Source organism: Lissotriton vulgaris, chromosome 7 (assembly GCF_964263255.1).
Source record: "Lissotriton vulgaris chromosome 7, aLisVul1.2, whole genome shotgun sequence".
In the NCBI taxonomy this organism is placed as follows: Eukaryota; Metazoa; Chordata; class Amphibia; order Caudata; family Salamandridae; genus Lissotriton; species Lissotriton vulgaris.
Genome location: NC_141695.1, coordinates 1542876609 through 1542948697, shown reverse-complemented (window position 1 = coordinate 1542948697; position 72089 = coordinate 1542876609).

Here is a 72089-nt window from a genome sequence, read left to right as displayed (position 1 = left end):
GAAGGCCATCCGGGCCCGCTGCCTTACGGGGCGCTACCCAGCCTATAACCCCCTCAATCTCGAGGGGAGTGAAGAGATCATAGGCATGAGGTTCAATTTCACGTATAAGGTCGAATCCCTCGTTCAGTTCCCCATTGAGAGGGAGGTAAAGGGCCCCAAAGTGTTTTACCCAATTTTGGGGCGGGATGTTACAGGGTCTCACAAGTGCATCGGGTTTATTACGTGTGCTTATGAGATTCCAGAAGGCCCTTGAATCCCTGCTTTTACTAGCCTGGAGCAGGTCGTCCCAAAATTTTTCTTCCCACTCCCTTCTAGCAAGTTTAAGGGATTTGTTATAGGCCTTCCTTGCTTCCTGTATCACACTTTGGGACTTAAGTTTTACCGCCTCAACTAGCCTTGTCTTGTGGGCCCTACAAGTTTGGGTATACCAACCCTCTCCTGTTTTTTTAAGAACTTTATTTCCCGTCTTGTGTGGGTGCGTAGTGAACACGTTGGTTAAGGCTTCTAGCAGGGAGACGAAAAGCCCACTAGCTCTACCCACCCCTTCCGGGGAGTTTCCTAGGGTTGTTATTGCTTGGATTAAGAGGGATTGAATTTCCCCTACCTTTGCCTCGGATAAGACCAGTCTCGCCCATTTTATTCGCCTACCACAGGGGGAGACTTCAGACTCATCCGGGGGTACGGCTACCTGGGTAACATTGTCCTTTTTTAAACTGCACCACCACTGAGCCATGGCTAGGGAGAGTGGATTGTGGTCACTTTCGTATGATGGAACCACCTGCATATCCCTTACATAGGGCCATAAGAGTACATCTATTAGTAGATAATCTAGCCTCGAGGTGTGACCTGGCCTATTGTATGTGTGGGCACCCCCCCTATCCGAGGGTGTCCTCCCATTAACTGCCCTTAAGTTGAATTCGAGGCTCAGTGAATATAACTGGAGCGCCACTTCTGTCCACCTTCTGATTGGTGGGATTTCTAGTACCGGTATCCCCATCCTGGAGTCCTCCTCATCCTGATCGAGGGAAACGTCCGAGCCCAAGGGCTCTAACGTACAGTTCATGTCACCTGCAACCAATGTACGTGATTTATGGGGGGTATTATTTAGCAAGGTCTCAAGGAGAGATATTACCGGGGACTTTCTCCCACCCTTGGTTCCCCGGGCATAGACATTATAAACATTTAAGACAGTTCTACCCCTTTGGTCTCTTAGGGTTATGTTTTGGATGTCAGGGGAACCTGTAGGGAACTCCACTACCCTACAGTCTAGAGAAGCCGCAACCCAGATAAGAAGTCCGCTCGAAGGTCGCCCTCTCCCTGTTTCCGAGACTTGTGCGGGGGCGGAGTAGGAAGAAAAACCCACCCTGTGGACTGGGACCCGGCTCCAAGTTTCTTGGAAAAGGCACACGGAGTGCTCATCCATCCAGGCTGTAACTTCCGGGAGGGCAAGTTTTCTTGCAATCCCTGCGACATTCCAGCTGAAAACCTTAAAGACTAGGTCCGTCACAGCTGGGTTGCCGTTGGGAGCTATACTGCCCCTATCTGTGGACCTCCTCGGAGACATCTGGAGGGGTGGGGGACCTTTTGGGGAGGCGGAGGAAACTTCTATTTCACTTATAGGGTTTGTTTGAGTGAGTGGTACTCCTGCAGGCTCTACTCTGCTACCAGTTTCCAGTCAATGAGACCCCGATGTCCACAATTGGTTCTCCCTGGTACCCCCCGAGATCCCAGCCCAATTTTGAGTAATAAAAGGGGAACAAGAACTTGCTTCAATTGGGCTAACAATTTGCCTGGGGTAAAAATAAGAAAGATCTACCACCTTAACCCCCGGGGCCCCCATATTCTTAATAGGGGTACAAATCGATGGGACTACTCTTGGGTCTTGAAAGTTTATAATTATACAATCCCCCTCCTGTGTTTTTCTCCCCTGTCCTACCCAACCCACTCTTCGGACACTTAAAATAATACCATCCACACCCAACGGGATTGGCTTGTTTGCCTTCAGCCAATGAATACACTTATTCTTAAGTGACGAATGATTTTCCACCTGGCCGTCCTTTAAAGGAGGCACGTTAACCATGACAGCAACGTAAGGTTGGCAGTCCGGAGGGAGGTTTACTGGTGGGATTCGTCGCACTGGATTACTGAGGACCGTTGGGGGGGTAATGGGAGCAGTAGGTTGGGATACAGACCTAGGGGCTTTCCCTGTCGCTTGCCCTTGTGGTATGCTTCGCGCCCCTCGTTTTTGGGAGTCTTCCGCTTTATCACTAACTGACTGTGTCTGCTTTTGTATAATCGGCTTAGTCTTATTTTTGTCAGGCTCTGAGTTTGTTAGTGGTCCCTTGTGGTTTTGCCCTGATTTGGGGAGGGGAGGGGATTTAAGAGCTGGACTTGGAGGCTTGTTAGGGACAACTTTTTTTTGGCCTACTGGTGGCTTATGATCTCTCTGAGCTGGTATATCGATCCCCTTTGCGCCCAGGTCCTTATTTTCAGTCACTCTGGTTATATGCTTAATAGTAGTCTTGAGTGAGTGAAACCCATCAAGGGTTGGTTGCTCTAGTTTATCTATCCTCTCTCCTAAACCCGTGACTTGCATTAGTAGCGGTTTCAAAACACTGTATACCTTCTCAAGGATGTTTTCCACCGTTACTAGGTCAGCGAGCTTAGGGGCATTAGCAATGATATCGTCTGGGAGCAGCCCATTGGAAAAGATCTGAACATCCCTGTCTATATCATTTTCATTCTCTGGAGGCGTACCCCTAGTGTATCTTGCACCTACTCCAGAGCTATTTTTTGCTCTTTGATAAAGAGCGGCTTGTCTTACTAGCCTACCCTTTTTGCGTTTCCGTAATTTTTTGCTTAAAGGCCTAATCTCCTGCCTAATGTCAGGGGTTTGAATGGTGGGGGACACCCTAACTGACTCCCCTTCAGATATAACTATGGAGGGAGGAAGCCGGAATGGGGACTCAGGATTACTAATTGCTTCGCTTGGGAGATTGGGTGATAATGGAGTTGACAACCCACTGAGAACGCCATCTTCTACACACACTACAGGGAGAAGAGCGGCCAGATTTTCCAGCCTATCTATATTTTGCTCTATGCCAGCCAACTGTGGAGGGTCTGAGGAAACACCAGGCACACACGGTGGGGAAACATCCTGGCCCCGGATACTAGTTGGTGTAAGCGACTGGGCAGCAACCCCCAAAGATGAACGTCTTGAGGGGAGGTAAACCTCGGATAAACGTCGCTCCGACATGGCAATTTCCTTCTCGATCACTGCCGCCACCCTGGTGATGAACCGGTCCATTGTTCCTATGACAGGGCTCGCGGCATTTGTACCTTTTTCGATTTCACTCCTAAGGGGTTTCCCAGATCGAGTAGACATGGTTTAGTGCGGACACACCAGGCGATAGTACTCACTTTTAGCGAAAGCAAAGGGACGTGGCCCAGCCCAGCCTTGTCAGCCCCTGACTGCCACAGACTGCCCGCCCTTTGCTCGGGCTTCGCTCGGCGTCCCGCTCGCGTCCCGCTGAGCGACAGGCTGTTTGTTATGTAGTGGGCGTTGCAGGCGGGGGGCGTGTCTCAAGGTGGGCGCGTCCGCTCTCAGGGCAGGGGAAGCAGGGACTCCTGGTCTACAGAGTCCCTGCGAGCGCCTGTTAGTTGGTCCTTCCTGGCGCCTCCCAGTCCTGGCGTGCAGCTCTCACCTCTCCCTCCTCTGAGCCTCCAAGCCGCGAAGCGGCACCCGCGGGGCGGGTGCGGCGAGAGGCAGCGGCAGAACAAGCGGAACAGGCACACCCCGGCGAGAGGCCAGAATCCAGCGCAGGATCGACAGCAACCTTCCAGAGCACAGTCCAGGTGGGTCCCAGCGGCTTGTGGGAACACCCGCCTTTTCACCTGGTCAGGCGGGGGGCGTGTCTCAAGGTGGGCGCGTCCGCTCTCAGGGCAGGGGAAGCAGGGACTCCTGGTCTACAGAGTCCCTGCGAGCGCCTGTTAGTTGGTCCTTCCTGGCGCCTCCCAGTCCTGGCGTGCAGCTCTCACCTCTCCCTCCTCTGAGCCTCCAAGCCACGAAGCGGCACCCGCGGAGCGGGTGCGGCGAGAGCCAGCGGCAGAACAAGCGGAACAGGCACACCCCGGCGAGAGGCCAGAATCCAGCGCAGGATCGACAGCAACCTTCCAGAGCACAGTCCAGGTGGGTCCCAGCGGCTTGTGGGAACACCCGCCTTTTCACCTGGTCAGGCGGGGGGCGTGTCTCAAGGTGGGCGCGTCCGCTCTCAGGGCAGGGGAAGCAGGGACTCCTGGTCTACAGAGTCCCTGCGAGCGCCTGTTAGTTGGTCCTTCCTGGCGCCTCCCAGTCCTGGCGTGCAGCTCTCACCTCTCCCTCCTCTGAGCCTCCAAGCCGCGAAGCGGCACCCGCGGAGCGGGTGCGGCGAGAGGCAGCGGCAGAACAAGCGGAACAGGCACACCCCGGCGAGAGGCCAGAATCCAGCGCAGGATCGACAGCAACCTTCCAGAGCACAGTCCAGGTGGGTCCCAGCGGCTTGTGGGAACACCCGCCTTTTCACCTGGTCAGGCGGGGGGCGTGTCTCAAGGTGGGCGCGTCCGCTCTCAGGGCAGGGGAAGCAGGGACTCCTGGTCTACAGAGTCCCTGCGAGCGCCTGTTAGTTGGTCCTTCCTGGCGCCTCCCAGTCCTGGCGTGCAGCTCTCACCTCTCCCTCCTCTGAGCCTCCAAGCCGCGAAGCGGCACCCGCGGAGCGGGTGCGGCGAGAGGCAGCGGCAGAACAAGCGGAACAGGCACACCCCGGCGAGAGGCCAGAATCCAGCGCAGGATCGACAGCAACCTTCCAGAGCACAGTCCAGGTGGGTCCCAGCGGCTTGTGGGAACACCCGCCTTTTCACCTGGTCAGGCGGGGGGCGTGTCTCAAGGTGGGCGCGTCCGCTCTCAGGGCAGGGGAAGCAGGGACTCCTGGTCTACAGAGTCCCTGCGAGCGCCTGTTAGTTGGTCCTTCCTGGCGCCTCCCAGTCCTGGCGTGCAGCTCTCACCTCTCCCTCCTCTGAGCCTCCAAGCCGCGAAGCGGCACCCGCGGAGCGGGTGCGGCGAGAGGCAGCGGCAGAACAAGCGGAACAGGCACACCCCGGCGAGAGGCCAGAATCCAGCGCAGGATCGACAGCAACCTTCCAGAGCACAGTCCAGGTGGGTCCCAGCGGCTTGTGGGAACACCCGCCTTTTCACCTGGTCAGGCGAGGGGCGTGTCTCAAGGTGGGCGCGTCCGCTCTCAGGGCAGGGGAAGCAGGGACTCCAGGTCTACAGAGTCCCTGCGAGCGCCTGTTAGTTGGTCCTTCCTGGCGCCTCCCAGTCCTGGCGTGCAGCTCTCACCTCTCCCTCCTCTGAGCCTCCAAGCCGCGAAGCGGCACCCGCGGAGCGGGTGCGGCGAGAGGCAGCGGCAGAACAAGCGGAACAGGCACACCCCGGCGAGAGGCCAGAATCCAGCGCAGGATCGACAGCAACCTTCCAGAGCACAGTCCAGGTGGATCTATCTATCAATGTAAACTGGAACCTTTACATCTTCCAGGTAGTGAGGTTGCACTGTTCAAACTGACGATTAATCCTCGAATGACGCTCTCCGGTCTGCTAATTTATCGGCCGCCCGGAAACGCCGCACCTTGGATTCCCTCACTTATTGATTGCTTATCAGCAACACTACTAAAATCTAATAATTTCACCATTCTTGGTGATTTAAACATTCACTTCGATGATGTCAACAACCCCCTTAATAAAGTCTTTCTCTCTGACCTTGAGGTTTTTAACCTCAAACTCTGCAACTCTGGAGCCACTCATAATGCTGGCCATCTTTTGGATCCAATCATTTCTACTCTCTCATTTGACTGTACCCACTCTGCCCGCCCGCTTGTCAGGTCTGATCACTATGCGATTCACTTTGTACTACCACCTGCTTTATACTCTGCCAGGGTCCATGTGGATGAAATTAAATCATCTTACCGTTGGGACAGGCTTAACATAGCTGATTTTAATCTGCGTCTAACTGAGTCTATTCCATCCTCCATCAATACTGATCAGAATCTGAATGTTTCCATCTCTGATTGGTTGACAGATGCAGTATCGACTCTTGTCCCTCGATCCAGTAGCAAATATAGATCCTTGCGCCCACCAGCACCCTGGTACTCGGAGGAGCTGAAAATCCAACGCTCCAAATGTAAAGCCCTGGAGAGGAAGTGGAGGGTGTCCTACTCAGCTTCCTCCAAAGTGATCTACAAAGAAGAATTAAAACTTTACCATGCAAACTGCAAACGTGCTAAGGCCTCCTACACTGTCTCCACAATCACTTCAGTGCAAAACTGTCCCCGAACTCTCTTTGCCACAGTTAAAAAACTCACAGGAGCTGATACTGTCCCTGTGCTGCCGGCTTTAGATGGCACACAATGTAATGCCATTGCAGACTTTTTTATATCTAAGGTTGAGGGCATCTATCAATCTCTTGCTTCCCTTCCCTCTCCAATTGACTCCTCTCTACACGGTCCGTACTGTAATACCTTTACCTCCCCCACTGAGTTTATTTACAACTGGATACCATTTGACGACTCCTCTTTCCTATCCTGCTTAAAAAGCATCAGGTCTGGTTCTCCACGGGACCCAGTCCCCATGAAGATACTCAAACAACTTGACCTTGAACCACGAAGATTCCTAATGAGGCTGTTAAACATCTCGCTCACTGAATCTCGAGTGGAACAGGACTGGAAACATGCCATGGTCGTCCCCCTGCTTAAAAAATCTGGTGCTGACATCACAAATCTTGCCAACTTCAGGCCTATATCCTCTTGCCAGCCTGTTCTAAAATCCTAGAGCGTCATGTTAACACCCAGCTTAATGAGTTTGTTGAAAACATGGGATATCTCCATCCGTCCCAATCAGGCTTTCGCGCTAATTATTCCACCGAATCCGCACTCCTTGGGGTAACTGAGCGACTCCGACACGGTATCGATGGCGGTGAGACCTTTGCGCTGATTCTTCTTGACTTAAGCGCTGCCTTCGATACCGTGTCCCACTCCATCCTACTGGAATCTCTCGGTTCCCTTGGTGTTGCTGGATCCGCACTCGCCTGGGTGTCCTCATTTCTTAATGAGCGCACCTTTCAGGTTTTCTCAAACAAAGCTGAATCTGCGATTCATTCCTCTGCCTACGGCGTCCCTCAAGGGTCTATATTGAGCCCTCTGTTGTTCAATATTTACATCAGACCACTTGCTTCCATCGTAGAGGACGCCGGTCTGTCTATATACTCATACGCAGACGACACGCAGATTGTGTTCTCTTTGTCTAGCAGCAGGGCTCAGGACACTTCTGCCCTTAAAATCGGCCTCTCTCGCGTTGCAGCTTGGATGCAAATGCATCTGTTAAAGCTCAACGGAGACAAGACCGAGGTGATCATACTAGGCAAACAAAAAGATCTCTGGGGTCCAAGACACTGGCCCAGTGATATGGGTCCTCTGCCTACCCCCGTACCTGTTGCTCGCAACCTCGGTGTCCTAATCAACGACAAACTCTCGATGAGGCAGCAGGCAACTAAGGTCGCTGCGATCTGCTTTAACACCCTTCGCTGGTTGCAGAAGATCATATGGATGCTGCCTGAGTCCACTCGCAGAACTGTCGTACAGGCCCTTGTGATGTCCCATATCGACTATGGCAATGTGCTTTATCTAGGAGCAGATAAAGCTACAATCAATAAACTCCAGGTTGTACAGAACTCAGCTGCCCGCCTGCTGCGTAATGTCCCACGGAGAACGTCCGCAATGCAGGCTCTACGTGACCTCCATTGGTTAAAAATCTTGGATCGAGTGGCCTTCAAAACTTTGTGCATCCTCTTCAAGATTCGCCAAGGTTCTGCACCGGCCTACTTGCACAATCTAGCGCAGCCATATCAGCCTGGCCGCCTTTTGAGGTCATCCAACAGTGGCAATCTTGTGATTCCCAGAATCCGACTGGCAAAAATGGGAGGCCGCTCATTCGCATATCTAGGACCCAAGATGTGGAATGCTCTCCCGTTGGCGCTTAAAACAGAAACCAGTCTTCTGGTTTTCCGCAAAAAACTGAAGACTCTCCTGTTCTAGATTCTAGATTCCTCCGGTCTAGTGTCTCCCTTTTTGCAGTTACCTGTTTTCTGTTTTCTTCTCCAGTCTGTCCCTGGCGCCGGGAAACCCACTGCGGGTAGCTGTGTCCAATATAAGTTCAATAAAATAAATAAAAAATTATGAGCATTAGGTTGCATTTTGTCCTTTGATCTTTGTTATGTTATGTTATGTTATGTTATGGGCACTTATATCGCGCACAGCTGCTCCAGCGAAGGGGCGTCCTGGCGCTTGACAAGGTAAACAACACAACACAACTGAAAAAGCAGCAAACTACTACAGAACCAACAAGCTAAGGAAATAGAAAGGTCTTAATGGCCCTACGAAATGAAAGAAGATCATCCAGCGCACGAATCTTTAAAGGAAGGGAGTTCCACAAAGCGGCAGCTCATACTCGAAATGAGCGGCCGCCCGCTCGGCTAAGCTTGAACCGGGGAACCACTGCAAGTTCCTGACCCAAAGATCGTAAAGAGCGGGCAGGAACATACGGAGACAGAAGGTTCGTAAGAATCTGGGCAGAGGAGCCCTTAAGGATTTTATAGGACAAGCAAAGCACCTTGAACTGAATCCTCTGCTTAACTGGCAGCCAATGAAGGGAACACAAGGTATTGGCAACGGAACAGAACCTGGGCTGACCCACCACTGCTCTAGCTGCCGCGTTCTGAAGCCGTTGCAGACGGATGATTTCAGCCTGATTAACCCCTACCAGGAGGGAACTGGCGTAGTCAAGGTGCGAAATCACCGTCGCCTGCACCACTAGCTGCCTGGTCGAGGCATCAAAGAATTTTAGGACTGGTCTTAGACCACGCAAAATGCCAAAACAGCATGCAGCATTTCTCTTAGTGTGACAAACAAAGCTAAGGGCAGGATCTAACCACACCCCAAGATTTTTTATCTCCATTACCGGAGTCGGGGTGGTCCCAAGTTCAGGCGGCCACCACAGTCCATTCTGGAACCTTGGGGCATCCAGGCAAGAATCCCCGCTGAGCGTGACTGCTAACGGAGTGTCGTCAGCATATGAGACCATAGTCATGCCGCACTGCTTGATGACGTCAGCCGGCGGCCTCACGTAAAGGTTGAACAACGTGGGGCTCAGCAAGGATCCCTGGGGGACCCCAAGGCCCAGGGGGTGGAATTTGGACTGGTGGGGCGTAATGGCCACGCAGAAAGATCGATCGGCAAGAAAAGAGCAAAACCACTGAAGGGCCGGCCCTACAATGCCAGCTTCCTCCAAGCGCTGAAGAAGAATCCTGTGCGAGACGGTGTCAAAGGCGGCGCTAAGATCTAATAAAACAAGCACCGCCGTTTGACCCGATTCTAGCACAGTGCGCAGGTGTTCCACCATGGAGAGTAGGGCTGTCTCCGTGCTGTGGCCAGCCCTGAAACCGTTCTGCATCGGATCTAAAATATTAGCCCGCGAGAGATGGTCTGAAAGGGCCATATTCACATGGGCCTCCGCTCCTTTCGCGGGCCACGGAAGAAGCGATATCGGGCGGTAGTTCTCAGGTTTGAGAGGATCTAAAGAAGGCTTCTTCAGGATGGGCGTGACCACCGACTGTTTCCACTTGGCGGGGACCATACCTGAAGCAAGCGAAAGATGGATCAGAGAACACACCGGTAGAAGACCAAAGGATGACGGGTCCCTAAACATAGCTGGTCTTAGCGGATCAGCCGGAGAACCAGACTTAATTTGCAGAGCCAATTTATTAAAGCTCTCAGGCAACAGACAGGGAAAAGTATGCAAAACATTGTGCTCTTGGGGACTACAAGAAACTCCAGCATACGGCATGGCAGTAGGGAAGGCTCGATAGATGGCTTGGACCTTTTCAAGAAAGAAGGCCGCCAAGGCCTCACAATGTGCAGTGGAACTAGTTTCATTATTAGGGGTCTTTTTTGCCATCAGATCTTTAAGAGCCTTAAAAAAGGATTTAGAGGGATTCGGGCTATTGCGAAATTCAAGAGAGTTGAACGCCGCACGAGCTCTACAGACAGCGCGGTGATAAGATTTGATGGTCGCGAGATACACAACTTTTTTACTGGAATCATATGTTTTCCGCCATTCTCTTTCTGCGCGTCTGCACGTACTTTTTAGTGCGCGTAGGGATCCATCATACCAATGGCTGGAGTCCCTAGAGCCACATTTGCTAAGAGTCACCGGAATAAGGGAATCCAGAGCCCGAGTGATCCACTCACAGAAGAGGTGATAGCCCGTTTCCACATTGTCTAATAGGCCCAACGGGTCCTCAGATAAAATGCGGAAAAAATCCTCTAACTAGAGTTTATTCCAGTGTCGTCTAGGGATGACTCTGGCCATAGGTTTAGGTGAGTGCTCATACAATGGGCACTGAATCGTCACTAAAAAATTATCAGTCCAGGCCAGGGGGGTAAAAGTTGTAACCCTGGCCTCAGCAAGATCCGTAAAGAAAGGGTCCAGGGTATGTCCTCCCACGTGGGTCTTAGTGGGTTTGTGAGAAGGCCCTGGTGCATTTTGAAAAAAGGTGGATGTTGAATCCGTCTGAGAGAAAGGGAATACTTCTTTGTGGTGTACGGTCTGTTTACATTCCCTCTTGGGTTTATAATGTCAAATCTATCTGTCACTCATTCGCATGTGCAAGGACTCCACCCATAGGTGACATGATAGTCTCTCGTGTGTTAATATGTGTCCTAACACAAAAGGTAGTTCCCCCTCTAGTAGTCATAGTGGAAAACAGGGTACCTGCCCTCGTTATAATACTGTGTTCCAGTGAATATTGTCATTTAGTCCTAATTTTTTGGGTGGACGTGCGGTAAATCCTATGCTGTTCTTATTCAAAGATACATCTTTCTAAGTTGTCCTCCATGCTTTCTAGATGTTCAATAACATACCATGTTAAGTCATTATGAGTATTGCCCGAGTTGATGAAATGGTCAGTTAGTTTTGTAGCATTGCTTTTACATCTTATGTTGCTCCGGTGTTCGCATATCCAGGTTTTTACTTTCTAGTTGTCATTCCAACGTACCTGAGACCACAGCTACACGCAATTAGGTAGGCTACATTCATGGTATTATAATTTGTGTGTTTTTGAAAGGTGCATGTTTTTTCAGGTTCCAGTTCTGCTTTTTTTGTTAGGTGGCAGACATTGCAGTTCCCACATGCATAGTGGCCCTTGATCTCTGAGAGACCTCGCAAGTTCTGCACTGTGGTTCGTGCTTCATTTTTCTTTGTCCGAGGTCTAGTCTTCACCAGGTTGCCTTTCAGGTTTATTGCCTTTTTAAATGAGAACAAGGGTTTGTGCCATTTGATATTACCTGTTGTTATCATGCCCCATTGTTTGCTCATGATTTTTTCACTTTGTAGTAGATTGTGCTGTAGGTTGTCACAAATGTGGGTGTAATGGTGTTATTCTCATTGTTGGACATTTCTAGGAGGCCTTCCCTGTTTGGGATGTTAGCTATTTTGTATGCTTTCCTGGTGATTTGTCTTGGGTAACTCAGTTCTCTCAATTTTGTTAGAAGATCTTTTGATTGTGTAACGAAATCTGTTTTTTTTGGAGCAGTTTCTTCTTAGTCTAAGGAAGTGGGCGTCAGAGATGTTTTCATTGAGAGCTCTGGAATGAAAGCTATCAAATGTTAACAGTGTATTTCTGTCCGTCTCCTTGTGACAGGTCATTGTTTCAAGCATTCCCATTATCTGCATAAATTGTAACACCCAGAAAGGTGATGTGATCTTTGTTGTCTGTGTGGGAGAAACGTAGATTAGTGTCCCATGTGTTCAGCACAGCTACGAAGGAGAGCATTGATTCTCTGCTACCTTTTATATATCACAAGGACGTGATCAATGTATTGTTTTCAAAATTGGATGTTCTCTATATGTATTGTATTTGTGCTATTCAGTATATATTTTTCTTCAAAGTTGTATACATACAGACCTGCCATGCTCAGCGCAAACATGCTGCTCATTGATGTTCCAAAGGTCTGTAGATATATTTGGCCTTCAAATTCAGAAATTCAAGAAATTTCTCTTTAAGGCCAAGCAAGCACAATGCCATATGAAATGAATGAGTGTTTTTTAGTTCCACTCACCCAGGTACAGGTTCTCTTTATGAATTTTAGTGTGTCATCTTGTGGGAGGATGTTATATAGGCTTTCCACGTCTAAGGTTAATAGAATGTTTTTGTGGGGTCTATATCAATGGTTTGTAGTAGCTAGAGTAGATCCTTCGTATACTTGTGTGATATGTAGGAGTTTGTTGTACTTTAGGTCTCAAATAGAAATCACAGAACATAGATAAAGGTTCTAACATGGACTCAATGTCAGAAGCAATTAGCCTTCCTGGTGGAGGAGTTACATTTTTAAGAAATGTGGGCAGTGTATAAAAGTAAGGAGCTTTGGTATTTTTTTGTTGTTTCGAATTCTGCTTCTTTTTTAGAGATCACATTTTTTTCTTTTGCCTCCTCCACTAGATATTTCTGGCTGAAGTTCATTTGTAATGTCTCCCTGTAAGACCTTGTTATTCCTTTTATCTGATAACAGGCGCAAGCCCTCTTTCTTGCGGGCTTCCTGGTTTTGTAAGACTGTACAGTCTCCTTGTCAGTGGGTTTTATAATTGCCATAGCTTTTTCCCTGAGTTCTGTTAGAGCTGGGGTTTTGCTTGCCATTGCACTCGGGGCTGGCTTATCATAGTCATAAAAAACTCTAAACGCTGGTCAAAAGCAATGTTAATTGTAATACAACTCATTGAAACACACCTGAGAACTGCAATACCTTCACACAATAAAAAATTGGAAATCAATAAAGACTTAGCAGAATATAAGGATTATCGTACTTAGTCCAAAATAGAGAAATTCCAAATGGATCTTAATAAATTGGCCTTCACCAAATGTACCCTTAATTAGCACTAGACTACACCACAGCAGAGAAGGAGGGGTATTCGTCAGACAACTACACCTCAGATGGTGGCACATCGAACACAGGAAGTTGGTCCAATAATGAAGATTACTAAAGAAATAAAGAATTAGACAAAGAGGAAGGAAATGGCAGCAGCCATGGCAAGGACAAAGTCCATATATGAACCCAATGGGAGTGCCACAACAACCATTCGTCCAACCTGCTATTCCACCATAATTTATGGGATAGAACTTTCTCCCCTGGAAGAATGTAGGATCATTCTGCATGGTTACCACCACTTTTTGTCTGGTACTAAGCTGTACTTTGACTAGTCTAACTGGGATCCTGCTAATCAGGACCCCAGTCTATCTGCTTTCTCCTTAAACTGTTGTGTTCAGTACTTAGGTACATCCCGGATGGGATACTGGGGTATCCTTATAAGTCCCTGGTATATGGTACCCATGTACCCAGGATATAGGTACCCCAGAGGCCTGCCATGGGCTGAAGCATGTATTATGACACCCATGAGATGCCATTAAAAATGGAACTACAGGCCTGCCATTGAAGCCTGTGTAAGTTGGTGCATGCACTACTTACTAAAGATATAGGTTTACTATATGTAAGGTTCACTGCACTTGAAACCTATGTCCCCCCCTAAAGCAGGTCTTTACAATCATTAGGGCAGGGTGCTTGGTTGTAAGGGAGAGGGTGCTCCTGCATGAGCAGGACACCCCTGTAGCCTATGGTGCCTATTTTCCTGGGTTGTCAGTGAAGCAGCCACATCCTATATAGAAGGGCACCACGTCATTGTGTGACGACCATCTCAAAAACAGCTGCAATGAATCCTATCATGTTTGGTATAAAAGAAAATGGAATCATACCCCCACACCATAAATGGTGTGGGAGGTATGATTCCAAGCACTGGAAGAGCCCTCAATTAGCCTCTCAGTGTTCCCGGTACTAGCCTTCTAGTCCCTGACAGTACAATGTGGTTGCTGCTGACCAGAGACACATTTCTGCCCTCCTTTTGCTTAGCCAAGCTTGAGCAGGGGAAGGAAGAACAATAGGCATTCTGTCACTGGGAGTTGTAACAACCTCCCAGACAGGATTTAGTTTATTAGGGCTGGTTGTGTGCGCTTGCCAGTGCCTGAAAGTCTGCATGAGGGGCACATTTGGTGTCCCTCTACATAGCTCAGTTCAAACCAGTCGTGGGAGACGTTGGCTCAAGCTCTGGCATGAAACTGTACAAAGGACATGGGAGTAACCTCCCCCCTGTCCAGACACTTACCTGGGAGGGTCCCCTGAATCTTCCCAACCCTCTCCTTGGGGTACTTAAGGGCTTACCTGAGTGTAGGTCCCTAGATTCGTTGTGGGATAAGATTCATAGTTGAAACCACTGCACGTCTAATGTCTGAGCACCCTGGACTTGGCTGGACTTTGATTGGGTCTGACTTTGTCTCCCTTCCAGTCTGCTGCATCACCTGTGCCTTTGCATCAAACAGGAACCTTCCAAGGCCTTTGAAGCATCAAGGACTACCATGGTATTCTCCCTTGCTGTGAAAGAGTCACCCCCCTGCATTTAAAGGCACTACACTATGGCCACCGGTCTGCAGATCCTGAGCTCCTTTGTACTCTGTGGGCTCTGCAACACAGGTGGTTGTTTTCCCCAGCCCCTGAGGCCTGCTCTACCTTTTCACCAAGTTTGAGGCCAGTAATCCTCGTGGGGGTTGCATTAACGTAGCCCCTGTGTACTGCGTTCTCTTTGCGGTTGCAAAGACTTGTTGACATCTTTGCAAGAAGATCTTCAGGCTCCGAAAAGCTCTAATCTCAAGCACCACTAGTGATCAGAATCTTTGGCCACAGCACATCATGTGCATCGTGGCCCGCATCTTGTTGTTTAAGGTTCTCTTGTGACTCCTGAGCCTCCGGCCTGTGGGTCCATTTGAGGGTCACTTTTATTTTCCTTGGGCTCCCCTGATTGCTCAGGGCCTTCCCTGACTCTTCTGCTTGTGGTGAGTCTCCTGGACCTTGCTGGTCCCAACTGTGCACCTTCTTGACTTCCTGTGTGGGCTGCATTAGACAATGCTTGTTGGTGCTCCCGCCGAACACCGACCCCTCAGCATTCAACATCCTTTGTGGGACAGCTCGTATACGGCTCCTGGTCATCCTCAGCATCGCCTGGTCCTCACAGCTGCAGAGTCAAGGTCACCATCATCTTAAATGAAGCACCCGACATTGGAGGTCATACGTCTTCCAAGTCTCCTGGTCATCCCTGAGTGACATAGACACTGTCCCCTCTGCTTTCAGGTACTCCTGTTCAAGAATCCACATTTGGATTTCTCCGGACACTTATTCCTCTTCCAGCTGCAGCACTTTCCTGAAGTTCTCCAATGGGTTTGACAGCAGTTTTCGATGCCACTTCACACCTATGCAGCTTGGATACCATGGTATCCGCGGGCAGGGTGGCTCCCAAACCTTCTGTCTTCCACTGGGTTTCTTCAGGGTCCACTGCCAAGGGTCCCTAATCTTTGAAAATCCAACCACAACTTGAAGATAGACTTGTAGGGAGCATGCAGTTATATTCAGACACTGCACACGCTCTCTGTGGGGTCCCTATCTACTTACCTTGGGTGGTTCTGTGGGTGGCCAGCAATTCTATGTTCTCGCGACATTGTCTTGACTCGAGTCGTGGTTCTTATACCACTTTCTTAGTATATGGTTTGGTCCCCGGGCCCACTGTGTATTAGAGCTTTTTACTGTGATTTCCTTGCTTTAGTATTGTGTGTTTTGTGTCTCTCTGTGGGAGATATTATAACGTATTAGATAGAGTTATATAATAAATACATATTTTTATAAATACTTTGTGTGGTTCTTTTTCATTTAATCTATACTATTAGATTGCATTCTGGTAAAACAAGCTGCTTCACACTCCTTCAAGACTAAGCCTGAAGGCTTCTCTCCACAGCTACCACTTTGATGTCTTTCTAAGGTTGCCTGAGACCTCTTAAATCACCATAAGGGTTGTCTGTGCTGGTGCAAGGTGCCCACTTACATTAATGGACATCTTATACCAGGCCAGCTTCTCACATCCACCAATACACAAGGCAACTACAACTAGATGTAACACCCACTTTTTTATGGCGAAGAGGACGTGAGAAAAGAAGAACAAATCACCTCTGGAACGACCAACTTGAAAGAGTGAACACAAGAAGTATGTAAATGGACAACCAACAGGGAACAAGCATGGGTCCCAAATAGTGACCAATCTATCAAACATGATATTGACGGATGCACAAAATAAAGTTCTGAACTAGGGACTTGGCTTTGTACCCACCACATGTCTGCCTAAATTCCGCCTCCACTGTGAATTAGCAAATTTTTTCAGAAAACGAAAACTGACGCCCTTCTTTTAGAAATCAACGTCTATCTCAGAGAATACAAACTTGAAAGGAGATATTAATTCAGAGTAAAAATCATCAACATACTGCCATCCTACATCAGCAGTCCCAGATGAAATTGCTGTATTTGAATAAGCAGTATATAACGATATTCAAATTTTGAACAACAAAAAATCTTTTCACAGCATGACAAAGGAGGAAACCACAACTCTAAGAGTACACAGGGAACAAACTACGGCAATTTTAAAAACAGCAAAAAAAGGAGGCGGTATTGTCTTACTAAACCAGGAAGACTACAAGAAAGTGTGCCTGTGCCTGTTATCAGATCAAAAGAATTAGAAGGTCTTACAGGAAGACCCTACAAATGAAATACAGTATAAATAAAATAACTAGTGGAAGAGGTGGAATTAAAAAAACGGATCTCTAAAAAAAGAAGCAGAATTCCTCATTACAAAAAATCCCATAACTACTTACTTTTATACACGCCCCAAAATTCATGAAAATATAACTCCTCCACTGGGAAGGCCAATTGTTTCTAGCACTGGGTCCATTTTAGAACTGTTATCTAGGTTCTGTGATTTCTATTTGAGATCTAAAGCACAACAAACTCCTACATACCTCAAGGATACAAAGGATCTACTCCAGCTACTACAAAACATGGATTTCAACACCTCAAAAAACATTCTACTGACCTGAGACGTGGAAAGCCTATACACCATTCTCCCACAAGATGACATAGTAAAAGTCATAAAGAGACCCTGAACCACGGTGAGTGGAACTATATAACACCCATTCTTTTCATACAGCCTGGCCTTAAAGAAAAATGTCTTTGAATTTGAAGGCTAATATATCTACAGACCTAAGAAATATCTATTGGCAGCACTTTTGCGCCGAGCGTGGCAGGGCTGTATGTATACAACTTTGAAGAAAAATATATACTGAATAGCACAAACACTTATAAAGAGAACATCCAACTTTGCAAACAATACATTGATGACGTTCTTGTGATATAGAAAGGTAGCAGAGAATCTATGCTCTCCTTCTTAACTGTGCTGAACACAGGGGACTCTAATCTACATTTCACCCACACAGACAGCAAAGATCACATCACTTTTCTGGATGTTACAATTTATGCAAAGAATGTGAAGCTTGAAACAAGGACCTATCACAAAGAGACAGAAAGGAATACCCTGTTAAAATCTGATAGCTTTCATCCCAGAGTTCTCAGAGAAAACCTCCTTTATGGCCAGTTCCTCAGACAAAGAAGAAACTGCTCTAAAAAACGGATTTTGTTACACAATCAAACAACAACTCATCACAAAATTTAGAGACCAGAGTCACCCAAGACAAGTCATCAAGAAAGCCTACAAAAGAACTAGCAACCAACACAGGAAAGGCCTCCTAGAAATGTCCAACATTGAGAATAACACTTTCCCAGTCACATGTGTGACAACTTACAACAGGATCTCCAACAAAGTCAAAATAATCGTCAACAAACACTGGGGCATTATAACAACAGGAAAACTCAAATGGGACAAACTCTTGTTCTCATTTAAATTGGCATTGGAGCTAAAACACAACCTGGTGAAGAATAGACCTTGGACAAAGAAGAATGAAGGATGCACCACAGTACGAAACATGTGGGGTCTCCCAGAGATCAAGAGCTAAATTGCATGTGGGAACTGCAGTATCTGCCATCTTACAAAAACAACGGAAACCCTAGAACTGGAACCCCGAAAAACATGGACCTTGGGGAAACAAACAAATTGCAATACAATGATTGTAGTCTACCTAATTGTGTATAGGTGGGGTATCAGGTAGGTGGGAATGAAAACTAGAAAAGTAAAAACCCGGATATGCCAACACAAGAGCAACATAAGATGTAAAAGAAATACTGCAAAAGTAATTGACCATTTCATCAACTTGGGCCATACTCCTAATAACTTAACATGGTGTGTTAAGGAACAGCTGGAAAGCATGGAGGACAACTTAGAAAGATGTCTCTTTGAAAAAGAACAGCATTGGCTTTACTGCATGTCCACCCAAAATATAGGAGTAAATGACAATATCCCATGGAACACAGTATTATAAATAGGTCAAATACCCTCTTTTCCACTACGACTACTATAGTGGGAACCACCTTTTTTGTTAGGACACATATTTACACACAAGAAACTATAATGGCACCTATGGGTGGAGTCCCTGCGCATGCGAATAAGAGACCAATAGATTTGACATCATAGACACATGATTGCATGTAAACGGACATTACACCACAAAGAAGAATTACCACTCGCTCCAAGGCATTCCTAATCCACCTTTTTCAAAATGCACCTTGGTCTTCTCGCCAACTCACAAAGACCCAAAGATTTAAGGATGGAACCGAATGCTCGTAATATATTCAAGCCGAAGGGGGCAGGCACTTCTGACATACCCGTTAACAAAAGGACAAGTGTCACGCAAAGCTCAAGTATCTTGATCTTTCCTATGATTTCTATTAGGAGCGCTTGCAATTATCATTGATATGGATGTAACATATGCAGCGGGCATGTCAAGAAAGACCAGGCAATCTTTGCCTGACCAACGTGTGACGTAGAGAATCCCCGTAACTCAAACTACAAGCACACAGTAGCATATCCATCCAGGAAACTAATAGGATGTGGGACGACTGAGACAGATCAGGTGCCATAAGGGGTGAAATACCTTGACGGAGTAAGTGGCCAAACGAAGGGGGAGAGTCTGATGTTTTTCTTACTCTTAACTTTTTTTTAAATAACTTTATTTAGCATTTTGTTAAAGACAAAATAGAGCACTGAGTCCAGTTGCATGATACATAGGGTACAACCTCAACGTATTGGTTATGACATTTTCTTTACAGCACACCAGGTTGCTTAATTGTGTGTAACAATGCATACGATATATACCAGAACCCTTTTGAGTGCCACCCCCCAGCCATCAGACCAATGGTACATTGCTATTTTTCCTTCCATGCGATACATACAATAAGAGCAAAGGGACTACCCTCTATGAGCGGGCTGAGCATGTTAAAGACTATTGATGTGTACAGTGCGTCCCTTTAGCCCACCCCAGTCGGCACTATACCCCGCTCCTGCTGGATGGGGTTGTCTAACATTTGTTGTGAAAGGAAAGATCTGAAGGGACCCCAGATGTCCTTTGGCCTGGAGGGAGTAGGGATGGTACTAGCATACAGGTCGCTTCTCATAGAGCAGGTTGCTAAACTTTGTATCCAGCTGCGTATCGTCGGAGCTCTCCTGAAGCCCCAGTTAATTGCTACTTCTCTTATAGCCAGGATTACAGAGATTGCAGCAAATCTCCGAGTTTTAGGGGGGAGCTGGACCACATATCCCAAGAGGGCAATCTCAGGCAAGGGTTCAATCAGAGCCTGTATCATTTTACTTAAAATTTTGTGTGCTTCAATTCAAAAGGCGTGGATGCATAGGCACATCCAGGCAAGGTGTGCGAAGTCTGCCTGAGGGGATTTGCACCGCTGACAGCAATGCGGTCTGCTGGGATCTATCTTGTCTGCTCGGGCTGGTGTAATATATATTCTGCGTAAAAACTTGAAGTGGATCAATGTATTTCTGCTATTAAGAAATACCATATTAGTAATCTTGCAGCAGGCCATCCATTGCTCATCAGTGATAGGGTTGCCTTAGTCTGATTCCAAAGCATTACGCAGTCGTTCATCATCCACTGGGACTAGGTCGGCGCATGCCTTATACAATTGGGATATAAGATGGATCCCCTTACTGCTACCTATCACCATTGTAAGGGGGGAAATGAGGGAGGTTCTAGAGGTTAGTCTGGGAGCTGAGCCCGCAGAGTGGAGCGCAACCTGGCTAACACAAATCTGTTCATAAATGTGGTATCAGGGAATGTGGGTATATCATCTGGGTCAAATATGTGGCCAGCAGGAAATAGATCTCCCATTGTGTTAATGTTAAATTTAGTGCATGTCCTTTGAACCAAATTTTCGCCAGTTATGGGTAGTAGTTTGTTGTTTAGGAGTGGAGGGATGAAGAGTCTAGTGTCTGAGTGCCCGTAATACGACTCAGTTTAGCCCATGCCCAACTAGTGGTGGAGACTGGTTGTATGTCTTTGGGATCTTTAGGGAAACCTGAGGGCAACACAGTGGCTAAAGTATTCGGTAAAACGAACTCAGACTCTGGGCACAGGAAGTTAATCCTAGTGTCTGGGTGCTACCACGTCTGTCGAAACTACATTGTGCTGCTAGAAAGTACAATTGTAGATCAGGGACCCCATATCCTCCTCTATCACAGGGGAGCGTCATTATCTGTCATCTTACCCTGGGTGTCTTGTTGCCCCATACTAGCCTGATTAAGTGTGATCGCAGAGTGTTGAAAAGTTTGTTTGTAAAGGGGATTGGTATGTTGTGAAATAAATAAAAAACTTCGGGAGTACAATCATTTTAATAAGGGCAACCCGTCTGCCATGGAGAGTGGGAGTTTGAGCCAGGAGTCTATTTGCGCCTCAAGTTTGGAGATTGCTACTCAATAGTTGCATTGTATGATCTGTTCTATATCCAGATGGATGTGCACCCCCAGGTATTTTACTGAATCCGTACACCACTCCAATGGAAATTCCGGATCCCAGGGGCTGTTACAGCCGTGAGAGGGAAAATAACGGATTTACGACCATTTATTCCCAGCTCAAAGAAGGTACCAAAATGGAGGATCTCTCTGAGAAGTGGGTCCAGGTTGGCTTGGGGGTTTTGAACATATAGGATTGTGTTGTCTGCATATAACGGGCATGTGTTGAATTGTAAACCCCTGTGTAGGTGAGATTCCATAAGTTGTGATAGACGGCATGCTAGTGCTTTAGTAAGGATTTTGTAGTCTAGATTTAATAGTGACAGGGTGCGATACGAGCCACACATTAGGGGGTCCTTGCCTGGTTTGGGAAGGAGGATGATGACTGCTTCGTGGAGAGTGGGTGGAAGTAGCTGTTTCTCTAGAGCTTCAGCATATACTTCTAATAGTTGGGGAATCAAGAGGTCATTGTAGGCTTTGTAAAACTCATCTGTGAACCCATCCAGCCCGGGGGAAGTGGATGAGTTCAGGGCTGTGATGGCTTCATTTATACTATGTTCCGTTAAGGGTTCCGCCAAGAAGTCCTGCATGACTCTCTCTAAGTATGCTAATGCCATCTCTGAAAGGTAAGCCTCCTGACCAGGGCAATGAGGACCCAATTTAGTAGTGTACAGCATTTTGAAATATGATAAAAACTCTGTCTGGATTTCCTGTGAATCAATGATTAGGTGTCCTGACTCTGAACGCAACTCTGTGATGTGTGCTTCAGTGTGAGGGGGTCTGATCATTTGCGCTAATACTCGTCCAGGGCAGTCTCCTTCCCCATAAACCTTTGCGTTGTGGTATTTGCCCATATAAAGTATTTCCCTGTCAGCCACCTCTCTGTACTCCGGTAGCAGAGCAGCCCTCTTCGTAACATAGCCTGGGTCTGGAGCCACCCTCTGTCTAGTATCTAAGGTTCCTAGCTCCTTTTCCAGCCTAATTAGTGTGCCACGTAGGTTATGAAGTACTCCAGAGCTCTTTTGGATGTATACTCCCCCATGTAGGCTTTAAATCCCTCCCACAACATCGCTTCATAGTCTACGGACCCCGTGTTTATTTAAAAGTAATCTTCTATAGCGTCTTGAATTTCTCGTCTGAACACTTTGTCGTCCAGTGCTCGGCTTGGGAACCTCCACTGCCTTTCAAACCCCTCAAGGCAAGGGACCTTCAGCGATAATAGAACCGGGGAGTGATCAGAATATGACCTGGGCAGTGTTTGTAGCTCGTGGAACCAGCTAGATATTTATGGGGAAGTTAATCATTAATCAAGCAATGTCCAAGTGTCAATAGTGCAGGTGTAGTGTGTAAATGTAGTTTAGTCTGGGTCCCGGACATGGCCCAGGTCTAACAGAGAGAAGTGGTTGCACAGAGAGTGCAAGGCTCTGCGTGCTCTCAGTTTAGGGTGCGGGCCATTGAAGTACCATCGGAGGTAGGATTGATCGCAATGTTAAAATTGCCCCCTAGTAGTAGGAGCATGGAGCCAAGGTGTAGCAACTTTGAGAGAAGCGTATGATAAAAATCGGGAGAGTCAGTGTTGGGACCGTATATGCATACCATCGCTACTGTATAACTAAGTTGCGTGCCTACCACAATTACAAATATACCTTCATCATCACAAGTTGCAGAGTGGCATTTGAAGGGAAGTCGTTTGTGGACAAGTATGGCTGTGCCCCTGGCATAGCTGCTATAGTTTGCAAAAAATCTGTTTGGGCCCCGTGAGGATGCAAATTTCGGCTGATCGCTGGAAGGGAGATGTGTCTCTTGCAGAAAGGCAATGTCAACCCTGTGCCGGATAAATAGTGTATCACTTGTCTCCTTTTGCGGGTATCATTTAAACCCTGAACTTTCCATATAACTAGAGTAACACTCGAAGGGCCAGGTTGTGACCTAACAGTGAAAAAGAGGAAATCTCTTGTTGGAAACACTCGAACCAATCAATTAGTGTACAAATTACACCAATATTAGCCCAAATATTAGAAGTGATCTCTAGTACAATATAGTACACAATCAGAGGATTTGATAATTTTCTTTTTCTTTTTTGGTTAAAAACAGATCCTAGGTATTACAAATTCTAAAAAACAGTACATTACAATTGCATTAAAAACATATACATTAGCACCACATTTATATCTATATTTCATTGAAAAACACAATAAAAATGTAGTAAAAATATTCCTAAACAATATTGTATTGTATTGTGGCATACTTATATAGCGCAACCTGTCACCACCAAGGGCATCCTGGCGCTTTGATATATGATCAAAAGAGAGACAAACAACAGTCAATCCTATTTGTCATATATATATATATATACACTCCAAAACAATAGAGGAAGTATAGAGGAATTGATAGAATCACCCTCCTTGTAGATCCACATAAACAAAAAGATTCTATCAAAAAATAGGGGTGCAAGTGTTAGGTTTTTGGGTTTTTTATATAAATAATTTTTGAGAAGGGGTGGAATAAGGCTCTTCCTCGGGTTGGTGAGATGAAGGCACTATGTGCTTTTAAAATACCCCTCACACACTAAGAATCCCTTAGTGTCATGCTTCATCATGGGGGTCTTCCCGTCCCTCTATGGGGCGGGGCGTGCTGCGACCTACGAGCTACGCGGGAGCACTATTATTGTGATGTAAGACTATGTGTTAGTGCATGGTGAATGGGATAAGTGAAGTGTAGGGACCTTGTGATGTGAAATTTAAAAATTAAAAATTCCCTGGCTAGTGGAAAAAATAATTTTATTCGCTTCCCTGATTGGGAATGTTAAAAAGGGGTTGTGAGGTAAGACTGTTGGCACCTACCAGGTCGACATGTTTCACAGACAATCCCCTACTGTCTGCTCATCAGTACCTCTGATGGTCCCTACTATAAGGTACTCAGTTCTAACATTTGCCTAGAGTCCTACAAATTGGTAGCAAAAATAAGCTATCAATTTGTGCTTCGGGGCATGAGTTGGCCCAGGGTGAAGCAGAAAAAAAAATGTTCAAAATATTTTCAAAAAAAGACACATTGGTCTCTGTAAGGAAAGAGAGATAAATAAAGAGAAAAGTAAACACACAGTGGATGTATACGTTTTTTTGCACATAGTTCTCAGTTTTTTGCCCATTTTTCTTTTTCTTTCTCTTTTAGCATATAATCATGCATATATGTCCATGCTATATTAGCAATACCACTGGACTTTGGCCATATTTCTTTCCCCAATGTAATGTGCTCCATATTGTTGAGCCTGATCATTTCCATGTAAACACACATATAGTCTTGACAAGAACACATACATGTAACTCTTACATAAAGACTGACACCCATATACAAATCTCCATGTAGAGCGAACGTTTTTTACAATCGGTTTACTCGTTGTCCGAGTTTCGAATGCAAGCGTTAATAGATAGATAGATTCGGGATGGAAAAATATACATATATACAAGACGTGCCCCATCATGTTTTTGAGATTATTTCATGTTAGGCACTTGTTTTTTGCAATCGGTTTACTCGTCATCTGAGTTGTGAATGCAAACTGAATTGTTACAGATTAGGGATGAGCGTAAGTATATTAGTATGTACATACTTTTCAAGTTCTGATTACGTGCCTCATGAGCCGGCGAGCGAGGGTTCTCAGATGCGGTTAACTGTAAAAGTAAATAAAGCCGCGCCCTCTCGTTAGGTTGCATAGTTTAGCGAGAGCAGTTTTTACCTCGTATTCTTCAGAAGTTCCGCCTCCCTTGACTGTGGATCACAGTCTCGTACTTACATGACCGCCAGTGTCCGATGCTTCATTCCTGCCCCCGTGCCGCTCCGAAGTAACACCGGCTCGGCAATGCTGACATCTTTTTATGATTGCCGGTTGTGTGTTGTCATCGTACTCTGACCGGGTTCAGAAACTAGACTGCCAACCCAAAATGGCCGCCCATTTCTGGAACAGTACCTGATTCTTACCAAAGCAGTATTTCTTCTATGTTTTTTATATCGAAATTCTAAATATAATTCTTTTTAAATTATTAGTTTTTTACATATGGCTATATTTAAGATATATTGGGGTATATTTAGAAAACAGATAGTAATATGTGATTGGTTAAAGGAGGCAGCATATCCAACTATTTTTTCAATGTTACAGGGCTCTGATTCGTTCTCCAGAGCTGGAAAGCATCGCTCTTGTGACAATCCCTACCAGGTCCTATCCTTTATGGTAAAAGATGTTGGTTTTGGTGGTCACTGGTTAGTAAGATTGGATACTAGGTTTGCCACCTTATTTTAAATTGGGGACAGCTTCTCAAGCAGCTAAATGTATGTATTTACAGTCGGCCCCATGGAATGTCATCGTTCAAGCCGTTTTTGTTGGATTTTATTCTGAAAACCCACCTTTGCTCTTTTTCTAGGAGTTGTTTCTCCTTTGCCACCAATTCAATTATTGTCCAGCACATTTCTTCTGCTTTGTGACGCATTTCTAAGAAGCGGTTTGTCAGTTTTGAGCTGGATTTTTTACATTTCACAGTACTTTTGTGCTCTCCTATCCTTATCTTAATGGCTCGGCTGGTCATACCCACGTATTCCAAGTTGCATGGACATTTTATGAGATACACGGCCTTTGAGCTATTGCAGTTACTGAAGTTTCTCTGCTCCCACTTAGTTCCATCGTTGAAGGTGATCGTGGTGCTTTTCTTGGTCAAGCAGCAAACCTTACAATTTCCGCAGGGATGGTGGCCTTGTACAAAGTTCGCACTCCTCGTGTGGTTATTGCCAGCGATTTTTGGTCTAGTATGAACCAGCAGATCTCGAATACTCTGTGCTTTCTTATGGGAAAAATAGGTTTTGGCAGTTGGAGGTTGCCACTGTTTAAAATTTTCCAGTTCTTATTGATGATCTTGGTCACCTGATTCGAGCTGGTGTTGAATGTGGTGACGCAAATTGGTCTTTGCTCTTCCTCCTTCTGAATCTTATCTTCAAGAAGACTTTCTCTACAGTTGTTCCTTGCTCGTTTGTAGGCTTGATCGATGATTTTCTTTGGGTACTGTCTTTCTTCTAGTTTTTTCATGAGGTCTTTTGATTGATGTTTAAAGTTGCTGACCTCTGTACAGTTCCTACGGAGTTGTAGGAACTGCCCGTAGGGCAAGTTATCCCGCAGGTGTTTCGGGTGAAAACTCTGGTACATTAACAAACAGTTTTTTGATGTACTTTTGAAGTGAGTGGTGGTCATCAATTTCCCTTCTTTGGGGAAAATATTTAAGTCTAGAAAAACCAAATTGGTATTTGAGCTGGTGCTTGTAAATTTTAGAAATTCATCCTGTAAGTTCAGCCATGTTAGGAATTGTTTAGAGGTTTTTTCATCTCCATCCCAGATGGTAAGGATATCATCGATGTATCGCTACCAGGTTCTGATGTTACTCCTGAAAGGGTTCCTGGGGTTCAGGATCTTGGTGACCTCTAGATGGTGAACATAGAGACCAGCTATGCTGGGAGCAAATGTGCTCCCCATGCACATTAGGGAACCCAATTTTTGAAAAAAGCTAATTATAGACACACTTAATTTTTCGTGTCTACAGAATAGACTCTGTCCCTTAAGTGTGTAGATCTGGGCGTCGACTCGTTTCGATGGTTTTTAACTATGATAGATCATCTTTTTCAAGACAAGTTTAATAAATCTCTCCTGTAAAGGGCACTGGATGGTTGCCACTTTCAAAGAAATCCGGCAGATAAACATATTTGTATAAGTATTGTGTAAAAATGACACATTCATCCTATCTAGTACATTACAATTCTTTATTAATATTAGGCACTCAAAAGCATTCATAAGTAATACATTTGGATTTTTCGAACATATTTCTTCTTAATGCGTAGTCTCAATTCTTAATGCTACTGCATTTTTAACTTGTACAGTTTATATCAATCATATTGTTTTATCTGGGGGCGTGGCTAGACAGACTGCGAAATGGTCGCCATTTGAGCAAACTCCGCCGGCCATGAAATTAATCCTTAAATAAATCCTTCAAAGTGGCGTCCCGGTGAGCTGGAAACCGGCGCCCTTCTCACCCTGAACCCTGAGGATCACGGCGTGTGTATTTTCGCTCCTCGGCTGCCCAGGCTAACGGACATTTTGGTGGGGGTGAGGACTGCTACTGGACGAGGCCCGTGCCGGAGCCGAAGGCGGGAGACTCCTCCTCCACGCATAGCTGAAAATACAGCCTGGGGATTTCTGGGCCCTGGGCGGACCGAGAGGGGCAGCTCGGGGACGAATGGTCTCACCGCGAACCTAGAGCGGACGGCACAGAGGTGAACCCAAACTACAGCTGCACTAGAGGGGCACACATGACGGGACGAAGTATACGGGAGCTGCGGTGAGTGCCAGCGATTTCTTGCGAGAGCGAGGGGCGCCATCTTGCGATCTCCATCCTCGGACCCGGGTGGGACGGCGGACTTGTCTGAGCCCAGACCCTGATGGCGATGTACTGAGAGGCTTACACCGCATTGCTGTGCCGACACAGTCAAAATAAGCTGAGGAAAGCGCACTACCCCTTCTCAGACGGTGACGCACAATACCTGTGAGTGGTGAATCTTGCCGCCATTGCTATCGCCGGCCCCGGAACCTGGCGTGGAGCCCCACAACCGCATACATCTTCCTGACCTCTGCGAACAGAGCTGCCGGCGCATAGATCGCGTCGCCACATGGAAGATGGAGGTATTTGTTAGTTATCTGCTCCGTAAACTATTTGACTCAGACCTGTCCCCAATGTTTGCGGTGGAGCGCGCACATTGAGCGCTAGGCCCGAAACCGGCAGTGGGCGGAACACCGCGACCCATTCTCGTGAAGATCCTCAATTATCAAGACAGAGACTCGATTCTCAAGATGGCACGAAATCTCCTTCTACCCGGGTTTCACACCTACGGTGCAGGCGGCGAGAAAGGAGTTTGTGCCTGCGAAACGACTGCTATTACAAGCACAAGTGCCATACGCGCTCCTATACCCCGCCAAGTTGAAGGTCACGCATGAGGGGTCTGCCCATTTCTTTGTAGATGCAAAATCTGCCTTGAAATTGGCCAAACACATTTGTGGCACGAGAAAGAAAACCCCGAGGTCGCAACAGGGCGCAGAGGAAAACCAGCTAAGTGATAATGACTGACTTTATTTATAGTACTGTAACTATGTCATGCGAGAGTTGGTTCCGGGGCTGACCGGGGAGGTTTGGTCACCTTAGATAACACTGAGTGAGTGCCTCTGCATTCCAATCCCATCTAGTGGATATATGAAAACATATTTTAGCGATTGATAACACTCTGCTGGGGTAAGGATCGAGGAATTCTAAATACTGTGGGGCGCCGGGGACAGACATGATGGACGCCCACATGGACTTCATGGCCACCCTGTGTGAACAGGGTAGTATGTCCGGGGACACTCGCCCTCCTGGAGTGTATCCCAATGTTCTGTTATTTGCGCGCTATGCGTGTTGAGGGGGGGATATAACATAACCTTATTGGGGGGTTGGAGTGGGTGGGGGGTGGGGAGGAACAGTTGGGGGTTTGTTATATTTGGTTCGGAACAGGTCGCTGAAATGTCGAGTCCTATTCATATTGAAAATTCATGTGTCTGGCTGGTCGGGGGGTATGTGCAAATGAAGTTGCTGAATGAATAATGGGTAAGCCTGGGACTGTAATTAACATCGTCACATGGAACATTAGGGGAGCAAATGATGGCAGAAAGGCGAGGCTGATGCATTCCTACCTGCAGAGACACAAGGTGGATATTTGCCTCCTGCAGGAAAATCACTTAAATTCACAAGCCTCGGAGAGGCTGAAACACAACAGGTGGGACACTATTCACTCCGCTATATTCTCAAACTATGCAAGAGGGGTTGCCAATTTGATTAGGAAGGGGTTGGACTGGAGGGAGATACGCGTACACAAAGACCCGGGGGGAGGTACATAGCGTCTCAGGGGCTACTGTGTGGACGGTCGGTGGTGCTGGTTAACATTTACGGCCCGAACACAGATACACCTGATTTCTTCGGGGAGGTCTGGGCTCGAGTCGCAGCAGTGGGAGGTTCCACAGTCATGTGGGGAGGGGACTTTAATGTCGCATTGAATGACTCACTTGACCGCAAGGGGACTTCTAAGCCGCCGCACCCACACGCAAACCTTGCACTTCGAGACATCATGGCTGAGGGGAATCTGATAGATGTCTGGGGGGTGCGTAATCCTACTGCACGTGAAGGCACATGCATTTCTACACAACACGCGGCATGGTCCCGAATAGACTTTTGGCTAGTATCTTCGGATGTGGCTGCGTGGACTACTAGTGTTTGTCATATGGCTAGATCCTTATCAGACCATTCACTGTGCCTGTTGGAGGTATCACTCCCGAGCACTGCCACACGGGCATTTAGCTGGCGACTCCCACAGCATGCACTTATGGATGCTGCCTTTAAGGAGGAGATACGGGGTGACATTGTTGATTACTTTACTTTGAACTCGGGCTCGGTGTCCACGGAGGCAACCTTGTGGGATGCATGTAAGGTGGTGATCCGGGGGCAATGTATAGCAAGACAAGCTGGTGTACTGAGGGCAATAAGGGATACTTTGAGCAAATTAGAGGGGCAAATAAGGGACCTTGAAAAGGGATTCTGTACTGCCCCTAACCCGGGACCACAGCTGAAATAAAAGGGAAATTGTTGGAGTTCGGAGAGGAGGCGCAACGCGAACTCAAATTCCTTGGTAAATATGCAGAGGCAAGGCGATATGGGGAAGGGGACAGACCGAGTCACACATTGGCGTGTCTCCTAAATAAACAGAAGACCGCCCACTTCATGCACATGATCCGTAATCCAGACGGAGACATCTTGACGGGGCAAGAACAGGTGTTGCGTGAATTTAGGAACTTCTACGCTGATTCTATTCCGCGACGCAACCGGATGTTCCGGAACATTTGGAGGCGTTTCTTGAATCTATAGTGCTGGTTTGGTTTAACAATGCTCACCGCCAATACATTGCACTCCCGGTGACAGTAGAAGATATTAAAAAGACAATTCATAGTATGCCATTGAACAAAGCACCTGGGCCTGATGGCCTGACGACGGCCTTCTACAAGGCCTACTCGGAAGAACTGGCACCGAGGCTGCACGCGGTCTATGCGGAATCCCTGGAAACAGGGATACTGCCGACATCTATGCGTGAGGCCATGATCATCACACTCCTGAAGCCGGACAAGGGTGAACATTCCCTTGACTCCTATAGGCCACTATCGTTGATTAACGTTGACACAAAAATCTATGCGAAAATAGCGGTGGACCGACTCCAACCCCTACTTCCGATGGTGGCCCTCCAGGACCAGTCAGGTTTTATACCTGGGCGCTCAACATCACACAACCTAAGAACATTGTTCTCGGTGTTGCACTATTTATCGCCATCAGTACATGCAGCAGCGGTACTCCTGGTTGCCACAAAGGCGTTTGACTCCCTTGAATGGCCCTATTTATTCAGGATACTAGTGATGATGGGCTTTAGTCCGCTATTTATAGCCCAGATTAAGCTCCTCTACACGGGTCAGATGGCGAGAGTATGTGTAAACAACATGATTTTGGAGCCGTTTGATGTAACTAGAGGCACAAGACAGGGCTGCCCTCTGTCGCCTCTACTATCCGCCGTAGCAATGGAAGCTCTTGCGGCGAGAATCAGACAACATCACACTGCTAGGGGGATTGGGTTCAGCCTGCTGATCTCCATCTACATAGACGATGTCACCCTCTATGTCCTGAACCCCTCAGTTAATCTGGACCCCCTGCTGAGGGAATTTGTCCAATTCGGAGGTCTCTCGGGCATATCGATTAACTGGTCTAAATCGGTAGTATTCCCTTTGACGGATACCACTCCTGAGGTGAAGTCAGAGTTCCCACTGCGCTGGAATGCGGATGAGGTCAAGTACTTGGGAATCTGGGTGAGCCGCAATCTTCAAGATATCTGGACGCTAAACTTTGGGCGGGCGATTGACTGGCTCAAATCTAAGGTAGCTATATGGTCTAAACTGCCACTGTCTATAGCTGGCAGAGTAGCTCTGTCCAAAATGGTAATCTTGCCGAAATTCCTGTACCTGTTCACCAATATTCCTGTACCACTCACTGCCCAATTCTTTAAATGTCTGAGATCCCACTTGCTTAATCTGGTGTGGGCAGGCGGCCAGGTCCGGGTGTCTTGGGCCTTACTGACCTTGCCACTTAAACAGGGAGGACTGGCGGCTCCAGATATGCACCTTTATGCCCTTTGTGCGCAAACTGCATTTTTGCACTTCTGGGCGTGCCCCACTCCATATCAGCTGCATGAAGCGGATTCATTATCGCCATTGTCTCTGGAGGTTGCCCTTTACCAGAAGAGTCCACGCCCAAAGACTGATGTGGACACGGCAAATACACTGCGCTGGGCATGGCGGGAACTGCAGGGACGCGCACGGCTGCCTTTGTTGTTTGCACTTGCCATACCACTGAAAAACAACCCTATGTTGGCTTGTCTGGAACACTGCGGGGGACAACTGGTCCTCGATGGCACCCAGATGCACACTTTCACAGATTTATATCTGGATGGGAAGTTTAGAGATCAGCGACCAGCGGAGGAAGGAGCGTCAACCCCGTTTGGTGAAATGTTTGCATACCACCGGCTCAAGACGGCCTGCAGATCCCTATGGGAGGGGTTTCCTGAGGGCCCGCCTACACTAAATGCACTACAAAACATTTTAGTTTGCACCTCCCCAAAGAAGCTGGTGACCAGGTTATATACTGAGATGCAAGAGCAGGCTCCGATAGTGACACCCAAATCCTTGACCCTCTGGAATGAGGAGATAAACCCTCCCTTAACTGACGACCTGTGGTCGTTCTGTTGCAAGCAAGTTCTGGAACTGTCCCCTAATTAAAAGCTACGACTAGTGCATTTTAAATTCCTACATCGCTATTATCACACCCCCCTGAGTCTCCGTAGGATGAACTTAAGAGATGACGCTAGATGTTGGAGATGTGGGCAAGACAGTGCTACCTTCTTACACATGGCCAGGAGTTGCCACACACTAACTAGTTACTGGCAGGAAATATTTGATGCAATTAACCAAATTGTTGGTAGACTGGACCCCCCCTCTCCACATCTAGGCCTGTTGGGTATGGTAGTGGACACCGCGCCTGGCAGCAGAAAACTGCATGCTCTGCTATTGCTCTTTGCGAGGCGACAGGTTGCTCTAAGATGGGGCGAAAAAAACTGCCGACTTTAGATGCTTGGCTGACAGCGGTCGCATATGGTCACACACAACTGGGCACCTATTGGGAGCTGATGTCGGCTGCATCAAGACCCCGAGACATCTTGGAACCCTTCGTCCAATGGAATAGAACGAGAGCAACGTCCCCCACCCGGGCGGTTAAGGCGCCATGAATAGGGGTGAACGAATCCCTTCATTGAAGTATGGTCCTGTTCTCTAGAGAAAAAGGAACACATCTGGTTCCCCCAAATCTACCTGACCCTCCCTACACCCCTCCGCACCTATACAGCTCCACACCCCCACCACCTCCCCCTCATTCTTCTCACCCCCTCACACCCGCTTTCTTTCCCTCCCCCCCATCACCAATACCTCACCTCAACAGACTAGACACCCAGATAGGGTTTGTCCTTGCATGCTTCCACTAGAGTGGCTCCCCTCTAATCCCAGGATATCTCCCTGCAGATGGCTATTAGCCGGTTGTGCTGCACCCCCGAGATGTTCGGCCAGAATATGTCTGCTCATTATATGCATGTTATTGTTAGGACTATTACATGCTATATCCACTCCGGATGGACATTGTTGTTGCAACCTTCGTTGTTCCTGGTTAAAGCTGTGTAACGATATACGTAAGCTTGCCACCACGAATAAGACACGGCTGCACCAGATTTTCTTGGTCCTGCTTGCTATATGGTGGGGCGGTTGATAGGGGCATCTCCTCCAAGGTCGGATACTATGAGGTTATAGTTCTTCACAAACACAGCTTTGAGATTGCACTCCAGTCCCAATCTACGGACATGCGATGGTAATTAATTTTGAAACGCGGCCGGCCCGATGTGGTTGTAGGCGGCTTGCTGTGTATAATACCTATTTACTATGCCTCAATGACGAATTCTAAATATGTTGCATTGAAGGAGCTGCTGGCCAAGAATATACTTGGTTGTAGGCGTTGAGCTGTGTAAAATTTACTAAATGTGAATAAATGTTTTTTGAAAATAAAAAATAAATAAGAAAAATCATATTGTTTTATCTGACATACGTTATAGTCTATTTGTTGTATTATCCAATTGCCTTTTTCATTTCTGATATATGGGCTCTGGCACTACCTTCCCTATTACCCTCAGGCTGTTTATGGGTTAGTTTTATATGCATACACCAGTCTGATCCATCACCACCCTCCCATTACAAGATTCATTAGGGCCAGGTTGATCATGGGGATTTTTTGGCGGTTGTATTCCTTTACCTTATATCATGTTATTTATTTGCATTGGACTTATTCCACTTCTCATATTTTTATACCTTTCGAATATCAGGGTAGTTTCTGTAATAAATTATGTGCATGTTACTACTCTAATACATTTAGAACTGTAATTCTACTATATTATTATTTCCTCAGATTTTACCTTCAGTTCACGGTAGTCTTCGAAAGGTGTAAACATATGAGATGTGGAATAAGTCCAATGCAAATGAATAACATGATATAAGGTAAATGAATAAAACCACCATTTGATTGATATAAACTGTACAAGTTAAAAATGCAGTAGCATTAAGAATTGAGACTATGCATTAAGAAGAAATATGTTGGAAAAATCCAAATAGATTGCTTATGAATGCTTTTGAGTGCCTAATATTATAAAAGAATTGTAATGTACTAGATAGGATGAATGTGTTATTTTTACACAATACTTATACAAATATGTTTATCTGCCGGATTTCTTTGAAAGTGGCAACCATCCAGTGCGTTTTACAGGAGAGACTTATTAAATTTGTCTTGGAAAAGATGGATGGATTAGCTTTTTTCAAAAATTGGGTTCCCTGATGTGTATATATATATGACAAATAGGATTGTCTGTTGTTTGTCTCTCTTTTGATCATATATTGGTTAGGAATATTTTTATTACATTTTCTATTGTTGTTTTTCAATGAAATATATATATATATAAATGTGGTGCTAATGTATATGTTTTTAATGCAATTGTAATGTACTGTTTTTTAGAATTTGTAATACCTAGGATTCGTTTTTAACAAAAAAATAAAAAGAAAATTATAGAATCTACTGATTGTGTACTATATTGTGCTAGAGATCACTTCTAATATATGGGCTAATATTGGTTTAATTTGTACACTAATTGATTGGTTCGAGTGTTTCCACCAAGGGATTTCCTCTTTTTTACTGTTAGTTAGTACTCTAATCCCCTGATGTGTTAATGGGTCTCTCTCAAAATATAAGGCACGTGTGACCTAACTGTGCCACAGCAATGTCATGTCTAAAAGTGTGAAGAATAACCAATGTTTGTACCTATCAAATGCTGCCGTGATCAAACATACCACAAACTCAGTGCCCAGCAATAACAACAATTCCCCTCCCACCACCCCCCACCCAGCCTTCCCGCCCATTCTAGGAGGCCATACCAATTTTCCAGAAATGGTGCATGCTACCAGTAGATTTTTTAGTATGAGAATGATACACTTGGGTACATTTATATCGTCATCAAAACTATCTCTAGGTGTACACCAAAGGTGGGGACGTACACTATCCAACGGTCTATTAACCTGTATAATATGTTAAACTTTATAAAACAAATCCCAGTATTTACTGTAAAAGAACAAATGCACGGCAAGAGAAGGAAAGTAAACATTCAGCCAGTGCCAGAACTCGAGAACAATTCTGCACTGACGTCCGATCCACTATGTGGGGGAGAGGCGACATTAGAGTCTGCGGGGCGTTTGTTGTTAAGTTTGTATGTGTAGCAGAATTCTTGCACCTCTGTTGGGTTTTCGAATATCCGGGAGAGTCCGTTGACTTCCACCCACAGCCTAGCAGGATACAGCATACCATTCTTTATCCCAGGTTTTTGAGAGTTACCTTGACCCCAAGATACTTTCTTCTAGCCTCTTGCACCATGGCAGTGAAGTCAGGATAGAGAGATAACTTGGAGCCCTGCCAGGATAGTTCCCGAGCCAGGCGCAGTGCCTTGTCCCTATCTCTGAAGTTCATTATTCATTCAATATTGGGCCTGCGAGGACAGCCTTGGACCAAGTGACCTGTTGGCGCGTTCCACCACAAAGCCAGGAGTGAATGCCTCTTTGCCGAACAAGTCAGGCAGGATCGTTTCCACCATAAGGTCCATGCGTCCAGCGGCTGTGGACTCTGGTACGCCCACGAGGTGACTGTTGTTTCGGCGACTCCTCGTTTCTTAATCCTCGTATTTTTATCACAACATCTTTCAGGATGCGTTTCATGCGGTCAATTCTTTTCAGAGATTTGCGGCATCCCGTCCTCCAGATCCGCGTGCGGGATTCAACCACATCCAGGCCCAGAGCATGCATCTGGATCTTTGCCCCTAAGTCTGCCATGTGTTTGTCTAAGGTGTCAATGCAAACCTCCAGTGCCTTGAATCCTGCCCTCATTTCTAACAGTAGCAGATTCAATTGGCTGGTATCGTCCGCAGGTGCAGTGGGTGGATGCCCACCTGGCGCCATGTCGCCAGGCTTGTCATCAGTTGTTTCCACTAGATTTTCAAAGCGAAGGAGGCGTTATTTAGGGTCTGTGCGGCCCATACCGCGATAGCATTGGAGGGTGCAACGATGAAATACATGAACAGCTTTTATTGAGCCACTATTGAGATCTGAGCAGCGGGCCCCTCAAAGGAAGTCAACTTGTAGGCTGATTTAAAACGGATGTATGACGTTACAACGCATTCTATTACAACGCATGCTTTTACAACGCATTTTTTACAACGCAAGTACCTTTACAACGCCTGACTTTACAACACATACTTTTACAACGCGAAATAGTAAAAGTAATGTAAAAGTACCATTACAACGAAATCACTTACATTGCATACCTTTACAACGCATAAAAAATATATATTTTTTTTTTTATTTTGTAAAATAAACTCTGTCACGGGATGCAGGGAAAATAGGGGTTTTGGGTGGGGAAGTGTATTAAAATGTGGGGAAAAACTGAACGAAGATATAACGAAATACAAACCTTTTTTTAAAATTAATACTCGAGTATTAAAATTAATACTCGAGTATTAAAAAAGTACTAGCTGATTTCTAAAAAGCGACATTTCTAAACCAATTATTAAACAACACTTTAATAAAACATCATTTTAAAACATCATTTTAAATTGTAAGTTTCCACAGAAAATTAAACGATTTTACAAGCACATTAAAACGCTGTATTTCTCACAAATTATAATAACACTATGAAAAAGTTATAAATACGAGCAAGACACCATTTTGAAACCAGTTGATTATCAACTCCCAGAGTGAGCAGATGCCAAAACCTGACCCTCTGACCTATTCAACAAACTACGACCGGACTTGATTGTTATCGAAATATATTCAAACACTCAAGTAAGTGTAGAAAAAAATAACTGCATTTTTTAGTTGTAAAGAATAATAATGAGAATTATTAGTAATATTTTTAATAAATTAATTTAGAGGATTTTCAAACTCTCAAGAATAAACAATCTATTTTATAAGTGCAAAACAACTTACATAAAATAAGTAAATACATATATATATGTAAGTAATTATTTACACCTTTAATAAATTTGCAACATAATGCTTGTAGAAAAAAAAGTTACATAAAGTAAACCTTTTAAAAGCCACAATATATTTTACCCTACAACTTTATTATGATATTATAAAATCTAAATTAAAAGAGTACGAAGTAAACCTATAGAAATATGGGGCATATTATCAAGTGGGTTTATCTCCACTTTTTTGGCTTTAAAAGCCAAGAAAGCAGAGGTAAAATTATCTCCCTATTACCTAGCTGTCGCTAACACCAGTTAGCGACAGCTAGTAGGAGATAGCGACCATCTTGGGCCCCGCTTTGCCTGTCAGTGAAATTTATCACTAATGACATGCAAAGTGGGCATGCCAAGATGTTAGCGACTGGAAATAGTCGCTAACATCGCTATCTCCTATTACCAACTTTTGGAGATATTCGCGCTAAGAGCGATTATCTCCAAAAGCTAACACCTGCCCCTGAGCAGTTCTTAGCCATGTTATTCAATGGTAGGTGGATAACATGGCTAAGAGCATTAGCTCGGTAATGCATGAATATCGCTGTCTTTTCAGCGATATTCATGCATTTAGGCCGATTTTTATCGCTTAGGAGATAAACCTTGATAATAGCAAGGTTCCTAAGCGATAAAAATCGCCGCAGCTCGGCGATAAAAATAATGCCGCTAAGCGAACATAGCGATAATTATCGCTAGTTGTTGGTAATATGACCCTATATTATTTAACATTTAATAAATATAAATTATTTTTTTTAACAGCACAACTGATAGAAATACGAAGATTACTGTAGGAAGGTGGACACCTGACTATGGTTACCCCAGATATTTTGCCTTGTGTTTAGCTGGTTTTCGACTTAGTTGGCCTGGTTCCCTGCTAATCAGGGCCCCAGGCTATCTGCTCTCTCCTTAAAATGGACTCCATGCACCCTAGGTGCATAACCAAATTGGTACTGGACACCTTGTCAGCCCCTATATGGTGCACCATAGGTGCCAAGGGCATAGGTGCATCCACGGCCTACCAGGGGCTGCAGCATGGCTTTTGCCACCCCTGGCTGGTTCTTAAATTGACACAACTGGCTGATCACTCAGCTGGGGCAAGTTGGTGTAATCACCTCTTGCTTAGATATAGTATACCTATATCTAAACCTATATCTGGACACATATAAACCTATAAGTCACTCCTATGGCAGGCCTTATCAATCCTGGAGGCAGAGTGCGTGGTTTAATGTGAGATGGTGCTCGAGCATGAGCTGAGCCTGTCTGCAGCTGTCGGGAACAACTCCCTAAGCTGTTCCGGGATAATGCCATACCATATACTCTTAAGTGCATTATAATCCATCGCGGTTATGTGCTAACTTTGGTTTGGCTTTATCAAAACATGTCGTGTAAGGTGTCATACGATTTGAAATACTATCCCCTCGACAGTACTGTCAACGAGGATAGCATTCCTTCCTTCTAGAGGGAGAAGACATGTTACTTTACTAAAACGCGGTTAATCCTAACCAGAGCCTCAGCATCACGAAATGGATGCTGCTGCCACCGACACAAGTCTGATCTCCTGCTGCTGACCGAAACTTGGCAGAGGAGGCCTGGACAAAGGGTTTCCTGTCGCAGGGAGGTGCTACGCCACCCCAGACAGGAGATAGTGTGTTGGGGCAGGGAGGGCTGAAAGAAACTAGACAGTGCCTGGGGCGCACAAGGCTTCCCCTTGCATAATCCGGTCAAACCGGTTCTGGGGCACACCAGCCCCAGTCCCAGCGCGACCCTGGACAAAGGGAAAGGGGTGTAAACACCCCCTTCCTGGGTCCCACCCATAGGAGGGACCTAGCAGGTAATCGGCCCCCTAGATTGGTATAAGAATGGGAGCAGTGCCAATGCCCATGCCAATGCCCTCAGATTATCCTGACTGAAACTTATGAAATGAAACTCTGGACCCTTCGACCCCCTAGATTGGTATAAGAATGGGAGCAGTGCCAATGCCCATGCCAATGCCCTCAGATTATCCTGACTGAAACTTATGAAATGAAACTCTGGACCCTTCCACATCCTACTCACCGTAGAACACTGAAGAATCTCCCTTGTGGTCAAGGAGTGAACAACCGTGTTCAGTGCTATGTCAGAACCAGTAACGGTTAGTTATAGTAGTGAGGAAATAGATGCTTTACTTTTAAGGAAACCTACATTATTAAGTGGTATACAAACGGTTGCACAAACCGCGAATATGGATAAAATCGAAAAATTAAAACAGTTAAAAAAGAAAAACATTAGAACTCAACTTCATGCCAAAGTACTGTCTGAACATCTTAGGAACAAAACGATTCCGGTAGGCCTACAGGTAAAAAATATATTGGTGATTTTTATTGCAGACAAAACATATTTGAATAGATTTGGCGGGGTAGGAACAAAATGTTCCATTGACTGGATGGTTTTGTCAATAGAAACTGCATTACGACTAAATGAAGAGGAATTAAAAGAGATTGCAGCTTTAGAAAAAGAAATAACAGACGATACCACAATCGCAGATTCCAAGAAATTATTGGAGGCATTGGACAAAACACTTGCTGAGTTCACAGAACATAATACTAATTTAAAAATCAGCAAAGTAGGGAAAGATATAAAAAACTTTAAATTAGATGAGGTGTACCCCTACCTAAAAGACGATTTCTTTACCAACAACAATCCTAGTGCCCTGAATCTACAATATAGAGGGCGATCAAGAAATACATTCATTACCTTCTCAGAAAGCTCTTCAGACTCAGAACAAGGACAACAGGGGGGATATTATCAGTACCCCCAATACCCCAGGGCCTTGCCACCTTTTCTAAACAGAGGCAGATTTCGACCAAGGGGAGGAGGGACGAGATGGGGAGGATACAACCCACAGATGGGGCAATTCCAGCCCCCAGGACAATTTCAACAATCAGATGTATATCAGATACAGGAGAACAAATCATTCAGGACATGCAAGAAAACATACAGACGCTGAGAGAATTAAGGGGTACCAATGAAGTTAACACCATACCAATATACAATCTTTCTAACCATAATCCTACAGAAGTAGAAATATCTATTCTATCAAAAGGTCTGTCTTTTGTTCCTACTACCTTACAAAATCCCATTGAAACCAAAAAAGAAGTCTTAAGATTTCTCAGGAAAATTAGACTTAAAGCCTTCTTTTTAGAGAGAGAAACAAATGAATCCAACAATATCAGTGGCTTGAAGAATAAGTCTACTTTCATCCCTGAAAGCACCCTATTACCACCAGAGATACTAATTTTTGAAGACATGGTCCTTAGAGAAATAGATGAGTTACAATCCAAAAAAATCTTTTTTAATTCAAACTGTAAAAAAGAGGAGAGAATAGCCTTAAAAAATCTGGCTGATAACCCGTCCGTGGTAATTAAACCGGCGGATAAAGGGGGTGGGATTGTACTTTGGGGCAGTGACAAATATGACTTAGAGGTTAATAGACAACTATCCAATGTTAATCATTATAGAAAATTGTCGGATGACCCATCAGTGAGGTTAAAAGGAAAAATCTTCAACGTAACAACAGAAGGTCTGGAAGAAGGATGGTTGTGTCAAAAAGAATTTGATTTCCTTAATTCAGACAACAACAAATATATATGTACTGCCCAAAGTGCATAAATCCACCACAGATCCACCGGGGAGGCCTATTGTTTCGGCCTGTGGCTCAATGTTAGAACCCCTAGCCAAATACATTGATGTTTTCCTTATCCCTTTGATTAAAGAGACTCAATCTTACATAAGGGACACAATGGATTTCATAAATAAGACAGAGGGACGTCCTTTTGATTGCGAGAACCAACTGTTAATGTCATTTGATATAGAATCATTATACACGAACATTCCGCAAGATGAAGCTATTGCTGTAATGAAACATGTATTAGAACAGCGGCCACAACCACATCAGGTACCTACGGACTTTTTAGTCAACCTGACAACTATTTGCCTAAAAAACAACTTCTTTGATTATAAAGGTCAACTACATTTACAAGTCTCAGGGGTGGCAATGGGATGTAGTTTCTCCCCAGAAATTGCCAATCTAGTCATGGCAGAATATGAAAAAAAGTGGATATATAGCGACACCAATCCGTTTAAGATCAAGGTTAATTTTTGGTGTCGCTATATTGATGATATCTTCATGATATGGCAAGGCGATACGACATCATTAAAAGACTTTCACAACTGGTTAAACACAAGAACAGCAGAACTGAATTTTACTATGTCTAATGACCCGAAAAAATTGAATTTTCTAGATGTTAATGTTGAAATTGATAATGGCCATATAGAAGTCAGTCTATATACAAAGAGTACAGACCGCAATACATTGTTACTTTTCACAAGCTGCCATCCGCGTACACTCAAAGAAAATTTGCCTTACGGGCAATTCCTCCGGGTTAGGAGAAATTGTAGTAAAAAGGAAGAATATTTTAAAAATGCAGAACATCTAAAGAATAAACTAATAGCTAGAGGCTATCCGAAACGGTTAGTCAAAACAGCACTGAAAAGAGCTTGGTTCACTCCAAGAGAAGCTCTTTTAGTACCAAAAATCAAAGAGAAAGATGCCCCTTTGACATGTGTACTCACATATGACCCAAAGGCCAACAAGGTCAAAAAAATTATTCAGAAACATTGGAAGGTCATTGAACAGCTGGGAATAAAAAAGCCCCTCTTCGCATTTAAAAAAAGGTAAGAACCTTAGACAGAGTCTGGTACGAGCAAGTAGAAAAGAAAAACCCTTGACATCCCAGACCCGTGATTTGCGAGGTCTACTTAATCTACCACCCATGATAGGACACTACAGGTGCCTCAACTGTGTGGCGTGCGATCAAACAGCAGATACAAAATACGTTGATATCAATGGACAGAGACATTATCAAAAAAGTTTATATTGTATTAAATGTCCGTGCAATAGATTTTACATTGGTCAGACTACACAAACTGTAAAGAAACGCATTCTTCAGCATAAATCGAGGGTGAAATGTAGAGTACATGGAGCGCCATTGGTACAACATTATGAAACACACCAACACACGGAAAATGACATTAATTGGACGGTTCTATGTGTTTTAAGAAAAAATAAACATGAAGACATAAAGATGAGTTTGGACAGATTGGAGGCAAGGTTGATTGAAAAGTACAAGACGGCTAGTACCGGGCTGAATGACAGAGACGAAATCTGGGCATTAATTTGATATAAGGACATAGTACAAATTTGATCACTCATTTGAATATTTGAACTGGATATATATGACTTTGTTAATATCTAAAGTTGCAGGTTGGCACACTGAATATAGGTTGTACTCTATATAATAATGAGATAATTAAATTATAGAGTATGTGGTGAAAGTAGCTCGTGTACATAAATAATTGTTAAAAATGTATAAAATTGTATATAATTGATGTGTATATACATGAATACACCATGAAAGATTGTGCGGAGTGGCAGACTGTGGGCGATATCACCTCGACCCTTTACAGTGGGATTTACCCAGATTTATTATTTACGTTTTATTTTTGTACTTTATAGGTATCTTTAGCGATTTTGTCCCCTGTGTGTATAAAATACCGCCGCGGGTTTATTTAGGACTTTATCCAACACAAAACTATATATATTTATTTAGGTTGGCAGAGTACACACATGTAGATATATCCCCGTCGATTTCTTTTATTTCTATGAATAGGACGGGTCTGTTAGTCCATTTTTACTGTTTGGGACTAACACGCTGGGTGTATCATGTGACCGGCAATTGCAGGCTCCGGTCGGTCAGAATGGCGTCGGAAAAGATAGAGAGACAGGGATAGCCGCCCCGCGCTGTACGTAGCGAGTCGAGAATTAAGAAGACCCACAGAAAAGCAAGTACATAGAGGCGATAGAGCTTACTATTCTACGAGGAATACCACGCTAATTTTGATAGTTGGAGTCGAGTGATTTCACACGCTACCTCATTACCCCTGTAGGACTTCCGAGACGCTGGGACGCCATTACTCTGTTTCAAAGGGCCACTACATATATGAATTTCTATAGGAAAGCCCGAGGATTCCGATTAGATGGAAGTACTAAAGAATGCACAGGGAGTTTGTGTTTTATAAACAGAGCACTATGGGGAATAAGGTTGATTCGATTGGTGCATGCCCATATAATACACAGTGTGTTCTTGCTGTGTTTTCTCTGGTTTTGAAGCACGCTGTGCAGGTAGAGGAGAAAGTTAAAAGATAGAATGTTTTCCCCTATCGCATATGGTTTTGCCATAAAGTGAATGAGGGGTGATATACCCATAGAGCCTGACCACTCCAAGGTTTTGAGAAACAGTTAAAAGATGTATATTTTTGTATATAGTGTATATAGAACCCTGACTCTGAATTCACGTAATAATGAATACATTCAGTAATTGGTTATTTTTTGTATGATTTTGTAGACGGATTATGACACTAGCCCAAGTCCTGATGAGGCCCAAAATTAGTCGGCTGAAACGCATTGACACCTTTGTTTGAGAGAAGACCCCAGCCAAAATACTGAAAATTATAAATGAAACAATTGGTTTCACAAAGAGTAAAAAGGACATTGAACGGATCTAAAAATTAATATGATCTGATACACTCTTTGTAAATAGGACTGGAGGTGCTTACTATCCAAGGAATGCTGAGGCTATATACTAGGAGCTAGCATCCTATGTAAAAAATTGGGCTAACAGAATATACCGCAACACCAATTTATTATTGTTTATATGTAATGTATATGTATATATGTAAAAAGTGATGTGTATATGTATATATTTGTTTGTCTAAATGTGTCAAAAATAGACCAAATGAATAAGAAATGTGATTCAATTAAATTGAAATCAAACACATATGTAAAAAAATAATTTGCTGTTCTCTATATAGGGTTGGGTTACATGAGGAAATGAAATATAAAATTTGATTTATCCAAATACATTAAATTGGGTATAGGATGCGATAATTAAATGATCTCATCCAAGAAATAACATTACGCTAGCAGAGTCCTAGGCATCATTTTGCTTTAAATAGTATTTATCTACCCAGATGCCTTTTGTTTACCGGGTTTCCCCTGTTTTTTGAAGAAGCACCCTCTGCAAACAGGCACCATCCAGCACCTCGACATTTGCTTTGTTGCAGTTCCCGCCGGAACTCGAGCAACAGAGTTCGACAAGACCCAGTGTGCCTGCCTTCTAACAGCCCGATCCACAGTCCCTGCAGAGCTGAGACCCGTGGAGGCGACCTGAAGCGTGGGGCCCGCCATCTTGGAAAGACCACGAGGCGCTGACTGTGCAGCATCCGAGGCCCCCTCGAAGCTGTGCATTGGGGTTTGAGAAGCCCCAGCCCTGAGCTTCTCTTGCACCGAAGCTCACCCCTCTACACTCACCGAGTGCTACGTGGGGCCCTTCTGCATCTTTTGGCTCAACGAGTTGGTCCGGTCGCTTGCCCATTGGCTTGGGCCCCTGTACCAATGAACCTTGAAATCTAACTTGTGAGTCTGGTTGCTCCAGACTTGCCCTCGCTCCCCTGAAAAGGAGCACCCGCTCTCACCCTCCTGGTCCGAGTATTAAGCCATCTTCGAATCCTGCGTGGGTTGTGCTTGTCAAGGGTCGTTGGCTCCAATCTGGAAGCCGACATGGTCGACAGCGAGAGCCTTTGTGGGACAGCTTGTGATCCACTCCTGGACATCCTCTGTGCCCCAGAGTCCATGTGGCAGCGGAGGGAAGCTTTGCAACATCGACCTGAAAGCGCCCGACATTGCCTGGTTCCTTCCTGGTTCCACCCTGGTCACTGCTGAGTGACCCAGACTCTGTCCCCTCTGCTTTCAGATCTTCTTTATCTTCGATCCACCCTTGGATCACACCAGACACTTCTCTTCACGACGCCTGCAGCATCTTCATCTTCAGGCACCATCGACCTGCGTGACGAAACCCAACACTACTTCGCACCTGTGCACTCGCTTTCTGTGGGTGAGGTAACTCAGCAACGCCGGTATTCCTACACTGGTACACACCTCTAGTGTATGTGTCTAAAGTTTCGTCCTTCTAGGTTAAGCGGAAGTCTCCTTTAACAGTAACTTTATAACTTTTACGCACCATTGACATTGCATTGGTGCATGTGTGTGCTTAAAACGCTGCACCCGAAACCTGCCGGCTTTTCCCGACTTCAGCATTGCTATTCCCAACTGCTCCCAGCGATTCCCTAGGCCCTAGGCCTAGCCACTGTTCGATTGGTAACTCTTATACCACTTTTTTAATATATGGTTTGCGTGGCCCCCCAGCCTCATCCATAATTGTGCAACTTTTATATGTTTAACTGTGCTTTTGTTTAAACGCTTTTGCTTCTAGACTCATAAAGAGTATAGAGGATTATTCTAGTAATAAATACATATATTTTTATAATATATAAATTGTGTGGTGTCCTTTCATTTGATATTACAGGATTGTGATTGGTAAAACAGCTTGCTTAACACGACCTCTTGAGTTAAGCCTTTAAGGCTGCTTAGTCCATGCTTCCCTTAGGATAGCTTGTCTATAAGGATGACTTACAACCATCACCATAAGGGATTGTTTGGACTGATACAGGGTGCCCCCAGAATTGGAGACATCATATATCAGGCCAACTTCTCACAATTACTAATCGAAATTGCATTTTCAAAAAAGTACGACACTCCTTTCCAACTAAAATAAAAGGTACTATTTATAAATATTTTTGGAGGCAGTTCACAAGTTACCAACAGTACAAAAACTACTTCTAATGCACACACATTTATTATCATTGTGACAGGAAAAAATCAAGTACGAAAATAACTAGAACTATTTTTCTGTGGAAGAAAGAAGGCCGACTTCTTAAAGAGGTAAATAAATGAAACAAAAATAAATTGTAAATTTTAAAATAAATAAAAATATGCTGCAGTAAGGAAAGTGTAGGATAATGTATAGGCAATATTTACTAATCTAACTCTAATAAGGTACATCAGTAGGTAAAATATGGGATAGTAAAGGAGCAGGATTACCTATTCTAACTCTAATAAGGTGCAGCAGTAGGTAAAGTGTTGGATAGTGTAGTGTCTAAAATTACTTTTCAAACTCCCAGAAGGTACAACAGAAGGAAAAGTGAGGGATAGTGTGCGGGCAGGATTTACTATTCTAACTCCAGGAAGGTGCAGCAGTAGGAAAAGTAATAGATAGTGTAGTGAAAATATTTACTATTCCAACTCCAGGAAGGTGCAGCAGTAGAAAACGTGTGGGATAGTGTAGAGTCTAAAATTACTATTCTAACTCCTGGAAATTGCAGCAGTAGGGAAAGTGTGGGATGGTGAAGGAGCAAAAATAAGTATTCTGACTCCTGAAATATACAACATTAGTAAAAGTGTTCAATAGTGTGAAAGCCGGATTTAATATTCTAACTGAAGGGAGGTGTACCAATAGGGAAAGTGTTGGATAGTGTAAGGACCGGATTTAATATTCTAACTCAAGGAAGGTATATTAGTAGGAAAAGTGTGGAATGATAAAGGTACAAGAAAAACTATTCTAACTCCAGAAAGATGCCTCAGTCGGGAAAGTGTGAGAAAATGTATGGTGACAGTAAAGTAAAATTAAGTTTTTGCACAGAAATGCAGTCATTTTTCTTTGTTAAAATTTTTTTTTAAACAACAAATCATATCAACATACTTTTATCTACTTTCAGATTGAGAAACAACTCTTAGAAAAACAGCAAGCAAAGTCAAAACCCAAGACATCAACAAACCGAACAAGGAAAAATAACCAAGTCAAAGAAGGTAATTCAAATGAACATTCCTAGAAAAGAAACATAAATAAATGGCAGTACTTGAGTATTAATACTTTTAAAAGATGCTGCAGTATGGAAAATTAAGGATAGTGTAAAAGCAACAAATGCTAATCTAACTCCAGGAAATTGAAGCAGTAGGTAAAATGTGGGATAGTAAAGGTGCAGGATTACCGATTCTAACTCCAATAAGATGCAGCAGTAGGGAAAGTGATGGATAGTGTTTTGGCAAAATTTACTATTCTAACTCCAGGAAGGTGAAGTAGTAGGGAAAGTGTGGGCTAGTGTAGGGGCAGGATTTACTATTCTAACTCCAGGAAGGTGCAGTAGTAGGGAAAGTGTAAAAAGTGTAGGGGCAGGATTTACTATTCTAACTCCAGGAAGGTGTAGCAGTAGGGAAAGTGTGGGATAGTGTAGGGGCAGGATTTACTATTCTAAATCTAGGAAGGTGCAGCAGTAGGGAAAGTGATGGATAGTGTAGGGGCAATATTTACTATTCAAACTCCAGGAAGGTGCAGCAGTAGAGAAAGTGATGGATAGTGTAGGGGCAATATTTACTAATCTAACTCCATAAAAGTGCAGCAGTATGGGAAAGTGAGGGATAGTATAGGGGCAAGATTTACTATCCTAACTCCAGGAACGTGCAGCAGTAGGAAAACTGTGGTATAGTGTAGAATCAGTATTTACTATTCTAACTCAAATAAGGTGTACCAGTAGAAAAATTGTAGGATTGTGTAACAGCAGGATTTACTATTCTAACTTCAGGAAATTGTAGCAGTAGGTAAAGTGTGAGAAAATGTATGGTTACATTAAAGCAAAATTAAGTTTTTGCACAGAAATGCAGACATTTTTCTTTGTTTAAACAACATTAAAACAACAAATCACATTAACATACTTTTATCTACTTTCAGATTGAGAAACAACTCTTAGAAAAACCGAAGCAAAGTGACAACCCAAGACATCAACAAACCGAACAAGGAAACATAACCAAGTCAAAGAAGGTAATTCAAATGAACATTCCTAGAAAAGAAACATAAATAAATTGCAGTACTTCAGTATTGATACTTTTAAAAGATGCTGCAGTATGGAAAATGAAGGATAGTGTAAAAGCATCATATACTAATCTAAATCCAGGAAATTGAAGCAGTAGGTAAAATGTGGGATAGTAAAGGGGCAGGATTACCTATTCTAACTCCAATAAAATGCAGCAGTAGGGAAAGTGATGGATAGTGTTTGGGCAAAATTTACTATTCAAACTCCAGGAAGGTGCAGTAGTAGGGAAAGTGTGGGATAGTGTAGGGGCAGGATTTACTATTCTAACTCCAGGAAGTTGCAGTAGTAGGGAAAGTGTAGGATAGTGTAGGGGCGGGATTTACTATTCTAACTCCAGGAACGTGCAGCAGTAGGGAAAATAATGGATAGTGTAGGAGCAGTATTTACTATTCTAACTCCAAGAAGACGTAGCAGTAGGAAAAGTGTAGGATAGTGTAGAGCCAGGATTTACTATTCTGACTCCAGGAAGGAGTAGCAGTAGGTAAAGTGTGAGAAAATATATGGTTACAGTAAAGCAAAAGTTTTTGCACAGAAATACAGACATTTTTCTTTGTTAAAAAAACATGAAAACAACAAATCACATTAACATACTTTTATCTACTTTCAGATTGAGAAACAACTCTTTGAAAAACCGAAGCAAAGTGAAAACCCAAGACATCAACAAACCGAACAAGGAAAAATAACCCAGTCAAAGAAGGTAATTCAAATGAACATTCCTAGAAAAGAAACATAAATACATTGCAGTACTTGATTATTAATACTTTTAAAAGATGCTGCAGTATGGAAAATGAAGGATAGCGTAAAAGCAACATATACTAATCTAACTCTGGGAAATTGAAGCAGTAGATAAAATGTAGGATAGTAAAGGGGTAGGATTACCTGTTATAACTCCAGTAAGGTGCAGCAGTAGGGAAAGTGATGGATAGTGTTTGGGCAAAATTTACTATTCTAACTCCAGGAATGTGCAGTAGTAGGGAAAGTGTAGAATAGTGTAGGGGCAGGATTTACTATTCTAACTCCAAGAAGGTGCAGCAGTAGTGAAAGTGATGGATAGTGTACGGGCATTATTTACTATTCTAACTTCAGGAAGGTGCAGCAGTAGAGAAAGTGATGGATAGTGTTTGGGCAAAATGTACTATTCTAACTCCAGGAAGGTGCAGTAGTAGGGAAAGTGTGGGATAGTGTAGGGGCAAGATTTACTATTCTAACTCCAGGAAGGTGCAGCAGTAGAAAAAGTGTGGGATAGTGTAGGGGCAGGATTCACTATTCTAACTCCAGGAAGGTGTAGCAGTAGGGAAAGTGATGGATAGTGTAGAGCAGCGGTCTTCAATCTGTGGGGCCCGACCCCCAGGGGGGTCGTGGAGTCCTGGGAGGGGGGGTCGCAGATTCTGCAGAGTGCAGTGTTCCTGGCATTGGGCTGATGGAGGGTGCTCACAGGGGAGGCCTAATTCACACCGATGTGTGAAAAACATCAACGCCTCATTAACAAGTAAAAGGTCCTTTAAAGACCTTTCAAGTACTTGGGTGTGACTGTGTGTGTGTCCCTGAAGCTGTTTCAGCCAGGCTCACATACACGAGCTGGGGTAGCTGGAGGGGGGGAGGGGGCTGGGGGAGTGGCTGTAGTTTAGCCCTTTGAGTTCAATGGATGTTGCGCACCTGGAGCTGTGGGTCCTGTGACACGTCCCCCGCCCTCAGCAGGGAGGCACAGAGATGCCCTCCAATGATCGGGAAAGAAGGAAGAAGACGCAGAGAGATACTGACCCATGCCACCACCCCCCCATGAAAGAGGCACAGAAAAGGTGGGTGGATGAATGATGGGTGGATGGATGGATGTAAGGCTGAAGGATGGATGGATGTGGATGGATGTAAGGCTGAAGGATGGATGGATGTGGATGGATGAAAGGATGAAGGATGGATGGATGTGTTAAAAGGTGGGTGGATGAATGCTGGGTGGATGGATGGATGTAAGGCTGAAGGATGGATGGATGTGTGAAAAGGTGGGTGGATGAATGAAAGGGTGGATGGAGGAATGATGGATGTATGGATGGAAGGATGAAAGGGTGGATGGATGAAGGATAGATTGGTGAAGGATAGATGTATGGATGGAAGAATGAAAGGGTGGATGGATGAAGGATGGATGGATGAAAGGGTGGATGGATGAAAGGGTGGATGGATGAATGATGGATGGATGGATGGATGTGTAAAAAGATGGGTGGATGAATGAAGGGTGAATGGATGGATGAAAGGGTGGATGGATGAAGGATAGATTGGTGAAGGATAGATGTATGGATGGAAGAATGAAAGGGTGGACGGATGAAGGATGGATGGATGAAAGGGTAGATGGGTGAATGATGGATGGATGTGTAAAAAGATGGGTGGATGAATGATGGGTGAATGGATGGATGAAAGGGTAGATGGATGAAGGATAGATTGGTGAAGGATAGATGTATGGATGGAAGAATGAAAGGGTGGACGGATGAAGGATGGATGGATGGATGAAAGGGTAGATGGATGAATGATGGATGGATGGATGTGTAAAAAGATGGGTGGATGAATGATGGGTGAATGGATGGATGAAAGGGTGGATGGATGAATGATGGATGTATGGATCGGAGGATGGAAGGGTGGATGGATGTATGAATGGATAAAAGGTTGCATGGATGAATGATGGATGGATGTGTGAAAAGGTGGGTGGATGAATGATGGGTGGATGAATGATGGGTGGATGGAAGGAAGGGTGGATGGGTAAAGGATGGGTGAATGGATGGATGAAAGGGTGGATGGATGAATGATGGATGTATGGATGGATGGATGTGTGAAAAGGTGGGTGGATGAATGATGAGTGAAAAGGTGGGTGGATGAATGATGAGTGAATGGATGAATGAAGGGTGGATGGATGAATGATGGATGGAAGGATGAAAGGGTGGATGGATGAAGGATAGATTGGTGAAGGATAGATGTATGGATGGAAGAATGAAAGGGTGGACGGATGAAGGATGGATGGATGAAAGGGTGGATGGATGAATGATGGATGGATGGATGTGTAAAAAGATGGGTGGATGAATGATAGGTGAGTGGATGGATGAAAGGGTGGATGGATGAATGATGGATGGAAGGATGAAAGGGTGGATGGATGAAGGATAGATTGGTGAAGGATAGATGTATGGATGGAAGGATGAAAGGGTGGACGGATGAAGGATGTATGGATGGATGTGTGAAAAGGTGGGGGGATGAATGATGGGTAGATGAATGGATGAAAGGGCGGGTGGATGGATCTATGGATGAAAGGGTAGATGGATGATGGATGGGAGGATGAAAGAGTGGATGGATGAAGGATGGATGTATAGATGGGAAGATGAAAGGGTGGATGGATGTATGAATGGATAAAAGGTTGCATGGATGAATGATGGATGGATGTGTGAAAAGGTGGGTGGATGAATGATGGGTGGATGGAAGGAAGGGTGGATGAGTAAAGGATGGATGTATGGATGGAAGGGTGGATGGATGAAGGATGGATGTATGGATGGAAGGATGAAAGGGTGGATGGATGGATGTGTGAAAGTGTGGGTGGATGAATGATGGAGGGATGTGATGAGGTCTAACAGGCGCATTTTATCGTTGTCAAAAGTTGATGATGAGGAGTACCAGTTTCTAGAAACTTTTGTCGGAAGGGGGTCCTTACGCCTAAAAAGGTTTTACAAGGGGGTCTCGGCATCAAAAAGTTTGAAGACCTCTGGTGTAGAGGCAGGATTTACTATTCTAACTTCAGGAAGGTATAGGTGTAGGTAAAGTGTGAGAAAATGTATGGTAACAGTAAAGCAAAATTACGTTTTTGCACAGAAATATAGACATTTTCCCTTGTTTAAAAAACATTGAAACAACAAATCACATTAACATACTTTTATCTACTTTCAGATTGAGAACCAACTCTTAGAAAAACAGCAAGCAAAGTCAAAACCCAAGACATCAACAAACCGAACAAGGAAAAACAACCAAGTCATAGAAGGTAATTCAAATGAACATTCCTAGAAAAGAAACATAAATAAATGGCAGTACTTGAGTATTAATACTTTTAAAAGATGCTGAAGTATGGAAAATTAAGGATAGTGTAAAAGCAACAAATGCTAATCTAACTCCAGGAAATTGAAGCAGTAGGTAAAATGTGGGATAGTAAAGGTGCAGGATTACCGATTCTAACTCCAATAAGATGCAGCAGTAGGGAAAGTGATGGATAGTGTTTTGGCAAAATTTACTATTCTAACTCCAGGAAGGTGAAGTAGTAGGGAAAGTGTGGGCTAGTGTAGGGGCAGGATTTACTATTCTAACTCCAGGAAGGTGCAGTAGTAGGGAAAGTGTAAAAAGTGTAGGGGCAGGATTTACTATTCTAACTCCAGGAAGGTGCAGCAGTAGGGAAAGTGTGGGATAGTGTAGGGGCAGGATTTACTATTCTAACTCTATGAAGGTGCAGCAGTAGGGAAAGTGATGGATAGTGTAGGGGCAATATTTACAATTCGAACTCCAGGAAGGTGCAGCAGTAGAGAAAGTGATGGATAGTGTAGGGGCAATATTTACTAATCTAACTCCATAAAAGTGCAGCAGTATGGGAAAGTGATGGATAGTATAGGGGCAAGATTTACTATCCTAACTCCAGGAACGTGCAGCAGTAGGAAAACTGTGGTATAGTGTAGAAGCAGTATTTACTATTCTAACTCAAATAAGGTGTACCAGTAGATAAATTGTAGGATTGTGTAACGGCAGGATTTACTATTCTAACTTCAGGAAGGTGTAGCAGTAGGTAACGTGTGAGAAAATGTATGGTTACATTAAAGCAACATTAATTTCTTGCACAGAAATGCAGACATTTTTCTTTGTTTAAACAACATTAAAACAACAAATCACATTAACATACTTTTATCTACTTTCAGATTGAGAAACAACTCTTAGAAAAACCGAAGCAAAGTGACAACCCAAGACATCAACAAACCGAACAAGGAAAAATAACCAAGTCAAAGAAGGTAATTCAAATGAACATTCCTAGAAAAGAAACATAAATAAATTGCAGTACTTCAGTATTGATACTTTTAAAAGATGCTGCAGTATGGAAAATGAAGGATAGTGTAAAAGCATCATATACTAATCTAAATCCAGGAAATTGAAGCAGTAGGTAAAATGTGGGATAGTAAAGGGGCAGGATTACCTATTCTAACTCCAATAAAATGCAGCAGTAGGGAAAGTGATGGATAGTGTTTGGGCAAAATTTACTATTCTAACTCCAGGAAGGTGCAGTAGTAGGGAAAGTGTGGGATAGTGTAGGGGCAGGATTTACTATTCTAACTCCAGGAAGTTGCAGTAGTAGGGAAAGTGTAGGATAGTGTAGGGGCGGGATTTACTATTCTAACTCCAGGAACGTGCAGCAGTAGGGAAAATAATGGATAGTGTAGGAGCAGTATTTACTATTCTAACTCCAAGAAGACGTAGCAGTAGGAAAAGTGTAGGATAGTGTAGAGCCAGGATTTACTATTCTGACTCCAGGAAGGAGTAGCAGTAGGTAAAGTGTGAGAAAATATATGGTTACAGTAAAGCAAAAGTTTTTGCACAGAAATACAGACATTTTTCTTTGTTAAAAAAACATGAAAACAACAAATCACATTAACATACTTTTATCTACTTTCAGATTGAGAAACAACTCTTTGAAAAACCGAAGCAAAGTGAAAACCCAAGACATCAACAAACCGAACAAGGAAAAATAACCCAGTCAAAGAAGGTAATTCAAATGAACATTCCTAGAAAAGAAACATAAATACATTGCAGTACTTGATTATTAATACTTTTAAAAGATGCTGCAGTATGGAAAATGAAGGATAGCGTAAAAGCGACATATACTAATCTAACTCTGGGAAATTGAAGCAGTAGATAAAATGTAGGATAGTAAAGGGGTAGGATTACCTGTTATAACTCCAGTAAGGTGCAGCAGTAGGGAAAGTGATGGATAGTGTTTGGGCAAAATTTACTATTCTAACTCCAGGAATGTGCAGTAGTAGGGAAAGTGTAGAATAGTGTAGGGGCAGGATTTACTATTCTAACTCCAAGAAGGTGCAGCAGTAGTGAAAGTGATGGATAGTGTAGGGGCATTATTTACTATTCTAACTTCAGGAAGGTGCAGCAGTAGAGAAAGTGATGGATAGTGTTTGGGCAAAATGTACTATTCTAACTCCAGGAAGGTGCAGTAGTAGGGAAAGTGTGGGATAGTGTAGGGGCAAGATTTACTATTCTAACTCCAGGAAGGTGCAGCAGTAGAAAAAGTGTGGGATAGTGTAGGGGCAGGATTCACTATTCTAACTCCAGGAAGGTGTAGCAGTAGGGAAAGTGATGGATAGTGTAGAGGCAGGATTTACTATTCTAACTTCAGGAAGGTATAGGTGTAGGTAAAGTGTGAGAAAATGTATGGTAACAGTAAAGCAAAATTACGTTTTTGCACAGAAATATAGACATTTTCCCTTGTTTAAAAAACATTGAAACAACAAATCACATTAACATACTTTTATCTACTTTCAGATTGAGAACCAACTCTTAGAAAAACAGCAAGCAAAGTCAAAACCCAAGACATCAACAAACCGAACAAGGAAAAACAACCAAGTCATAGAAGGTAATTCAAATGAACATTCCTAGAAAAGAAACATAAATAAATGGCAGTACTTGAGTATTAATACTTTTAAAAGATGCTGAAGTATGTAAAATTAAGGATAGTGTAAAAGCAACAAATGCTAATCTAACTCCAGGAAATTGAAGAAGTAGGTAAAATGTGGGATAGTAAAGGTGCAGGATTACCGATTCTAACTCCAATAAGATGCAGCAGTAGGGAAAGTGATGGATAGTGTTTTGGCAAAATTTACTATTCTAACTCCAGGAAGGTGAAGTAGTAGGGAAAGTGTGGGCTAGTGTAGGGGCAGGATTTACTATTCTAACTCCAGGAAGGTGCAGTAGTAGGGAAAGTGTAAAAAGTGTAGGGGCAGGATTTACTATTCTAACTCCAGGAAGGTGCAGCAGTAGGGAAAGTGTGGGATAGTGTAGGGGCAGGATTTACTATTCTAACTCTATGAAGGTGCAGCAGTAGGGAAAGTGATGGATAGTGTAGGGGCAATATTTACAATTCGAACTCCAGGAAGGTGCAGCAGTAGAGAAAGTGATGGATAGTGTAGGGGCAATATTTACTAATCTAACTCCATAAAAGTGCAGCAGTATGGGAAAGTGATGGATAGTATAGGGGCAAGATTTACTATCCTAACTCCAGGAACGTGCAGCAGTAGGAAAACTGTGGTATAGTGTAGAAGCAGTATTTACTATTCTAACTCAAATAAGGTGTACCAGTAGATAAATTGTAGGATTGTGTAACGGCAGGATTTACTATTCTAACTTCAGGAAGGTGTAGCAGTAGGTAACGTGTGAGAAAATGTATGGTTACATTAAAGCAACATTAATTTCTTGCACAGAAATGCAGACATTTTTCTTTGTTTAAACAACATTAAAACAACAAATCACATTAACATACTTTTATCTACTTTCAGATTGAGAAACAACTCTTAGAAAAACCGAAGCAAAGTGACAACCCAAGACATCAACAAACCGAACAAGGAAAAATAACCAAGTCAAAGAAGGTAATTCAAATGAACATTCCTAGAAAAGAAACATAAATAAATTGCAGTACTTGAGTATTAATACTTTTAAAAGATGCTGCAGTATGGAAAATGAAGGATAGTGTAAAATCATCATATACTAATCTAACTCCAGGAAATTGAAGCAGTAGGTAAAATGTGGGATAGTAAAGGGGCAGGATCACCTATTCTATCTTCAATAAGATGCAGCAGTAGGGAAAGTGATGGATAGTGTTTCGGCAAAATTTACTATTCTAACTCCAGGAAGGTGCAGTTGTGTAGGGGCAGGATTTACTATTCTAACTCCAGGAAGTTGCAGCAGTAGAGAAAGTGATGGATAGTGTAGGGGCAATATTTACTAATCTAACTCCATAAAAGTGCAGCAGTATGGGAAAGTGAGGGATAGTATAGGGGCAAGATTTACTATCCTAACTCCAGGAACGTGCAGCAGTAGGAAAACTGTGGTATAGTGTAGAATCAGTATTTACTATTCTAACTCAAATAAGGTGTACCAGTAGAAAAATTGTAGGATTGTGTAACAGCAGGATTTACTATTCTAACTTCAGGAAATTGTAGCAGTAGGTAAAGTGTGAGAAAATGTATGGTTACATTAAAGCAAAATTAAGTTTTTGCACAGAAATGCAGACATTTTTCTTTGTTTAAACAACATTAAAACAACAAATCACATTAACATACTTTTATCTACTTTCAGATTGAGAAACAACTCTTAGAAAAACCGAAGCAAAGTGACAACCCAAGACATCAACAAACCGAACAAGGAAACATAACCAAGTCAAAGAAGGTAATTCAAATGAACATTCCTAGAAAAGAAACATAAATAAATTGCAGTACTTCAGTATTGATACTTTTAAAAGATGCTGCAGTATGGAAAATGAAGGATAGTGTAAAAGCATCATATACTAATCTAAATCCAGGAAATTGAAGCAGTAGGTAAAATGTGGGATAGTAAAGGGGCAGGATTACCTATTCTAACTCCAATAAAATGCAGCAGTAGGGAAAGTGATGGATAGTGTTTGGGCAAAATTTACTATTCTAACTCCAGGAAGGTGCAGTAGTAGGGAAAGTGTGGGATAGTGTAGGGGCAGGATTTACTATTCTAACTCCAGGAAGTTGCAGTAGTAGGGAAAGTGTAGGATAGTGTAGGGGCAGGATTTACTATTCTAACTCCAGGAACGTGCAGCAGTAGGGAAAGTAATGGATAGTGTAGGAGGATTATTTACTATTCTAACTCCAAGAAGAGGTAGCAGTAGGAAAAGTGTAGGATAGTGTAGAGGCAGGATTTACAATTCTAACTCCAGGAAGGTGTAGCAGTAGGTAAAGTGTGAGAAAATGTATGGTTACAGTAAAGCAAAAGATTTTGCACAGAAATACAGACATTTTTCTTTGTGAAAAAACATGAAAACAACAAATCACATTAACATACTTTTATCTACTTTCAGATTGAGACCCAACACTTAGAAAAACAGCAAGCAAAGTCAAAACCCAAGACATCAACAAACCGAACAAGGAAAAATAACCAAGTCATAGAAGGTAATTCAAATGAACATTCCTAGAAAAGAAACATAAATAAATGGCAGTACTTGAGTATTAATACTTTTAAAAGATGCTGCAGTATGGAAAATTAAGGATAGTGTAAAAGCAACAAATGCTAATCTAACTCCAGGAAATTGAAGCAGTAGGTAAAATGTGGGATAGTAAAGGGGCAGGATTACCTATTCTAACTCCAATAAAATGCAGTAGTAGGGAAAGTGATGGATAGTGTTTTGGCAAAATTTACTATTCTAACTCCAGGAAGGTGAAGTAGTAGGGAAAGTGTGGGCTAGTGTAGGGGCAGGATTTACTATTCTAACTCCAGGAAGGTGCAGTAGTAGGGAAAGTGTAAAAAGTGTAGGGGCAGGATTTACTATTCTAACTCCAGGAAGGTGCAGCAGTAGGGAAAGTGTGGGATAGTGTAGGGGCAGGATTTATTATTCTAACTCTAGGAAGGTGCAGCAGTAGGGAAAGTGATGGATAGTGTAGGGGCAATATTTACTATTCAAACTCCAGGAAGGTGCAGCAGTAGAGAAAGTGATGGATAGTGTAGGGGCAATATTTACTAATCTAACTCCATAAAAGTGCAGCAGTATGGGAAAGTGATGGATAGTATAGGGGCAAGATTTACTATCCTAACTCCAGGAACATGCAGCAGTAAGAAAACTGTGGTATAGTGTCGAAGCAGTATTTACTATTCTAACTCAAATAAGGTGTACCAGTAGAAAAATTGTAGGATTGTGTTACAGCAGGATTTACTATTCTAACTTCTGGAAGGTGTAGCAGTAGGTAAAGTGTGAGAAAATGTACGGTTACATTAAAGCAAAATTACGTTTTTGCACAGAAATGCAGACATTTTTCTTTGTTTAAACAACATTAAAACAACACATCACATTAACATACTTTTATCTACTTTCAGATTGAGGAACAACTCTTAGAAAAACCGAAGCAAAGTGACAACCCAAGACATCAACAAACCGAACAAGGAAAAATAACCAAGTCAAAGAAGGTAATTCAAATGAACATTCCTAGAAAAGAAACATAAATAAATTGCAGTACTTGAGTATTGATACTTTTAAAAGTGGCTGCAGTATGGAAAATGAAGGATTGTGTAAAAGCATCATATACTAATTTAACTCCAGGATATTGAAGCAGTAGGTAAAATGTGGGATAGTAAAGGGGCAGGATTACCTATTCTAACTCCAATAAGATGCAGCAGTAGGGAAAGTGATGGATAGTGTTTGGGCAAAATTTACTATTCTAACTCCAGGAAGGTGCAGTAGTAGGGAAAGTGTGGGATAGTGTAGGGGCAGGATTTACTATTCTAACTCCAGGAAGATGCAGTAGTAGGGAAAGTGTAGGATAGTGTAGGGGCGGGATTTACTATTCTAACTCCCGGAACGTGCAGCAGTAGGGAAAGTAATGGATAGTGTAGGAGCAGTATTTACTATTCTAACTCCAAGAAGACGTGGCAGTAGGAAAAGTGTAGGATAGTGTAGAGCCAGGATTTACTATTCTAACTCCAGGAAGGTGTAGCAGTAGGTAAAGTGTGGGAAAATATATGGTTACAGTAAAGCAAACGTTTTTGCACAGAAATAAAGACATTTTTCTTTGTTAAAAAAACATGAAAACAACAAATCACATTAACATACTTTTATCTACTTTCAGATTGAGAAACAACTCTTTGAAAAACCGAAGCAAAGTGAAAACCCAAGACATCAACAAACCGAACAAGGAAAAATAACCCAATCAAAGAAGGTAATTCAAATGAACATTCCTAGAAAAGAAACATAACTAAATTTCAGTACTTGATTATTAATACTTTTAAAAGATGCTGCAGTATGGAAAATGAAGGATAGCGTAAAAGCAACATATACTAATCTAACTCCGGGAAATTGAAGCAGTAGATAAAATGTAGGATAGTAAAGGGGCAGGATTACTTGTAGGGCTCCCGGTTTTATGGTATTTATTTTTTTGCCATTTCCGTCTGTATTTATCCATATTTATTTTTTGGACATTTTTTCTGTATTTATCCACATTTATTTTGCCACAAGCAATAGACGACTCTACAGCTAGTATTTTTCCACATTTATTTAAATTGACAATGCACACATGCGCTCGGTTGTTATTGGTCAACACTATACATTCATCTGAAGACTTTGCCATTTGCAAAGTGCTATCACAAGCATTTTGTCTCAGAGCCTTGCAGTTTCAGTAATCTGCAGAGTGCCGCATCCTCTCCCCCATTGAACACCTTACTGCCCCACTGACAGAAACTCACACTGCCTTCAGCTGCAACCCAATTGTGCCCGACTATAAACACATGGAAGCAATGCAATTCAAATTATGCACTAGGCTACAGTAATATGCTGCCTGAAAAAAAAGTTACAACCTACTGGAAAACAGCAAACACTCATAGGGAATACAACTTGACGCTTTTACACTCATTATTCAGAAATCAATGAGCGTTCTTGCTTGAAAAGCTAACAACATGAAAGGAAAAGTAGCGCTTCACTGGCAAACTCTGTAAGGTGGCGCTAATGTTTTTGAGTGTAAATATAACCAATCTGACCACTTTGCGACTACTCTATCTTGCTTTACTTAGTTATGTATTTATTGTTTGTATTTTAAAACCTGCAATAGGAGAGTGAGGCTACTGTTCGTACCCACAGTGGGGAGGGCACCGACCGAGGCACAGGCAGGTGTTATGTTAATACTTTTACTCAAGACACACTCACTGATGGCCCACGGCCTGTGGCGAGCTGCTGCCCTCCTCCTCCTCAGTTATGCAACCTCCAATGGCAAAGTAGGGACCGTTCCCTGCTTGTCTCTGGCACCAGCGACCTTCCCACCTCACCTGTTGGTCTACTGCTACCTGCACAACAAACGTGTTCTTCAGATAACAGAGGCTGCAAGTGCCCCCTCAGTGCCAGACTGTATTTTAATGTAATAGGCATTGCCGCCCTACGGGGTGCTGGCATTCGATTCCTGCTTTTGCCGCCCCCTAAACTGTGACTGCAGCCCCCCTCCCCCTTCCCCGAGGGCACCTACTTTTGTTTTGAAATGGGTGGCTTCTTTCTAATACTGGAGGGGTGAAAGAACAATAAAGCCACATTAACAAGTAAATGGTCTTTCAAAGACCTGCGAAGTACCCTGGTGCTGCTGTGTGTGTGGGTGCCCTGGAAGCTGTCTCAGCCCGGGCTGAAACCTGAGAGTTTTTTTTCCCGACACCATCAGTATTTTGTTGTCTTGCCCTGTACAGAAATATGTAAAATTACTAAAAGTCGGTAGTTTTATCCTTTATCTCTACACACTTCAGGAAATAAAAATAATTTTAAACGTGTTCTACAGCTGTGTTCATGAACCATGACTAATAACGAAAGTAAAAAAGCAGGCAAGTGATTGTTACAAATGGATACATACGTTTTTATTTAGTTGTATTTAGTTTCACGTTCCGTCCTTTGCAGGCTCTTAAAACAATAAATGACCGGTATGTTAATAGGTGGAGTCCGACTTTGAGTGCAAAGCTGGGTCTCTCCCCTTTATTTTTGTTCTTTCTCCTGTGAGAATTCACAAACAGCGCACATTTTTTAAAAATGCTTCCGACAGTCTTCGTTTCCCCCTTTCAACCCTCGCGCTAGGGGTTAAGTGTTGGAGTGCGGGAAGGTTTTGCCACAGCTGTTGGCGGGGTTCACAGGAGGGAATAGGGGTGCTGAAGTTTTGGGAGGAGGAAGTTCATGCAAAGTACGGGGGTGTTATCCTGTCCTTCCATTGTTGGTGTCTGGGTGCCCCTCCCTTTCTTCACTATTCACTGATGCTCCTGAGAAGGCCTCCTACCTGGGGGAGGTGAGTGAACTGCGAAGAGTGTCAATTTGAAAGAGGTGTGGAAGGATGGGGGAGGCTGGGTTTTGGGCAAAGGCATTCCACTCACTAACCCCCGAGGCTATGCTCTGACCCAGTATCGGGCCGGAATACACAGCTCTGCTGGGGCACCTCAGTTCTCAAACTGATACATCACCCCATACCGTTCCAGCACATACAGCGCTCCAATGCCCGCAGGCCTACCCTGCAGACTCCGGACATTGCAGTAATGGGACATGCACGCACCTCTAACTGCACTGCATTCCTGACCCACAGAAGCTGCTATTTCTGAACTGTGACAGTTAATAACTACAATAACATGACCTCGGTGGCTGTAGGAGGCAGAGGGGACGGGGTTATATAAATGTATTTTATTGGTCACAGGTTTGTACTAGTATTTTCCCGTTTTTATATATAAATACAGATAAAGGAAAACTTGTTTTCCGTCTGTATTTATATGTAAAAATCCGTTTAAACGGGAAAACCAGGAGCCCTAATTACTTGTTATAACTCCGGTAAGGTGCAGCAGTAGGGAAAGTGATGGATAGTGTTTGGGCAAAATTTACTATTCTAACTTCAGGAATGTGCAGTAGTAGGGAAAGTGTAGAATAGTGTAGGGGCAGGATTTACTATTCTAACTCCAATAAGGTGCAGCAGTAGTGAAAGTGATGGATAGTGTAGGGGCAATATTTATGATTCTAACTCCATAAAGGTGCAGCAGTAGGGAAAGTGATGGATAGTGTAGGGGCAGGATTTACTAATCTAACTGCAGGAAGGTGCAGCAGTAGAGAAAGTGATGGATAGCGTTTGGGCAAAATGTACTATTCTAACTCCAGGAAGGTGCAGAAGTAGGGAAAGTGTGGGATAGTGTAGGGGCAAGATTTACTATTCTAACTCCAGGAAGGTGCAGCAGTAGAAAAAGTGTGGGATAGTGTAGGGGCAGGATTCACTATTCTAACTCCAGGAAGGTGTAGCAGTAGGGAAAGTGATGGATAGTGTACTGGCAGGATTTACTATTTTAACTTCAGGAAGTTGTAGGTGTAGGTAAAGTGTGAGAAAATGTATGGTTACAGTAAAGCAAAATTACGTTTTTTGCACAGAAATAAAGAAATTTTTCCTTGTTTAAAAAACATTGAAACATAAAATCACATTAACATACTTTTTTCTACTTTCAAATTCAGAAACATTTCTAAAAAAACCGAAGCAAAGTGAAAACTAAGCATGGGCGGAAAATCCGTTCCGCTCGCGGATTTTGCGGATTTTCGGGAAATCCGCAATCCCCGAGATTCGCGAATCTCCCGCAAAATCCGCAAATCCGTGAGCAGCGGATTTTGCTCGCACTGCTCGCACTGTTCGCGTGAGTTCGCGGCTTCCCAGTACAACTTCGCGCCCCGCAAATAAGTGCTAAATTGCAGAAATACGATCTTAGCAAAACTGAAACTACTTGCCAGGTTCAAAAGTTCAGGCTCATCATTAGTAGCCATTTCCTGTAGTGCTTCCTGAGGGGCCCCTCCAGAGTTCAGTTGCCAGTTGCAACTATTATGTGACCCTGCTCTGAACCTCAGAATAGTTACACATATGCCACAAAGGTCCTGAATTACAGCTAAGGGAGACAAGCAGGAGCCAGGCTGGAAGTTAAAATCCATTAATCAGCCTCTAATTCATTATTGTCAGTTGGGGCAGGGCAGGTGTTGTAACTAATTTTGCAACAATGAAAGCACTTAGCAAGTGCAAAAGATCACTAATCAGGGCGCACTAAGGAAGCAGGTGCCAGCTAAAAAAATATTCTGTGACACATTAATCAGCCCCAAATTAATTCAGGTCACTTGAGGCAGGGAAGGTGTGCTTTGCTTTGCCGAAAATAATGTACACTGGACAACCAGAGGGTGTGGTGATGAAACAGAGGGTGGCATGGGTGGGCCAGAGGGTGGCATGAGTAGTCAGAGAGTGGCAGTGGTGACAGAGAGTGGCAGTGATGAAGAAGAGTGTCCCAAACAGGCTGGACACGTAGAAACAACAAGTTCGCGAAACTTGCGACCCGACAGGTAAGTTCGCAAAGTGCAAAATTGTAAAAACCCTCGCGAACTGGCAGAAACACGGGCGAACACAAAAAAAAAAAAATCCGCAAATTCGCGGGAATTCGCGGATTTTGCGGATTGCGAATTCGCAAATCCGCAAAATTCGCGAACGCGAGATCCGCAAAATTCGCCCATGCTTAGTGAAAACCCAAAACATCAACAAACCGAACAAGGAAAAAAAAACAAGTCAAAGAAGGTAATTCAAATAAACATTCCTAAAAAAGAAACATAAATAAATACCAGTACTTGAGTATTAATACTTTTATAAGATGCTGCAGTATGGAAAATGAAGGATAGTGTAAAGCAACATATACTAATCTAACTCCAGGAAATAGAAGCAGTAGGAAAAAAGTGGGATAGTAAAGGGACAGGATTACGTATTCTAACTCCAATAAGTTGCAGCAGTAGGGAAAGTGATGGATAGTGTTTGAGCAAAATTTACTATTCTAACTCCAGGAAGGTGTAGTAGTCGGGAAAGTGTGAGATAGTGTAGGGGCAGGATTTAATATTCTAACTCCAGGAAGTTACAGCACTAGGGAAAGTGATGGATAGTGTAGGGGCAATATTTAGTATTCAAACTCCATGAAGGTGCAGCAGTAGGGAAAGTGTGGGATAGTGTAGGGTCAGGATTTACTATTCTAACTCCAAGAAGGTGCAGCAGTAGGAAAAGTGATGGATAGTGTAGTGTCTAAAATTACTATTCTAACTCCAGCAAGATACAGCAGAAGTGAAAGTGTGAAATAGTGTAGGGGCAGAATTAACTATTCTAACTCCAGGAAGGTGCAAAAGTAGGGAAATTTTGGGATACTGTAGGGGCAGTATTTACTATTCAAACTCCAGAAATCTACAGCAGTAGGGAAAGTATAGTATAGTGTACTTACCTATTAAGTGTATAAAATATACATTCTAAAATAAGCCTCTTTTTTTCACAGAAAATGTCAACTCAGGAAACAGCAACATACATAAAATCTAGAAAAGGAAACCGTTTATTGAAACATTCTGGATATATATATTGTAAAGAAAGGATAAGTGAACCACGTAGACATTGGAGGTGCGTGCAATACTTCTCATCCCATTGCAGCGGCAGAGCGGTTACCCTTGATGATATCATTATTAAAACAACAGAACATAACCACTCTGCCTCTGCAATGGAGATTGAAGTAAGGGAAACCTTAAACGAAATGAAAGACATTGCAAGCACCTCCAATGACACTACTGGATCAATATTATGAGAGGTTGCACAGCATGTTCCTAGTCATGTTGCTAGTAGTATGCCTATTATACCTAATTTGAGAAGAATTATACAAAGACAAAGGCAGGCAAGTAACACTCAAACTTCAAATCCTTATACTTTTTTTGACATTAAAATCCCTAATGATCTCACTATATCTTTTTCTAACGAACCTTTCCTCCTGCACGACAACCAAAACCCTCATAAACGTATTCTTATCTTTAGTACACCCCGCAACCTTGTTAAGTTAGAAAATAGTGAAATTTGGATGATGGATGGGACGTTTAAAAGTACACCCCATCCATTCACCCAAATTTACACTATTCACGCAAAGATTAACCATAATGTAATTCCCTTAGTATATAGTTTGCTACCAGATAAGCAATCAGCAACCTACACTGAGTTTGTATCAGTGATAAAAAGCAAAACAACCAACAAAAGTCCTAGGAAGATAATTATTGATTTTGAATTGGCTATGATCAATGTGATCACTAAAACGTACACGGATACCCAAATTCAAGGATGCTTTTTCCATTTTTCCCAGGCATTCTGGCGTAAATCACAAAAACTTCCCTGGTTGCAGAATACTCATCTGATAGCAAAGTACAGTTTGAATTAAAAAAACTTACCGCTCTTTGTTGTGTCCCTCCCGAAAGTGTAGACGAGTACTACACAGCTATTACAGAATCTGATTATTTTAATCAAAATGAAGACAAATTGGCACCCTTACTAAATTATTTTGAGGACACATGGATGGGACATCTAAGCAGATCGGGTCGCAGAAGGAAGCCACGTTTCCATGTGGAGTGGTGGAACTGCTACACGAGCTGCTTAGAAGGAGAAGGCAAAACAAACAATGCCATAGAGGGATGGCATAACTCCTTCAACCATACAATTGGCAAACCACACCCTAACTTCTACTCATTTTTGGAAACTTTGAAGAAGGAGCAAAGTTTTCAAGAAATGAGAATCTCTCAAACATTAACTGGTAGTCTAAACCCACGCATTTCAAAAAAATCAAAGGGAATGTCTAAGAGAGTATTGGCAATATAACAACAGTTTACGTTGTGTGTGGCTTTAGACTACCTAGATAATGTTGCTAACATACTAAATTTCTAATTTTATTCTACACCTTACTTTCCTGCTTCTACCTAAATTAAATAAACATTCAATTCTATTGGCATTTTTTTTCAACTAAATTATTTTTAAAAATTAAAAGTCGGGTTAGCTTACCTTTAGTTGTGTTCTTTTTTTTTATTCCTCTTCTTTCTCCAATAGTAATCCATTAGAGAGAAAGAAACAAATATCCAAAGCAAAAAAGCAGAAATCCACATAGAAAATAACCCTATTTTTTCCATAATCAAATTTGAACATTTTCAAAAATACAGATGCATTATCTAAAAAATACAAAGTGCACGGAAAAAAGATAATGATTAACACCATCCAAAGTAATCCAAAATCAACTAAATTCACGTATGATGGTAAACAATGTGGTCTGGTCTACAAAATCAAAATTCATCCTAAAAATCATCCATACTCCCAGAAATTCTTTTCCCCCTAAATTCATATGAAAAGGTTTTTAAAGTTCTAGTACATTCTATTAACAATCAAAATGCTTTGAAATCCTGGTTGTTTCCAAGTCCATTTTTTTAAGAATTACAACAAGCAAGTACAAGTTGAATAAAATCCCAACTCCACGAAATCCAAACTTTATACAAAACCATCATTAAAGGTTTCAATCATCTATTTCCTTTCGAAAAGAAACCCAAAGTCCTCGAAATCCACTTTTTAACAAATTGAAACATTTTCGATTTTTTTCGTCCATATTCATCCTGATAGTAATGGAAAGTCCTCTAAAAACCTTTTTATTCAAACACCATGCAGCATGTGTTTATCAAAGTACGTAAACATGCTGAAAGAAATCCATAGACCAAAAATTCAACATCCTAAAAGCAAACAATCTACTCATAAATCCATGACTTTCCCCACTGCATCCTGTAAACAATTCTATATTCACGTAGCAACAGACCAAAGTATTCAAAAAACAACCAAACCATCAAAATTAGAAATGCGATCTTTATGTTTTCACATTATATAAATTTCCGGCACTTTGTGATTTATATTTTCAAGGCATTTCACATTAATACTGTTTTGAAACAAAAAAAAATTCTCCCATTAACATGTATCATTTTTTTTTTACATTTCCCTATTTTTTAAAGCAACCTGACAAAGACATACTACAGTAACATGATCGGCGACATGCTGAAATAACATTATATACAAAACAATTACATTTCCAACCTCTCCTTATCCTTTCTTTACAATATATATATCCAAAATGACATTAAATTGTAATATATTAATAAGTATTAAACGTTTCCTACCTGAGCACAGATCAGCTTCCTGCTGCTTCCAACTTCGACGCTCTTCAAAATGGCCGTTTGAAGACACGTTTACGTGTCAACGTCATCAGTAGCTACAAAGATAAAGAAAGGACTATTGTTATTTATTTATGTATTAATAATATACATTATTTTTATAATTTTGCTTTACATTAAAACATGTTAAAAAGATATGATAATTACAAATAAAAATTAATTTATTTTTTCATGATTTTTTTCAATAAAAAAATATAAAAATATTAATGAGTAATTGTTTTCATTAATGTAATTTTTAGTAATGTATGTTTATATTAAATGTAATAACATAATAAATATTTATAAATGTAACTTACCTCTACACTGATGCCAAATCCTGCCGAAACTTGACCCAAGTACCTTTTTTACAGCTTGCAAAGTAGTTCCGCGGGACTCTAAGCTTCAACTATGGAAATAAATAAAGGACAAAACTCTCCATTGAATACAACGTAAAAGCGTGGGAAAATTTCTAACATTCATTTTTAAACATATAATACTTTCACTTTAAAAATATAAAAAATTATAAAAATGTTTTAAAACAATAATAAATAATTTAATAATTTTAAATTTTTCTATTTTTTAAATGCAACAATTTTTTTAAAATAAATTTATATAAACATTATTTAAATTAAATATTTATTAAATTTTTTTAAAAAAACATACTTTTTACTACATTCCAAAAATATTTATAAATATATATTTATTATTTATCAGACCATAAATATTTATTTATTTAAAAAAAGATTTAAAAAAATTAAAATATGAAAAAAATATTAAAAACTTAAAATGTATCAGTCTTTAAATTAATTTAAATTTTTAATTTAATACTTAAGTATTAATAATTATTTTTCACATTAATCTTTTAAAATAAAAAAATTGTGAATTATTTTGGAATAAAAATAAATAAAAATAAATGTAAAAACATACACTTTTACACGAGTGTTACTTATTTTAAAATATTACAAATTTAATGTAACTTATAAAAGATATTTTACTTTTTGTTTTTAATACTTGAGTAATAATTTTCGAAAAAAATGACTATTTTAAATATATTTTAATTTACTCATTACTCTTTTTCTATATAATTCTTCATTATAATTTCTTATTATGAATTTATATTTTTAACATAATACAACGTAAACAATTACTAGAATATTAATTTTTAATAAATATAACTAATAACATTTATATTAAAACATATTAAACATTTGATATTTAATACTCTAGTATTAATTTACATAAAATATTACTATTTAGAACAAAATTTAAATTTAATTATTACCATTTTTCAATGTAATACTTGAGTATTATTTGTAATTGTTTAATAATATATACAAACTTTAAAAATATATATAAAAAATTAATTTAATACTTAAAAATAATTATCAAATAAATATTTTAAATAATAACATTTTTCATAAAAATAAACTTTACTAAAAACCTACTTACGATGTAATAGCATGCGTTGTAATGACATCTGCGTTGTAATAGCATGCGTTGTAAATACATGCGTTGTAAAAGCACTTAAGAGTATTTGAGCCAATTTTACATAACACCGCACTTGAGCATTTTCCACTTACCACCAGCACTTCTCAATTAAAAAGTAAAAAAACAACCAGCTCCGCTGTAATCAGGCACCGTAGCACACCCTGTAAACATTCGGTGACCAGGGTGGGAATCCTATTATGAAGACTGTCACCTACTAGGTAAGTCAAGTTAGGATTATTTTACAAAACCTTAGGGTTTCCTAAGCAGTATTCATTCCTGGTACATCAGATTTGTTTTGTGTGTCCTTGTCTTGCCGCTTTCGTGATGGTTTCGGGGCTGGCTCCCTTCCACTTGGTGGTTTACTTTACTGGGGTAGTTGGCTGCTTTGGGTCTTCTTCTGTCTGTTGTCTCCCCCTGGTCCTTCTGTGGATGGCAGTCTCTGGTGCTTCCTTGACGGGGGATCCTCCTCCATTTTCTGGTTGGGGGTGGTTCCTGGTGTGGGCTGCCTGCCATCTGGATGTTGGCTCCATGGGCTTGTTGCTTTGTTGTTTTTTTTGGGCTTCGACTGATTCTTCTGGGTGGTGCGCCATTTTGTTTGGTTTAGCGCATTGTGGGCAGTGTTCTCCTGCCTGTGTTTTTCCTGTGATTATTTTGTTTCCTTCACTTGAGGTGCTTCTTTCAATGTGGTGTCCTGGGTGTTCATTGGGGGTTTGGAAGTCTGGTTTCCTGGCTTTGGTATGCTCCACAAGTAATGAATGGGATGAGGACTGGAGGGACCTGGGGGATAATCCTTAATCCATATAACTCCTTGCACCTAATACCGGTCCCATTTGTCTATTTATTTGAGTTTTATATAGCGCTGACTAGACCTGGAGGTATCAGAGCACTTTCTATAAGGTTCCACAAAATTACAAAATACATCACTTACAAGTTACATCAGTTACAAGAATATTAAATGAATGGATCTTAGAAGGGTAAAGAGGTGGGGTAAAGGTGTAGGAGGGAGAAAGGATGGAGATAGGATGGATGGAGATATGAAGTAGAGTCTCCCCAAAGTCCGGTGATGGCTGAGGGGGAAGTCCCCAGCCCTTCTCCTCTATAGCTATCAGGTAGCTCAACCGGGCATCAGTCAAGCTGCTAGGTCTCAATGAAAAAACAATTAGAGAGCAAAGAGCAGGTATAAATGGGGCATAAAGGAGAAAGTAGGTGGAGGAAAGGGGTATGAGGGAGAGTATGACGAGAGACAAAGTAAGGTCTGCCCAATGTCCAGCTGGGTAGGTGACAGCGGAAGGGGCAGTCCACAGCCCATCTCCTTCATATCGATCAAGAAGCTCTACCGGGCATCGGCCAAAAAGCTAGGTCTCCACGGTCAGAGGTAGGTTCACAGATTCAATATCCTGAAGGGTAGGCTGAATAGGGGATGTGTTCAAGGTCTGGTCAAAGTCAATTATTTTCTCAGAGGAGTAGCACGACGTGGTAGGGAGCACTGTGGCAGCCATCTTGGGGTCAGGCAAGGGATTCTGACCTTGGAGTTAGAAACAGACGGTTCCCATTTTAGTCTTTCGCTCGAGGTGGCGGTGTTTTTTGTGCAATGGAGCAGCTTTGGGCTGGAGTCAGAGTCTGCTTGGCTCCAGAGGAAGAGAGTATTTCTGCGTTATCGCTGCCATGGGGAGAGACGGACGCCATAATAGGATCAGGCGGGGAACCTCTAGTATCCCACTTGGTTGCTTGTGACGCTAAACGAGGACTTCCCTTGAGGCCTTAGCTGTTTTTACTATTTCAAACAAATAGGCTGAGAAGCAGAGGAATAATTGGCCTCCAGCAAGCACAATATGAACGTTTGCTAGTGTGAAACCCATAGCTGGGTGCACTGTCGTACCAGTGTGAACTCTGACACTCACTGATTGGCACTGCAGCAATATCGCAGTCAAGCACTGTTATTGACCATGGTTCCGCCTGCGTCCATGCCCCGCAATGCTCCCAGCAATTATAAACAATTGTCCAAGCACCCGCAGGAAGGAGATCAGCTACGCTAATGCTCCTAATGATTTTGCCTGCGAGGATAACTCATCATCAGAGATACGTCCCCAGCCATCAGCTAATCTGGGTCGTTAGTAAAGAAGGATCAGGCGCGTCTCATTACTCATCTCCCACCCTTCTGGCCAACAGGCCTTCCTGTTTGTGGCTTGGTAGTTCAGGTGGAATATTGGGTAAGTAATGGTTATGTACTCCCAGTTGGAGTGGGTGGGGTTAGGGACACAGCATTCCTCCATTTTTTTCTTCTGTCAGGGAGATGGTTATCTCCATAAGTAATGAATGGAACAGGACAACAGGTTCAGGAGTAATTAAAATTACCAGTAAGTAATAGGAAATTATTTCTTTTGATTTAGAGAAATGATGGTTATCCGTATCTGTTTCAGCTGTCTTGCAAATAAATTATAGGCTTAGATATTAGATTTCACTACAGTAGATCTAGTCAGGGTGATCCCCCTGCTCTGGATACAATAATCATGATAGTGAATGGACCAGAGTTGTATTATGATGCTATTGTCGCTCGAGGGCCCTGAATAATATGGGCTACTAAATGTAAGTGTGAGTTTGTTAATTAGGGTATGCAAATTAGTTGGTGCGTAATTTGCGCCTATTATGTTTGTATCCAGCAATGGGGAATTTTCTGCATGATTACACCCGTTGCCAGATGCCCAAAAAAATCACCTGGTATTTGTCAAGGTTTGCCTGCTGCAAATTTCAGGAGAAAACTCCTGAGTTGTGTCTAATTTATGCCCGACTTGAAATCCTGAATTGGGCGCAACCGGAAGTTGACCTCAAAATGGGTTTTGTACACAAACTGTAATCAGGGCCTTAATATTACCCCAACAATGGTATAAAAGAGCATGACACATACAGGAAAGTTTCTTGAATTTTGAAGCAGACAAACCATCAGTTTATTTGAGACTGGCAGCCCTCCTCTGCCATAGCCAGGATTGTTCAATCCATGCTGCAAAGAAAGGAATAGAATTGTTCAGATGCAAATTAATTACCAGCAGATATCCTGTTTTTTTAAACAAATGATTGTAATTTCAGTGGTAAGTAAAGCGAACTAAAAAGGACAAACGTTTGCATCAGTATCACATTTATTATGGTTCCTAGCACGCATGGATTCTTACCATCAGATCCCCGCTATTGGAAACTGCCTCTGAAAAATACAGTGTATACACAATTTGCACAAACAAAGGCACAACTGGTAAAACAAGTACAAATGATTTGTGCTCACATGATATCATGTAGTGTTTTGATCAGTAATTCAGGAACAACAACACAATCGCCATGTTGCCTTTTAGGATTTCTACCTACCACTGAATAAAGAATTTGGTGAGGTTTGTTTCCAAATTTTCTCTGCAGCTGCTGAAATAAAATCCAACTTCTGGCGAAGTTTATTACTTCAAGACACCCACTCCTCCAACCGCGCATAGCACCCTGCCCCACCAAAACCACATGTAGAGTCTAGCCAGAGAAGCACCCCACATAGCCTCTATTGAGACCCAGACACAAAATGCACAGGCTACACCCGTTTCCCTAGGAACTCAGACTAACTAAAGTCGCACCCGCTCACTTCAAAAACATTTAACTGAAAACAAATATGTTATCTATCTCCTAGTTTGCCCATGAAGCCTGGGCTATGTGGGAGAAACATCACGTTCCTTTAATACTCACCTCACTGAACATCAATCTGCACTCCGTTCCTCGTAGACAAATGTACCATTGGTGAAGCACTTTATGGATCTGAAACACAAACTAATGACATAAGATGGCTTATAATTTAAAAAAATATATAACTGATGAAAGTAGAAGCAGGAATATCAGTAAGCAAAGAGAAGTGTTCTGGATCTTTGTCTTAGACACTCACAAGTGTGAACTCAACAACGAAATACCATGGAAGAATGCAATGAATGAATGAATGAATGAATGATAATTCCTAATTATCATTCTTTATTTGGATCGATGTTGAGTACCTGTTCCACACTAGGTGATTTGCCTCGCTTGGATTTAAACCCACCTGATCACTGTGTGGCCAAGAAGTCTTTTGCCAGATACATCTCGTGTTTTATCAAGATATCATAATGTCATGGGATCCAGCTTATAATCTAAAAATATTCAGTAATACCCTCTGTGCTA